General features: G+C 39.6%; 7 protein-coding genes and 1 long non-coding RNA gene across 11 annotated transcripts; 5 read left to right on the top strand and 3 right to left on the bottom strand.

Annotated features, from left to right (window-relative positions):
* Window positions 1-3,456: 3,456 nt before the first annotated feature.
* On the bottom strand, window positions 3,457-11,175 carry LOC129751089 (uncharacterized). 4 transcript variants are annotated; one of them, XM_055746373.1, is made up of 13 exons: window positions 11,011-11,162; window positions 9,859-10,820; window positions 9,700-9,790; window positions 9,176-9,326; window positions 8,930-9,106; window positions 8,692-8,867; window positions 7,922-8,626; window positions 7,740-7,863; window positions 7,481-7,657; window positions 7,242-7,417; window positions 6,181-7,176; window positions 4,052-4,760; window positions 3,457-3,994 (listed from the first exon to the last, which is right to left on the bottom strand). In XM_055746373.1, exons 1-13 carry the CDS (start codon window positions 11,059-11,061, stop codon window positions 3,909-3,911), a joined length of 4,581 nt encoding a protein of 1,526 aa, XP_055602348.1. In that variant the 5' UTR covers window positions 11,062-11,162; the 3' UTR covers window positions 3,457-3,908. The 4 variants fall into 4 exon arrangements, with proteins under 4 accessions (XP_055602348.1, XP_055602345.1, XP_055602347.1 ...); XM_055746370.1 differs by having other exon boundaries at window positions 3,458-4,760; XM_055746372.1 differs by having other exon boundaries at window positions 3,458-4,760; window positions 6,181-7,170.
* A 7,144-nt stretch (window positions 11,176-18,319) lies between these two features.
* LOC129752753 (uncharacterized) lies at window positions 18,320-19,816 on the bottom strand. The gene has a single exon (XM_055748523.1). The coding sequence runs from the start codon at window positions 19,814-19,816 to the stop codon at window positions 18,320-18,322; it is 1,497 nt and encodes a 498-aa protein (XP_055604498.1).
* A 910-nt stretch (window positions 19,817-20,726) lies between these two features.
* Window positions 20,727-25,732, top strand: LOC129752751 (uncharacterized). The gene is made up of 4 exons (XM_055748522.1): window positions 20,727-20,822; window positions 24,061-25,363; window positions 25,497-25,659; window positions 25,716-25,732. The coding sequence occupies exons 1-4, from the start codon at window positions 20,761-20,763 to the stop codon at window positions 25,730-25,732; spliced, it is 1,545 nt and encodes a 514-aa protein (XP_055604497.1). The 5' UTR covers window positions 20,727-20,760.
* A 1,347-nt stretch (window positions 25,733-27,079) lies between these two features.
* Window positions 27,080-28,870, top strand: LOC129751094 (uncharacterized protein K02A2.6-like). The gene is made up of 2 exons (XM_055746385.1): window positions 27,080-28,557; window positions 28,630-28,870. Exons 1-2 carry the CDS (start codon window positions 27,177-27,179, stop codon window positions 28,845-28,847), a joined length of 1,599 nt encoding a protein of 532 aa, XP_055602360.1. The 5' UTR covers window positions 27,080-27,176; the 3' UTR covers window positions 28,848-28,870.
* A 333-nt stretch (window positions 28,871-29,203) lies between these two features.
* LOC129752750 (uncharacterized) lies at window positions 29,204-31,084 on the bottom strand. The gene has a single exon (XM_055748521.1). It carries the CDS (start codon window positions 31,082-31,084, stop codon window positions 29,204-29,206), a length of 1,881 nt encoding a protein of 626 aa, XP_055604496.1.
* An 11,175-nt stretch (window positions 31,085-42,259) lies between these two features.
* LOC129752749 (uncharacterized) lies at window positions 42,260-49,554 on the top strand. Its single transcript, XM_055748519.1, has 2 exons — window positions 42,260-42,746; window positions 42,805-49,554. Exon 2 carries the CDS (start codon window positions 42,910-42,912, stop codon window positions 49,552-49,554), a length of 6,645 nt encoding a protein of 2,214 aa, XP_055604494.1. The 5' UTR covers window positions 42,260-42,746; window positions 42,805-42,909.
* A 7,596-nt stretch (window positions 49,555-57,150) lies between these two features.
* LOC129751098 (astacin-like) lies at window positions 57,151-58,542 on the top strand. The gene is made up of 5 exons (XM_055746390.1): window positions 57,151-57,285; window positions 57,376-57,564; window positions 57,752-58,072; window positions 58,144-58,289; window positions 58,351-58,542. The coding sequence occupies exons 1-5, from the start codon at window positions 57,201-57,203 to the stop codon at window positions 58,486-58,488; spliced, it is 879 nt and encodes a 292-aa protein (XP_055602365.1). The 5' UTR covers window positions 57,151-57,200; the 3' UTR covers window positions 58,489-58,542.
* Window positions 58,543-62,529: 3,987 nt separating this feature from the next.
* On the top strand, window positions 62,530-63,189 carry LOC129751100 (uncharacterized). Its single transcript, XR_008738599.1, has 3 exons — window positions 62,530-62,835; window positions 62,902-62,998; window positions 63,062-63,189. It is a non-coding gene; the product is annotated as an uncharacterized LOC129751100 (long non-coding RNA).
* The last annotated feature ends 7,377 nt before the right edge of the window (window positions 63,190-70,566 follow it).

Raw genomic sequence — 70,566 nt, 5'->3', positions numbered from 1 at the left:
GGAGTCCCGATTTGCATGACTTGGGGTTTTACTTAGGATACGGAGTAGGTTTAATTTGTTCTTGGTGTTCTTTCTAACTTGGTTGAGATGAGTAGAAAATGTTAGTCGGTCGTCAATCCAAACACCCAATAAACGGAAGGAATGGACGAAGGGGATGGACTGATTGAATAGTTTCAAGGGAGGGAGTTTTTTAAGTTTTTTCCTGTTAGGGCCAAGATGCAGAAGTTTAGATTTATCAGGGGAAAATCGGAAACCTATTTTTGGTGCCCAAATGGCAATTTTGTCTAAGGCTGTTTGTAGCCTGTTTCGTGTTAGGCGGGCAAATGCAGATATCGAGATGAGCAGGATGTCATCCGCGTATACAAGAATCTTGATGTTTTCGGGAATAATTTTGAAAATAGAGTTTATAGCAATCAGAAAGAGGGTAGGAGAGATAACTGATCCTTGCGGGACCCCTGTAGGCATTTGTCTTGGGCTGGAGAGAGAGTTGTTGACAAGTACCTGAATAGTACGGTTTGTTAGAAAGCTTTGGATATATAGATATAATCTGCCGGAAATTCCCCAGTCTCGCAAGGAGGTGAGTATGGTGTTATGTTCGACGCAATCAAATGCTTTGGATAGGTCCAGTGATAATAGATCAATGTGTTGGCTTCGACTTAAGGCATCATCCAGAATGCACTCGAGGAGGCAAAGATAGTCATCGGTTGATCGGCCGGGACGGAAAGCGTATTGACGGTCGTCTAAGAGTAGTTTTTGATCAATAATGGTGTTGAGGCGGTGATTGACTAGTCTTTCCATGATTTTGCCGGAGCAGTCAATCAAAGTGATAGGGCGATAACTATCGATGTTACTTGGATCTTTTTGGGGCTTGGGGATAGGGACAACAAGACCGCGTTTCCAGTTGTTTGGTATCGAACCATCATTCCAAATTTGGTTGATTATATTTAAAAATGTTGTTTTGGCTGATAGGGGCAGGTTTTTGAGAAACGGGTATCCGATGTCATCGGGCCCTGAAGATAGACCCTTGACTTTATGAAGGGCCGTGTTGAGTTCATCTAGGGTAAAGTCGGAGTTGTAGGAACAGCTGAGAGAAAGATGTGGAAAAGATGGGAGGGTTTCTTCGGGAGGTGTTGAATTTTGATTGACAGTGTTGGTTGAGGAGAAATGTTTGCAGAAGGCTTCGGCGAGAAGGAGTGGGTCATTGGTGTAGTTTTGGTTAAGGAGCAAATGGAACTGATTTTTGCGGGGTTCTCCGTTAAGGATTTTAATTTTGCTCCAAAGGACTTTGGAAGGAGTGTTGGGGTGAATTTCTTCGGTAAACTTAAGCCAACAATTGTTTTTCGCGGTCCGAACTGCGGATCTGGCTTCAGCCCTGGCATTTTTAAAAGATATTAAAGCATTTTGTTTATTGGGATGGTCATTGGGAATACGTCTTAAGAGTCGAAGAGCCTTCCTTCGTTTTTTTAGGGCTTCTCGGACCTCAGGCCCCCACCATGGGACCGAGGTTTTACCTGGTGTTCCGCTTGACCGGGGAATAGATTTGGAACCCGCTTCCAATAGGATGTTGTTGAATTGTTCGAGGGAAATAGAGTCGTTAACGGAGAGGAGACTTTCAATGTGGGTTTGGTAGTCATCCCAGTTGGCTTCATCGTATCGCCAGCGAGGCCTTGTGGCGGCTACAGGGGAGGGGTGTTGCAGATTTATTAAGAGGGGAAAGTGGTCACTCCCACCGTTGTCTTCTAGGGCTTTCCAACCGAATTTAGGCCCGAGAGTCCAGGATACTATGCTTAAGTCAATAGCTGACGTGTTGCCCGTACGGGGGCATAAACGTGTAGGGGAGCCATCATTGAGGATGGTTAGGTAATTAGTTTGGGCAAAGTCCTCGATGAATTCACCCTTTCGGTCAACGTTTTTACTCCCCCACTCAGTAGAGTGGGCGTTAAAATCGCCAAGTAGAATGAAAGGGGTTGGTATTTGTGGGATCAGATCATCAAAGCCCTTGGTGTAGTCTTCGTATGATAATGACGGCGATGCATAAAGGGAAACTACAGAGATCTTGATGGGGGCTTCGAGACGAACGCAGATAGTGTTGAGGGAGGAATTTGTGTTAACTAAAGAATATGGGATTCCATTTTTTATTCCGAGGCCTACGCCTCTGCTGTAGGGGTTCGAGGGGTTTTTATGTGACAAGAAGTGGTAGCCGTTAATTATGTTAGTTTGTATTGATGAGTGTGGGGCGAGGGTTTCTTGAACAGCGAGAATGATTGGGGAGTATTTAGAGGCAAGTAGTTGAATTTCAGGTAGTCGAGTTCTGAGACCAAAGATGTTCCACTGTATAGCGAAGTTGGTTGTAGATTTTTGTGTTGGGCTATTGCGATTATTGTTGGCCATGATAGTAATAGAATTAAAGTGATAAACAGAAGTATTTAAAATAGTGGAAAAAAATCAGGAGCTATAGTAGGAATTTATCTATGGTTGGTTCGACTTACCGGCCTTTAGGAAGAAAGATGGGTTTACCGTTGGGGTCGGATGGGTGTTTTGTCGGTTTGAGTCAACAGTCAGGTCTTTAGCTGGAAGATTGGCATTGTTCGGTCTTCGATGACGTTTCTTTTTGGGACGATTTGGAATTTTATTGTCATCTTGTGGGTTGGTTTCGGCCCCAGGTGGAGAATCGTCTGATGAAGTTTTCCAGAAACGCTTGGTGGTTGAGGCCTTACTGATGGTAGAGTTGTTGCTTTCCATGCTGGTGTCACTTTCGGAACTGCATTGAGATTCGTTGGTTCGTTGTTTCTCTTTGACAAGTTGGGAAAAAGTAGCGATTTGAGCAGTGAGGAATGCACTTTAAAAAAATGGCAAAATACTTACCAAACAATCTCAACTGAAAAAGGAATATTTCATTACGAACACACACCAATAGTAAATCTGAAACCTTGGTTTCACAATATAGTAATCAGCACCCTTGACACCATAATCCTCAATAGGATTAAAACAGGACATACAGCCACCAAGGACCGACTAGCTAAATGGAATTTAGTGAGCTCAGACCTTTGTGAAACATGCGGAACTACTGAAGACCTGAACCATATTCTGTACACCTGTAATAAATTCAATCAATTAAGATCAGATTATAGTATACTAAACAACAACAAACCACTTATTGAAATACTTAAAGATAAAAACACCACAGAGCTTAACCAACTAGTTGAATATCTCCGTAATACAAAAAGGAATATTTAGATACAAAACCTCTTTCACCTTTTACCCCCTTCCCAAAAAAAAAACCACAACAACTCATTGAAAATTGTCTCTGGATTTCTAACCCCACGCTATGAGAACGAACGGTCGCTTTAAAATATACGCGAACTGTTTACAAAACAGACAAAAACAAAATCCACAAGACTTGGCATTATGGGCCGATAGGTTCGTGCCAAAAGAGAGAGAGAGAAAAAAAAAAAAAAAAAAAAAAAACTCAATGCAAGCGCAAGTAGAACTAAACTTGAATTGTTTAATGCCTGGTTGTAGATTACCTTCCATTCATAATACCTGATTTAGCAAAAATTTTATGAAGAACTCAATAGTTCAGTGATCATTTTTTCAGTTGGTTGGAAATTAAAACTGAACATGTTTTTTTTATTTAACCCCTTTTCAGCATCACCCTCTACTGTGTCATGATAGGTTGAAACCCGTAAAATAAGTATATCATAGTATCGGTTAGATCCCAACGGAGATTGATATGAAACAAGAGATTCCAATCGGAACCAAATAAAACATAAAGCTGTGACAAACAGAGGCACATCACCGCGCAAACCGGACTGCATTTCTACAAATAATAGAGGAGGAGCCACCGGTCGGGCCCATCTATATGGAAAATCGTGAGTACGAAACTGTACAGATATTACCACTTACTATTACACGTACTGAAACGATTGCTGCAGGTAGTCAATTGATTCTGTGAAGCTGTCAACGAATTGCAAGTTGTTTGTTTTCGATATGTCTGTAATAGTATGATCTTGTTGTTGTGGATGCTGTGATTGATTGGAGTAACTCATACCTGGTTGCTGTTGCTGCGAATGAGGAAGCTGCTGATGTGAAGGTCCTCCATGATGAGCTCCCGGAGGACCAGCATTTGGATTGTGCCCATGATGTAGTTGATGGTGCGGAATATGAGCATTGTACTGGTGTTGCAACTGCTGCTGTTGTTGTTGTTGTTGCTGCTGCTGCTGTTGTTGTTGTGCGGTGCCCTGTATTTGCTGTTGCAAATGGGGTGGGTGGTGATGCGGACTGGGTGTTTGCTGTTGTTGTCCATGATGTCCATGTAGCTGAGGGTGATGACTTGGATGAACTGGGTGTTGATGATGTAAACCGTGGTGCTGTGGATGTGGATGGTGTACTGCAGCATGTGGATGCTGCTCTGGGAAATATTGCTGTTGTTGTTGCTGCTGCTGTTGTTGTTGGTGATGTGGAGCAACAATAGAGCCATCAACACTCATCATTCCAACTTGTTGCTGCTGTTGTTGATGTTTGTGGTAATTGGGTTTACTCTGACCTTGTTGAATTTGTACAGATGGCTGAGATTGTTGCTGTTGTTGTTGTTGCTGCTGCTGCTGCTGTTGATCCACGTTAGAACTAGGCGGTACAGCTTCATACGTTTGCTCATAGTTACTGTTGTTGCCAATTAGTTCCAAGTTGGAGAGTATGTTTCCAATATTATTGTAAGAGCTTCCAGCTACATTAGAAGTATTACTGTTATTCCAGATTTCCTGAAACGAAAAAAAACATAATACAAAATTAATGACCTAGTAATCTAAATTTATCTTCCATGCAAAAGTACAGGTAGGTGATTTGTGAATATATTTTCGTCCGTAGTACTTATATTATTGCTTTGCTCGTGAAAACGATCAGAAATAAAAATTGCCTACATCAGAAGAATCGTGATTATTCGTCACACTTTTTGTATTGCGATTCTAAACGGCACTCGAAGTATCCCTGCACAAATGCACTGCACTAGTCTGATCTAACTTAGAATACTGCTATGTGGTGTGAAATCTTCGTTACAATAACTCAATCTAACGTATCGAAAAGATTCAAGGATAATTCTTACGCTTCCCTCTCCGCAACATACCATGGAACGATCCTGTCATTCTTCCTGCATACGAAAACAGATGCAATCCGCTTGAGCTAGATGATCTGTCTTCCCGTCGAGCTGTGCATCTTTTACATCTGACAATGATATTTGGTGCTTAAGGATTCGTTCCATTCACTTAACTTAGATTTTTTAATTTTTTCACTCATATCGACCCCCAAATTTGAGAACTTATAAATTTCAACATTAGGCCCAGAAACCTTTGCTATCAATCTTTCCTGGTTGTTCCGTATGCTTCTACTAATTATGGTCAAAATGCAACTCTCATAAGAACAATTCGAATGTTCAACCGCGTTTCTTCACAATTTGAAGCTCCCGAAACACACTAGAATGTAAATTCTGCAGTTCACATTTATAATTTTGGATTTAAGAGAAAATAGTGTGAATTGAATTGTGCGATAAATTTAAGTACTCATTGTGTTTTTAGGATTGCAGGTGTAATCTGCTCATGCAAATGATGAGGGTTTTTACGCGCATATGAGACGGATCCAATCTATTTCATATTGGCTTTTTCTTCCCAATAAAGATAAAGATAAAGGCAAATTTGCTTCGAAGCGTAGCTGCATATAATATCCGATCTATTTCCAAGGCACTGGTACGTGTTAGATGATGAGGTGCTTTTCTCTTGTTTTCTTTTTTTTTTTCAATGAGAAACATATTTACGCTGAGAGATGGTGAGATTCTATTGAGCTTGCAGCATAAATAATGTCATCAGATGACTTTGTGATCGCTGGAAGAAAACATAGAAAGAAAAAAACTCGTAAGAGATTGAAAGAAGAAGTCCTGTTCATACATTCAAGTAGTGGAAGAATAGAAGGCAATAAATAAGAAATTATGAGAAAGTTGAAAGAAAATAAAAGATGATCAAGTTTAAAATAGGACATATAACATAAAAATCTGAACTGGTAGCTGTGTTTCTGAATTACAACGAACCAATCAAGTTGGTATTTATTATACGTAAAAGTCTGTTAAGTTTGTTAGCGAAAGTATACTTGACAATTTAGGAAAATAGTAGATCTATGAATTTATTTTCTTACCTGATAGCCCATGAACTCGTGGTTATTGATGTTCACCATTTGTTGTTGGTGATGTTGATGCGGCTGTTGTTGTTGTTGTTGTTGCTGCTGCTGTTGCTGTTGAGAGTCATGCTGCTGTCCAGGCTGCTGATGACGCTGATGTTGATGCGAATGATGGGGTGATGGATGTTGTTGTGTTGCTTGATTTTGAATGAAGCCACCGCCTGCAGTGCCACTGGGATCCATCACTGGATAGTATTTGTTCGCTTTCATCGTTGCAGCTACGGATTGAACGGTTTGACCTGCAGCAGCAGTTGACCCTAGGTTAGGATCAATACTGTTTTGGATTTCCATACTTCGCCATTCAAACGCACTGTTCATCTGACCATAGCCCCCGGCAGTATGCCCATATTGAGCGGCACTAGCAGTGTTTCCTGTCGATGGATCCATCCGATATGCCATTGTGGGATCTCTATTAGGTCCCGTTGCATAATGCATTACTCCGCCTGGAGATTGAACTGTAAATTGTTGTTGATTTTGACCGATTACGTTGTTGTAATGCATCCCAGATCCGTACGGATCATATGAAACAGCAGTTGGAGTGCTTGCAGCACCTGCACTACTAGTACTACTAGTTCTAGAAGGTGGAACTAGCATTCCAGTAGGCGTTCGCGGTTCATGCTTAATGACGCCAACCGATGGTCCAGGAATACCAAGACCAGGAGTAGAGGCTGAAGGCACCGGCACCACTGTGGATTGTTCCGCTAGTAATTTTTCACTGGCTGCTTTGGCCGCTGCAGCAGCCTTTCCCTTTGCGCCTTTTTCACTTGGATCGGGACCAATGCTGTGAACATTCTTTTTATGTTTGGTCAAGCTGGCGGGAGTTTTGAACGATTCCTTACAATCCTCGACTGGGCACGGGAATGCACCTTCCTCGTCATGGCATAGTTTATGGCGTTTTAAAGAGCGCTTAGCAGCAAAGAGCTTGTTGCAAATGTTACACTCATATTTCTTTTCCTGCAAGGTAGAAAGTACGTTCTAAAGGCAAGTCAAAGAGCAATATGACAGCTTTAAATGCTTACCACTGTGTGAGAAATTTTGATATGTTCCTTGAGGGCTTCTTGCGAAAAGAAGGACGACGCACAGTGCTCACAAATCACCGATTTATCCGTAACAGTTTGGTGTACCAGTTGATGCTTGTCGTAGTCTTGTTTCAATATGAAAACTTTCGAGCACTGCTCACATGCAAACCACGTTTCTGGCAAAAAAAAAGAGATTATACATAGATTCTATAAATTAAACATATGTATTTGCAACGTACCATTCTTGTGACATTTCAGCATGTGTTGATAAACTTTGAGATTAGAGTTGAATATTGCACTACAGATATCACACGCGATACTATCGGTGTGGTGGTTCGTTTTCTGGATGTGTCGATCCAGTTGAACTCCAGTAGAAAACACCAGATTACATGTTTTACAATATAATCGGGTCATTTCTGAAATAAAAATATTCATTATTATTCATTCAGATAATAGTCACATCGATCAACCTTATATTCTATGTTACAAAATACATACTTTTTCCTGGAGGATCCTTTGCTTCTTTTGTTGAAAAGTGGTCTTGTATGTGAGCTTGTAGCTGCTGGGCGTTCATGAAATTATTTTCGTCACAATGCTCGCAGATGAGATTCGGATCTTCGTGCTAAAATAGATTTAAATTATTATTTAAGAGCTTTCAATAAAATGAATTTATATTCTACCTGGTAGCTGCGCATAGCTGGGAGCTGTCCAGGCATAAAATTTCCGCCGGCATGGGGATTCTCCATGTAACCTTGGTTGAGCTGATTGATGACCATTGTTTGTTGAGATGGACCGGGTCCGTTGCCTCCTACAGCGTTACCAAACTCGAGATTCTGCCATTCAAACTGTTCGTTACCTGTATTGATAGTCCCGTATCCGATGTTGTTGGGATCATTGAAATTGACTGCTGGAGGAACTCCCATTCTGGGTCCTCCACCAGGGCCAATCATTTGTAATCGCTGATGATTGGGATCAATGGATACGGCTCCCGGGGGAACTGCCTCGACGTATTCATAGTTGAAAGTAGACAAATTATCACTGAAATTTGTGCTGCTATCGCCAATGGATTTATCACTACCACCAATCGTAGGCTTTTTCAATGAAATGTTTTTACTTGTTGTGGAATCACCAGTACCAATGGGATCAAGCGGTATAAATTCTGGTTCTGCTGTTTTTGGAACTTTTGGAGCTCGCTTCGAGGGTGGATCGATCTGATGGGCAGTTTTCATGTGGCGTGCTAGGTGAGATTGGTTTTTATAAGCCTCTTTACAGTTCTCCAACGTGCATGGGAATGGTCGTTCTTCCGAGTGGCAAAGCTTATGGCGTTTGAGTGACCTTTTAGCAGCAAACAACTTGTTGCAGATGTTGCATTCAAATTTATCATCCTATTTATTGAATAGAAGAAAAAAAGTTACTCAACGCCAACAACCGACTGTTATATCAAACTTACTCCTGTGTGAGCAATTTTAATATGCTCTCTTAGTGTTGTCATAGAAAGGAAGGATGCGTTACACTGCTCGCATGGATAATGCTTCTCCACGATATTCGTATGCAGAAGCATGTGACGATCTAAATTCGCTTTTTGGTTAAATACTTTTGCGCATATCTCACAAGTAAAGCGTTTATCTGGAATATAATGAGTAGTATTGAAATATTTAGTTGAAACGTGCTCTGATATTGCGACAAACCGTTTTTGTGAGTTCTGGCGATGTGTTGCTGCAGTCGAATGTTTGACGAAAATATTGCACCGCAGGTTTCGCAGGCCACACTCTCTGCTTGGTGACCCGTTTTTTCTACATGTTTTTCCAAATACTTATGGTTGTTGAACACGATACCACAAGAGTTGCAACTATATTTGTATGTTTCTGGGAGAAAAAAAACGAAATGCCGTTAGAATCACATTTATTTAAATAATGACCGAAGACTTTACTTACTTTTACAGTTTTGCTCCTGCATGCGTGCCTTGCTGATGAAGTGACCCTGCATGTGGACTTGATACTGCTGGTTTCGGGTAAATGTTTCACCGCAGTGTTCGCATATATGCGGCCGGTTCTTGTGGAACACTCGATTATGTTCAATGATTTCCTGCGAAAAAAAAAGAGATTATCACTTGAAATGCTTAGAAGATCCTATTCGCTTTTGAAAGTATGAAATGCTTAAACTACAGAAATTCGATTTATTATAAAATCTAAAATTACCATTTTGGGGATTAATTAAAGGCAAGTCTGGTTGTTTGATTTTAATATTCGTTCAACGACAAAAGACTCTACTTTGATGGAAAAAAACATTCCAGTATAGCTATGCTAGCTTGTTCATGTAGCATATCAGACAAATTAAATGTTCGTATCTCGAAACCAAAATTCATTTATTTTGCTACTAACATTACCATGTTTTGTAATTCCGTGATTTACTTTTTGTAAAGAAATGGCAACAACTCAATCTAAAATAAACCACTTACATCAGACGTGACGCCTCGTTGTTTTCCGCAATCTGGACAAAACCCGGGGTGGTGACTAAAGTGAATGACCAGCGATTTCCTTTTTCGATAGCTTAAAAACAAAAGATAAACATAATCAGCTTTACCCATTTCGGTTAGAAAAATGCGCCCCATTTGTACCTTTTATCACACAGCAAACACTGGTAAATCTGTTCTTTCCCAAGCTCTCCGGACAGCATATTTGAATCATTAGTGTCCAGCGTGTTGGTATCGGAGGACAGCATCAGCGAGGTGTTGTTGGTTGATGATTCCTCCGAATACAACTCGTTCGAGATGGAGTCGTCATCGTCATCCTCTTCGTCTTTGAGCATCATTAGGTGATGATCATCATCTTCGTCTTTGAGCTCCTCGAAGCATGGATGGTCGTCCCCGAGCGAGTAAGGCGGATCAAAGTCGAAGTCTTCCTTCTTGATGTAGGCGGCAGGTGGAGAATGAGAGGACCCCCCGCTGTAGCAGATAGCCGGCATCGAAGGCCTTACCCGTGATCTGCCAACGGATGATCGCTCCTGTTTGAGAATACGCCACGTCGGGAAAATGCTTTGCTCAAACATGTTGAAAAAGAGCTTGAAGTTGCGGGACGCTATCAACCGAACGAGGTCACGATTCAATCGTATGCTGCCAAAGTCACTGATGGTACCAATATGGCTACGAATCCGGAAGCGGAACCCTCCGGTCGGTGGAAGACCGTCGAAAAGACCTCCGCGTGATAGTTTTCCTTTGATATCAAAAGGCGCTAGAGGAACCAACGTTCGGATGGACGAAGATCTTGATGGATGGTTTAGTAGCGACATTCCATCACTGCTGGTTCTGTCTGGGGCATTGTTTCTGATGCTAGTTCTCAATTCGTAGGTTCCAGATCGGGACGAATAACTGGTAATCGCATTTCGGGATTTTAGTAGGTGTGCGATAATCACATTTTGGATATTGTTCAACTCTTTGAGTATTGATGGCTTATAAATTCTTTCTTGGCTATCGTTGTACAAGAGCTTGACGTACAACTTAATGGCCGAAATGAGAAACAGTAGCGCTTGGTATTTATCGTCCGAGTGCAGACATTTTAACGTTTTGATCAGGGTTTTGACCTGCAGGCGACATCATTTGTGGCAACGGAAACCAATTCCAGTGGCCAAGTTCCAAGCGTAACCAAAGCCATGAAAATAAGAACAGGGAAAAGAAAAGAAAAAAAAAATCAGCAGCCCCATTCGGAGGAGTATCATTGACGGTAAGAGCGAAATTCCTGAACTCGAATTTACAGAGTCGCCCCACGCTTACCTGTATTTGGAACAAGTGCACCTGGGAGTTGTACTGCATTTTCACCTCCATCTAGGCCGGAAAGCACTTTGAAATTCAGAATTTCATTCGATTTTAGTTCGATTGTTTACGAAAATTCTCCTTATTGACATATTGCTTTTCACAGTTTTTTTGCTGCAGCTCTTTTTTTATTTGTCAAAGCGGAGCGAAATTTCGCCCCTTCTTCGTAGTGTAACAGTGTTGCCGATATTCTACACGATTTTTTTTAATTTGACTAATTTGATGAACTGGATGAACCAAAGCGCCTAAATAATAATAATAATTATTTTTATTATGAATCGTTTTTCATGTCAAAAGAAATCTATGGAAAAAAAAACAACCAGGTAGATATAAAAAAAGCTAACGCTCGATGGTAAATTGATTAAGTTAAATCATTTTACACCTTTTAAAAAAACTAGCAGCAATGGCAGAACCCAATGGCGCAACTGTGGAGAGATTTAGGAGAACAAAAAATGCAACCGAGTAACAGTGTAGAGTTGAGCCAATGTGGTGGAAAGAGTGAAAGTGTACCTCATTGGAGTTGAGCAGCAGAATGAAACGAACCTTCGCCATACACGGAAAAGTTTTGTGCAGGGCTTATATAAGTACACGGAAAATAATGAAAAGGTAAAATTTACCGAGTTAGCAAAGTTGAACGCTCGTGAAAGCCAAAAAGGTAACTTCTACACTACAAAAAATTGACACTTAAATCGTATGTTTTTCCACACATACGCTTCAGAAATTGTTCTACATATAGATTTCATTTGAGTCGGATAATATTTATCTATTTTACACATAATTTTAATGTGTTAAAAATATACAGTGTGACTTTTTAAAATTAAGCGTGTAAAACCGCCAAAAAATCATCGAATTTGTCTGTCGATGATTTCAAAATTTTCAAAATGGCGCCAATTGAGTTAATTTCGAGCAGCCGCCTGGAATAGAGTCGGAAAGAAAAAATTGGCATCGCCACAGAACAAGGACGATTATCGATACCTCTTCCTGCGAAGTCGGGTCGCGGCCATGTTCAACAACTGGAGCAGCTGTGGAACAGACATCTGCTGGTCCAGATATCTCCGAAGGTAAGTTCTTATTCCAAATCGGAACAAGAAAACAAAAATTAATTTTAAATTTCTTTCTTCCTAACAGGATGCCGGAATCTAATTGTCCCTATGCAGATTATTGGGAGCTGAACCAGCAACACATACCTGGTATCAGCGTCAAGACTCTCAACGAGCTGCCTCGTCGACCTGATGTGATGATCAACAACGGCACCGGCTACCCGCATAATCAAATATCATACACGTAATCATTAATATTATTCTGTTCTGATTACATGAATAGTGACGATTCGATTAATCGTTCGCAAATCTTCTCATTTATAACTAACTTTTCTATTTTTCATGTGTCTTCGCTTAAAATGATATAAAAATATTTGTGAAAGATACGTGTAATAATCCTTAAAACAAAACGCGGGATGAATCTGAGTGTGTCGTGTGTCTTCACTCAACAGACTCAACAAAGGGTGTGTTCAACGAAACCCAATCGAAATCAATTGAAATGGATTGACAGTTGATCAGCTGTTTTTTCAATTGACTTCGATCGATTTCTATTAGGCTGTTGATTGAACAGCCATTCACTAATACTAACACGCTATGTTTGTTGTCATTTTCTTATTCAGCTGTGCTTTTTGAGGTTTCGAGATTCTTTAAGCATAATGCAAAAAGTTTTAGGCAAATAAACTCAAATCAAACATACCCATTGTGTTCGCCATATTTCAAGAATTTCAGACAGATTATTTTCTCCGATAACTTCGTTTGTCATCGTTATTTAACTGACGTGGTTTTCGTTTTCCAGTACAAAAACGGTTCTGGGCATGATATTCCTTAGAGATGGATGACTGCTGCCAAAACAAGTCGGTAGGCAGATAAAAACAAATCCGAAAGCCACTGATGGAAGTTTATCAGAGGCACAAGAATTTTAAAACAGAAAAAGGTTTGTATTTTATTTTTTTATTTTAGTAGGTTATGAGAAAAAGTAATTATTGTTTTTGTTTAGGTCCCCAATCACCTCGATAATTAAAAGATGTCTACCATCCAGGCTTGGTTCCGGTTGAGGAGTGGTGGAGCCATTCTAGGCTACAGAAGGGCCAAATAATCTCAGAAATAGGAAAACATAATTTGCAGCTTTTTTTCAAATATTTAAGTTAACGAAATATGTCATTTTTACCGGTTCACCGGATATTTTTCAAAAATGTGCACCTCCATAATTAATATTGTATTATGACTTTAGGAATATGGAAATATTGTAATTAAAAATAAATTTCTTCTGTTGTTCAAAATATGTATTTAATTATTTTAACCTTATTGTATTAAATTTCACTTTTGCTTCGGTGCAGCAACTGCATTGAATAATGCTACTAAAACTACATCACTGACACAGCACCTCTGACACATAACTGCCGACGAGACATAGACCGACACCACTTTCACTAGCACCTGCACGGTCCACAGAAACGAAACAGCTGTTTTTGTCTCTAGCAATTGCTAGACACCATTCCAACACTAGCACCACCGACACAGCACGACTGGCAGCACCACCGACTTAGCACGAGTGGCACAGCACCACCAACTTAGCACGAGTGGCACAGCACCACCGACATAGCACGAGTGGCACAGCATCACCGACTCAGCACCCGACAGAGAACACCGAATCAAATGACACCACACCACCTGCACCACCAGCACAGCACCTCTTACACAACATCACTGGCACAGCAACACCGACGCTGCACCGATTGACTCCAGTTTCATTTGTACGAATCACACTAACTAACGAATGACATCAGTTTCAATTTTGAAAATTAAAAACCAAACCGAATCAGCTGTTTTTTGACAGTAAACAACTGCATTTGTGTTAGTGCGATAGAAACCGATAGAAATGAATCCTGCTCTTGGGCTTGATCGATTTCGATTGGTTTCGATCGATTCCGATTGGCTTCATTGAACGTCAATTGGATTAGTTCCGACCAAAACATTGGCTGAGTGAACAACAATTTACCAATCGAAATCGATTGAAACCAATTTCAATTGGCTGTTGAACGGGCCTAAAGCATAAGCTTCGTTCAATCGTTAGTAAAAATCGGTTTCAACTGGTTTCTGTAACACGAAAAAATAGTCATAGTCAAGTTAGTGGTGTTATAGAGTAACGTTCTCTGGCCAAAACATTAAAACGAAGAAGAAGAAGAAGAAGAAGAACTGGTTTCTGTTAACTGATAGATGTTCAACGAGCCAATGTTTTGGTCGAAACTAGTCAGGTCGTTGTTCAATGGAGCAAGTTGAAACTAGTCGAAACCAATCCAGCTCGGCAGCAAGATTAGCTTCGACTTGGTAGAAATCGGTCGAAGTCAATTGGAAAGAGACAGGTGATCAACTGTCAATCCATTTCTACTTGTTTCGACCCGTTTCGACTAGAGTTGATTGAACAGACATATAGTAAACAAAATGGCGTGCGTGTTTTGATCTTGTTAAAGTGAGCAGAAACTTTTTGTTTTCTACGAAACGCAGTAAGTTTTTAAATATTTGATCATGCTTGAAATGTTTTTAAATAGTGTTACATATATTTTCTAGCGCTAACCACTACCAGGCATACCGCTAACTGAAAGAACGGTGCCGGAATGGAATCGCAGCAGCTGGCACTTATTCCCTTCCCCCATGAGATGGCTCCGGAAAAGATTCCCCAAGATCCATTGGAAGCTACAGGGCTTTCTAGTGGTCACTAGATGTAGGTAGATGCAGTCAACATTTCTCTGATCGTAGTCTCAACAGCGCTGAGACTGCCCATGTCTGAAATCCATCCAACAAACAGCACCCGAGAACCTGTATATAAAACACCGATGCTCGGTGCCCCGGTTGCAAATATCCCGTGTTTGTTTCCATTTCCTTAACCCATTCATTTTTTTGTTTACGAACAGCGCCGGAGCTCCTAAGAAAAAATTTGACAACTGCGGCCGCCGGTGGTCTGCTCAAAATCAATTTTCAATTGAAAAAAAAACAAAGCGTTCACAAAGCCCGTCACCGAGAAACAAGCGGGGCACTGGGACGCAACTCCTGATAGTCGTCACCACAATACAAGTCCCAAGCCAAGAGAAAATTCGGCAACACGACGAGGCCCGCGGCAGATCAGATGGAAGAAGGCAGGCCGACCACGCGACTCTCTTTAACGGTCCCCTGAGACAGGCTAGCACAAAAGGCTTCCACTAGTCATGTACTTTGTTTAAGCAGTAAGTTTACTATTGCTATAAGCATAATCAATAAAATTAAAATTATGTTTTTGTTATCTATAGTTTTCCAGTTTGTCATCGAAGCCGTCGAACATGTGCCCAAGCCCCTCTGCAGGTCAAGGAATCACTACAAGAGGATCGATACGCGATGGTGTCGTTTCGATGGTAAGTTTATTTTTAATACTCTTTGACTAAAAATTATAATAAAAATAAATTTTATTTTCCAGGAATTGAAGAATCCAACGCTTCAGGTGAAGGCATAAACGGCGGAAAAAGATTCACCACCAAGATTTCGATACTCAGTCGCAGCATCCGACCAAGAACAATTCTGTAACGAGTCACAGTATCCTTGCACCACCCTCAATCTGCACGAGTAAAAGAGGATAGCTGTTTCTGGGTCAAATACCAGCGCGGAATCGAACTGGAAGTGTTTAACCTGCCAGAGCAGTGACCTTCGTAATGCAAAGCACTCAATGTCTGCTGCAATGTGGCGCCAAAATGGATTAAACCAACATATCCCAAAAATTCAACAGTAAAACAGGAATGGCAGCCCAGAATCTGGCTGATTCGGATCTAGAAATCAGAACCTAATTTCGCGAAGCAGAAAGAAGAAATCCAAGTGCAGTGGAACTTGTTTCAATAATTAATTGCGAGTAAGCGCACAAGAAAAGGTGGAAACCGATATGTTTATATATTATACACGGTGTGTTTCGTAGAAGGACTTAAAGAAAAAAAATACAGTAACGCTAATTTTTGCATGGGCTGAAATTAGAGCTTTTTCCGGTTCATTTTCACCAAAAATTAAAATATTCTGTCGGTGACTCCCCATACAAAACATTTTTTTGAAAATTTTCTATTTGAATTTTTTAAAAAATAAATATATTTTTAGTATTTTATAATTTCACAGATGCTTATTATCTTAATTTTGACTTTCACTACTTTTAAATTAAACAAATAACTCAACAATGTCATCAGAAACTTTGAAACCCTTTTTTTTTCTTTTTTATTTTAATTAGTAACAGAGCTGTTTAAACGTAAAAATATGCCAAAAAAGTATATTCTAATCCTTAAAATTCAATATTGGCTGGCAAATCCTGTCAGCAGTCTGAGAGAGTCAAATTATCTGAAATTATTAGAACTATCTAGAATAATTTAAATCCTTATATGAATCCATCTGAATCCATTGCTGTCATTAGATTTCCTGATTGTGGCAACACTGGAGGGAATTTTATTTAAAAAATACTGAATGTTGAGGAAAATCAGTTAACACTAGGAAGCGCTATAACTTTTTTTTGTGAAAACACTTATCGTGATGCGATCTAGAGTAGAAACGTTTGTCTTAACCGAAGCTTTTATAAATTAAGAAAATCAATATTCAAAAGTAAACGATCCGTTTAAAACAATTTTTAAAGAAAAATTAGTTTTTATACTTCTCCTGATTTAATTGTCTCAAAATTCTATCTGCACTTCAGACTCAAAGCAAATCGCTACAGCAGTTCAATCTAGTTCAATTTGTTACTGTTTTTTGATACAATGATCATTGTTTATGCACTCCCGGAAGAACTTTTCGGATCCAATCAAGAAACTCGCGGGTTACAAAAAAATCACTACTTGGCGAAAAACAACTTTTATTTCGGGAGCAAAAAACGGTCTATATTTCGCGGCGGTAACTTTTATTCTAGCTCGAATGCTACTGAGCTATGTAAAACGTAAACAAAACATAATTAGATGACATTCGCACTGTTCCATTTCAACTGTTCCTTATGAACGTTATTGCGCATTTCACTACAAATTAGAAGCGCGCATGCGCGTGCAAATTAGAAGTGCGCGTTCATGCCGGCCGTCTTGAAATATCATTTCAATTATAACTAAAATTTCTTCGTTTCCTAATGTTTAAGAAATTACAATCTAGTCTTAAAATTATTGATGTTGTGTATACACGAGCTGGTGACGAGTAGCAACTCGTATCGGAGTGGGTCTGAACCATAATCAGACGGAACTGTTAACCTTCACTGCGGTGTACTTCGGGGTTCTCGGGTAGGTCGGACTGTACGATGGATCGAACCAAGCCAGATGATTGATGACTGCTGCTGCTGATCACCTAGAAGAGGATAAAAATTCTCTTAAGGTGTGTAGTACTGCAATGTGCTTCGACGAACACATACTAAAGTGCATTTACCTTCGAAAAAATGATGCTGCGCAACCTCTTCGGTGATCTACGGATGACGGACTGATAGTGATGACGAATGTGTTGGTGGAATTTCTGCTCGAACTCTTGCTTCCTGGACTACAACGTGGTTACGACTGCGGACGAATCTTGCTGAACTTTGGGGTCACCGTACTCATACGATGACGTTGAAACGGATGATTGGCTTCGGTGGGCGACGACAAATCTATGTAATCAGATGAGAGGGTGCTAATTAAATTGAATTTATGTTTCACAAAACGACTTCCCTGGAGCGGAGGCCTCCGGGCCTCCGCGGACGCCCTATGGCGTGTGATGACCTCCATCTGTTACGCGCTGGACTTCGAGTTGATGATCTCTGGTTGGTGATGCTGCTGGCGAACTTCTACGCTGGGTGAGCACGTCGGGGTTGGCCAAACCTGTCCATGACCACTGCGCAGGCGTTCAGGGGGCGAATACTAGTCTTCTCCCTCTTCATTGGCACCACTTTTCCTCAAAATATCAAAACGGGGATCTCAATTAGAGATGAACGGGACTTCCGCAGATTGACACTGCGATACACTTCGCAACAGACTGTTACGACGTGGGACTGTTTAAAAACAGGCCGAAAGGCGACGAGTATTCAGGCTTTACTCATGCATGCAAACATACGACTGACCACCACCGAAACAAAACAGATTACCTCAATCCAGGTGAAAGTGCTATCCACATGGGATGTCTCAGAGTTGTCTGAGTTTAGGAGGCATCGTAACTCTATGGAAAAGAAATTCGGTGAGCTTTTTGAAATTCAAACAAACACATAACTTAACTGGGAAGGCGGAGATCTATTGATCTCCGCCGGTGGAGGAGTCCAGGTTCTCCTCTTCTGACGATTGTAGGTTGTCACGGATGGGTAACACGCAAATTTTCGAAATGCCTCTCTTGTATGTGCCGTTCTGTGTGCGAACAACGCGTATGTTTCCATCTGTACCAGGGTGCAGGTCTACTACTCGTGCCATGGGCCACTGCAGAGGCGGGAAATTTTCCTCCTTCAGTATGACCAAGGTGCCGATTTTGATGTTGTCCTTCTTCTTAGTCCACTTCGTTCGGTTGTTGAGGTTAGACAGGTACTGAGTCGACCACTTCGCCCACAGATTCTGGGAAATCTGCTCCATTCTCTGCCAGACCTTCAGTCTCGACTCCGGTACGTCCTTCAAATCGCGTTCAGGGAGAGCAGTCATTTTCTTTTGCACCAGGAAATGTCCTGGTGTGAGCGGTTCGAAGTCATCAGGATCATTGCTGAGTTCGGTGATAGGTCTGGAGTTCAATGCTGCCTCAATCTTCACCACGATTGTCTGGAACTCCTCGTGTCCAAGCGAGCGCTGTCCAACTGTCCGTTTGAGCAAAGTTTTAAACGATTTCACTGCAGATTCCCAAAGTCCTCCAAAATTTGGCGAGCGTGCAGGGATGAAATGAAACTCGATGCCTTGGTTTGCTGCGTAATCAACCACCGTGTTTTGGAACTGCTTGCTGATGAACAACCCGTGAACTTCGTCCAGAACACGTTTTGCTCCAACAAAATTCTTCGCATTGTCGCACATCACCAACCGAGGAGCACCTCGACGACTACAAAACCGTTGAAAAGTGGCAAGGAAACCTTGCGTGGACAAATCTGAAGCCACTTCCATGTGCACAGCCTTTGTCACAAGGCAAACGTAGATAGCGATGAAAACCTTGACAGGCCGACATTTTCGCTGAGGATACGTTACAAAAAATGGCCCACAGTAATCCACACCAACTCTCTCAAAAACTGGGCACTGAGTCACTCGTTCAACTGGTAGATCTGCCATGATCTGTTCCTGGATCTTGGGTTTCACGCGAAAGCAAGGGACACATTTGAAGATCACAGAGCGAGCAAGGGTTCCGATGTGCGTTGGCCAGAATTGATCTCTAACTGCAGCAATGAGAAGCTGTTGACCTGCGTGAAACAACTTTCGGTGATAGTATGTCATCACTGTTTCGGTAAACGGATGTCGATGATCCAAGATGTACGGGTGCTTTCGGTTATCGGAAATCGATGCATGTCGGAGCCGGCCGCCAATCCGGATTAACCCATCTACCATCTCCGGCGTCAATGTCATCAGTTTTGATGACGGTGAAATCGGACGATTGTTCTTCAAATCACAGTACTCTTTCGGAAAGCTCTCTTTCTGAGCGATTCGTACAAGCGTCTTTAGCGATTCATCGAGTTCTGTGAGAGTCAGGGCACCACTTCTTTTAATATCTCTATGCGCAATCTGAGAGTTGAATCGAAATCGTCGCATCCATGCCACAAGGCGCATTAGCTCTATGTAAGAGGATCTCCATCCAAATACTTCGCTTGGTTCTACAACCTGTGCTACAGCCGTGGTACTCGCCTTTTCTTCCAACGATGACTTCTCTAACGACTCCTCAACGACGTTCACATTCTGGGGCCAGTGTTTCTCTTCAAGCCTCAACCAAGATGGGCCTTGAAACTGTAGGAAAATAGATTGGTGGTTGAAATCATAAAGAGAAAAAAAAATAAATTTGAGAATTTAAATAAGAGAATTTCTAGTAGCACTGATAGGTGATTTGGTTTGTGATGAAAAGGAAACAAAAAAAGGGAACAGAAACGGCTGAGGAAGAGAGCCCCTATTCTGCCGTTAGCAGAAAGGGAAATTTAACGGAACGAAAAACGGTGGTGGATGGAAAGTAAAGAGAAATAAACTGCCGCTCATAGCAAGTCCGTCCCATTTGCTTTTTTGTTGAAATGAGAAAAACGGCATTGAAAAATCGTAAAAAGTCCAACGGTAAATCAGTACTTGTATGCGTTTATATACGAAATAATCAACAGAATCTGTCACTGCAACGGCCAATGAAAGATTTTCGTTTTATAATAATAATTTTTTTGTTTTGATTCTGTTGAAAATTTTTTGCTGGGCCCTTATGGCAGTGGGACTGACATGCTATGATTTATGCCATATGGGACCGACTAGCGATCATTTGTTCAATGGGACAAAATTACTTGAGGTTTTTTTCAATGTTCATCAGAACAAAGTTCTGAAAACAAAGTTTTCTCTTGAAACTACAGATAAAATAAAAGTGATTCCAGCGATAAACTGAAAAATGATGAAAATGCAAATGGGACGGACTTGCTATGAGCGGCAGTAAATCAGTTTGTACAACGTTGTTAACAGGAACGGTTGTGTTTTTAGTTACATTCGAAAACCCCGGAAACCTGAAGTAGTGTGTTGTATGTGGTGAGATGGAGTGCGAAAATCACGACAATGGCGCAAGCGTCGGTGGCGGAACAAAAGCTCCCAACATGTAAGTAGCTCTTAGCGAGATAGTGCACATACAATCGAATTGGAAATAAATTATTGATGAGCGAAGTGTTTTTTCAAACTTTTTAACGAGTGATAATTTGCGCTGGAAAAGATGGCGGTAAGTTAAAAATAGATTGGCAGACAAATTTGTGAATCAGTAGCAAAAATTGAGAATCAGAAATAATTCAACGGTTAGGAATCTTACAGACAATAAAGAAAATAAGATGAATTGGATACCAGTGATTATTTGATGTGTTAAATGAGTGATTATTTGTGCTAGAAGAAGCAAAGATGGCGGTTGTGCTTCGATATTGGCATATTGAAAAATATAACGGTCAATTTTATCAAATGATGGAAACATTTTGTAATTTTTATTTCAGTTTTGAAATTCGAATTTTGCTTTTCAGGCTGACAAAATTATGGAAATGAAAATATTTTTTTACAGTAAGTGTAAAAGTTGATTTCAGTTTGATTTCTTTTTGCGAGAACTAATAAGACGGATTAAGAAATCAGACAAAAAATAATTTTCTTTAACTTTTTTTTAACTTTTGAATGATTTTGATTTCTCTTTGCGAGAACTAATAAGACGGATTGAGAAATCAAAAGATTAATTTAAATGAATTTGATTTCTTGTTGCGAGAACTAATAAGACGGATCAAGAAATGATTAATATAGAAATTTGAATTTAGTTGATTTCTTTTTGCGAGAACTATTAAGACGGATTAAGAAGTCAAAATATCATGAAATTCAAAACATGAAAAATTTTGAAAAGCGATAAAAAAAAAAATTAAACATGCAATTTATAAAAAGTCTCGATTTAGAACACAAAAAAATTGAAAATAAAAAGTCTGTAGAAGCAAAATAAACGGCGTAATTTTCAATGCGCAGAATTTTGCTGTACTGTAAGCCTTGAGTGGCAACCATTATCAGTACAAAAAAAAACAATTGTGTTACTATATTCAAAAATAATAATGAATTTGTATCTGACACAAGACCTCGAATGGCAATATGATCTGAAAAATTACAAATAAATGCCTCGAGTGGCAAAATAGTTCAAATGAATTAAAATCGTAGTTGCAGTAATTCACTTCACTGTAAGCCTCGAGTGGCAATTTTAAATGAGTTTTGAAAATATATAAAAAATATTTAAAAAAAAAATATTAAAAATATACAAAAACAAAAAAAATATTTTGCCTCGAGTGGCAAAATAGTTCAAATGAATAAAAATCGTAGTTGCAGTATTTCACTTCACTGTAAGCCTCGAGTGGCAATTTTAAATGAGTTTTGAAAATATATAAAAAAAATAATGTTGAAAATTTCAACTTGAAATTAACTTAAAGCCCCGAGTGGCAATATTACTTGAAAGTTATGAATAAAAAGCCTCGAGTGGCAAAATATAAAAATATAATCTGAAAAATTACAAATAAATGCCTCGAGTGGCAAAATAGTTTAAATGAATTAAAATCGTAGTTGCAGTATTTCACTTCACTGTAAGCCTCGAGTGGCAATTTTAAATGAGTTTTGAAAATATTTAAAAAAAAAATTAAGTTGAAAATTTCAACTTGAAATTAACTTAAAGCCCCGAGTGGCAATATTACTTGAAAGTTATGGAAAAAAAGCCTCGAGTGGCAAAATATAATAAAAAAAAAAAATTCCTTCAACAGTATTATGCTCTACTGTAAGCCTCGAGTGGCAAAAGTTATCTTTGAAAAACAATTGTTAGGAGAATTTATTTAAAAAAATTGAAAGCTGTAATTGACTAAAAGCCTCGAGTGAAATGAGAAATTACTATTAAAAGCCCCGAGTGGCAGAATAGTTAAAATGAATTAAAATCTAGCAAAATTTGCAGTATTTTACTTCACCGTAAGTAGCTTCGAGTGGCAACAGTACAAGAGTTTTGAAAATATATTCAAATAGATAAAGTTGTAATTGTCTAAACGCCTCGAGTGGCAATAGTTATCTTGAAAAACAGAGTGAAATGTTAAATTTTTAAAGTATTAATTGACTAAAAGCCTCGAGTGGCAATATGAACTGAACAATTGTAAATATAAGCCTCGAGTGGCAAAATAGTTAAAATAAATGCAGATTTTACTTCACTGCAAGCCTCGAGTGGCAAAAGTACAAAAGTTTTGATAATATATTAAAAAAATAAGTTGTAATAAACTAAAGGCCTCGAGTGGCAATATGACCTAAAAAGTTACAAATATAAAAAAACCTTGAGTGGCAAAATTATATTGAAAAATAAACTTTCAATGAGGCAGCACTATGCTGCTTCTGTAAGCCTCGAGTGGCAATAATAATCCTTGAGAAACAAGAGTGTCGAGAATATGTTAGATAATTAAGTTGTAATTGACTAGAAGCCTCGAGTGGCAATATGAACTAAAAATTACAAACAGAAGCCTCGAGAGGCAGGATATTTAAAATCTATGTTTCACTGGAAGCCTCGAGTGGCAACAGTTATCTTTATGAAACAAGAGTTTTGAAGTTATAAATGACTAGAGTGGCCTTGAGTGGCGAAATGTGTTAAAAATTTCAAGGCACAGGCATTTTGATTTGCATTACGCTTCAAATAGTAACGGTAATCTTTGTAAACAAGGGTTTTGAAAATATTAATTTAAAAGGATAAATAAAATCAAAACAGCAGTAAATAAAGCCTCGAGTGGCAATAAGAACAAGAAAATTTTAAATAGAAGCCTCGAGTGGCAAACTGTTGAAAAATTTACTGTGAGAATCGGGTATAAACATTTATGATATTTTGAAAATATATATATATATATAAAAAAAAAAAAAGAAAAAGTTTTAATAGACTAAAAGCCTCGAGTGGCAAATGAAATGAGAAACTACTGTCATCTATAACGGTTATTAGCATAATATCAACTGAAAATTACAAATAAAAGTCTCGAGCGACAAAATTGTTAAAATGAATGAATTTAAAAGTTGCAGTATACTTTGCTAAACAAGAGTTTTGAAAATATTTTTGTAAATAGTGGTAGTAACTAAAAGAAAAGATTTTAAATGTTTTGAAGATGTTTAAATTGTAAGATTTTATCAAATATTTTGAAAGAGAAAAATTTTCTGCTTGAAACCGTTAAAAACTCGCAAATGTATTGTTCTACGAATACATATAAAAAATTTTTTTTTTTGCACAATCGAATATGTTTCAGTTACACTTGTGCTGATAAACATTCAACAATTATATTACAACTAGAATGTTTTCGTATTTCTCTCTCTTCAAATAGGGAAAAGAAAAATTCTAAATCGAAAATTCGCAGATTGGAACAAGCTTTAGCAGCAGAAAAGACACAGAAAGATGAATTACTCTCTAAGCTTAAGAAAGCTCGTCGTCGTAATAAAATGTTTCTCGAGTCACATGGTGAACCATCAACACCGAGACATTCAACAATGCGAGAAGAGTATCAGGGACACAATTTTAATGAAGCTTCGTTCTCCTTGTCTTCATCTATTAACAACTTGTCTTTCGCCTCGCTAAGCGTCCCGGAATGTAAACCGGTTTCTGATGATGGAGAAATTGATAAGAAGACTTTCAATCAATGGAAAGATCATCTGGAATCTTCGATGCTTTTAACCGGGATAAGCGATGAGTTCACAAAAATGAATGTGTTCCGTATAAGGGCTGGTCGAAAGCTCTTGGATGTGTTAGATAACACAAAAACAAATTTTAATACACCTGATATCACAACCGCCCCTTATTCGAATGCAATGCATCGCTTGTGTAGCTATTTTGGCTCTCGTGAGTATGCTTTCATGCAACGCGAAAAACTACGTACTATGACACAGAACAAAGATGAACCCGATTTCAAATACGTAAAACGCATTATCGAGGCTGCAAAAGTGTGCGATTTCGACGAGAACAGATTGGTTGAAAGCGTTACCGATGTTATCCAGTTCCATGCGACAAATGCAAAGGTCAGAGAGGTTGCTAGGAAAATTTTAAGAAAAGGGGGCAGCTACATCGATTTGTTGGACAAAGTTCGCTCGATAGAGGTAGAAAAGATGCACGAAAGTATTTACGCTACACATAGCAACCAGGTAAAACAAGTCGAGGTAGCGGCCATTACGCAGCAGCCACAACGATCAGGGTTTGGAAACAACAGAGGTGGTTATCGAGGAGGTTATCGAGGTGGCTTTCGTTATAACAGAGGAGGAATACGGTCGACTCAACCCAATCCAGGACACTCCTTGAATAATCGCATAGATGGTAATAACGGATACATGCGGACTCTTAATTTTCAGCGAAGTGCTTATAATAGGACGAATTGGTCATCACCTGAAACGTCTCAAGGTTTTATGTTGAATCATGCTTGTTGGAGATGTACTAGCAAGTTTCATGAGGCTCATGAATGTTCTGCACGGTTCAAGGTCTGTAGAAGTTGTAACGAAGAGGGTCATCTTGAACGTGTCTGCCCAGGATCGTCATCTACTTCGCGGTCCGATTTTAATAAATCAGGTGGACCGCAGTCGAAAATTCCGAAAATTGCTGCAGTATCAATGTACGAAGATGAAAAGATTGTTGAGGATAATGTAAGTGCAGAATGAATTGATACAACTAACAGTTATTTGTTTTTTTTGTTATATTTTTTCCCCTTCATGAATTGGAATAAATGAAATAAAGACGAATTGTTGTTCTGAAAGTTTTTGTTACTGATTATTTCAGAATGTCGGATCAAGAGTTGGTTCTGTTGGTTGTTTCGCACTTGAGAAAACAGATGAAATAATAACTGGTTATATTGCTGGAGTACCTATAAGTTTTCTCATTGATTCTGGAGCAGAAGTTAATACAATCAGCGACTCGAACTTCAAGTTTCTAATGAATCACAGTGATTCCAGACAATCTTTGTTTTCCATTTCAATGGGCTCAGATGTACCTTTAAAGGCATACGCCTCGCCTAACGAAATACCTGTGATCGCTTCATTCGTAGCGGAGTTTTCTATTTCTCAGGATCGTCCTTATTTTATGGAAAAGTTTTATGCGGTTCAAAATGGTCGAGCGTTGTTAGGTAGAAGTACTGCTCTCCGATATAGCGTCCTCCAATTGGGGTTGCAAGTACCTATATCAAACTCAAGAGATTATGTTAATGCTGTTAGAGAATTTCCTGGTGAAATACGTACAGTGTCTTCAGAGCAGTTTCCCAAATTTAATGTACCGCCAGTTGAACTTTCATACGACAAGAGTCTTCCTCCAACACGAAACGTTTTTACCAGTATCCCGCCGGCTTTCAAGGAAGAGACATCTCGTAGGCTTCAAGATTTACTTTCTTCCGGAATAATTGAAGAGGTTACTCAAGAAATGGACAAATCTTTTTGTTCATCTCTTCTCGTCGTTCCCAAAGGAAAATCGGACATAAGACTAGTCGTGGACCTGAGGGGACCAAATCGATGTATATTACGTACCCCTTTCAAAATGCCCACGCTAGAATCAATATTGGCGGATCTTAATGGAGCGTGTTGGTTCTCGACAATTGATCTTACAAGCGCTTTTTTCCACGTGGAATTACACAGTAATTCAAGGCACCTGACCAATTTTTTCGCGGGTAATGGTATGTATCGATTCGTGCGTTTGCCATTCGGTCTCTGTAACGCACCCGATGTGTTCCAAGAGATATTACAAACAGTTGTTCTGGCAGAGTGTAAGGGAACCCGGAATTACTTGGATGATATCCTCGTGTATGGAAAAACCAAGTGTGAGCACGACGAAAACCTTAAGGAAACTCTTCAACGTTTGAGAAATCACAATGTTCGCATAAATATGGCGAAATGTGTGTTTGCACAAGAGTCAGTAAAATTCCTAGGATTCGTATTATCCAAAAATGGAATGAAAGTTGAGGACGAGAAACTTCGAGCAGTCAGACAGTTTCGCAGACCTGAGACACACCAGGAAGTCAAAAGCTTTCTAGGCCTCGTCAATTTTACAGAAAGATTTATACTTCATCGCGCGGACAAAACGGAAAAACTTAGAACTTTGGCCAAGTCCGATCGTTTCTATTGGACTTCTGCGGAGGAATTCGAATTTAACTTTCTCAAAAATGAAGCATTGCAAGAAATAGTACGCTTGGGTTACTTCATGGAATCGGATAAAACTGAACTCTTCGTGGACGCCTCCCCATCAGGCCTAGGAGCTGTTTTAGTTCAGTTTAATGATAAGGATGTACCTCGTATAATATCATGTGCATCCAAAGCATTAACAGATGTAGAAATGAAATACCCACAAACTCAGCGAGAGTCACTTGCTGTTGTTTGGGCAATAGAAAGATTTGCATATTACTTAACAGGCAAATTCTTTACGGTTAGAACAGACTCAGAGGCTAATGAGTTTATTTTTGGTCACTCACACAAAATGGGTAAAAGGTCGATTTCGAGAGCAGAAGCCTGGGCGCTAAGGCTGCAGTCGTACACTTTTGAAATAAAGCGAGTACCCGGTCATTCGAATGTTGCCGATGCGCTCTCAAGGTTAATTGATAAAACACAAGTTGACGAACCCTTCGATGAGACAAGCGATAAACATTTACTCTATTCAATTAACGCTGGTGCTATTGATATTTCATGGCAAGATATTGAAAAAGCATCCGAATTAGATGAAATCTTAAAGGATGTTCGAAACGCTATCATTACCGACAAATGGCCACCAAGCCTGCTTCAATTCCAAGCTCATTCAAAAGAAATTCGAGCTGTTGGTGCAACTTTGTTCAGAAACGATAAGATCATACTTCCGGAAGAACTGCGAACCTCTGCCCTGAATTCTGCTCATCAAGGCCATATTGGTATCAGCGCAATGAAACGGATAATGCGGGAATACTTTTGGTGGCCCAACATGAATAAGGCGATTGATGTTTTCGTAAAGAACTGTAAAACTTGTTTTATATTATCGCGCAGAAATCCTCCGATTCCATTATCAAGCCGCGATCTCCCAGAAGGGCCGTGGGAGATTCTACAAGTCGACTTCTTGTCAATAAATGGTTTTGGTTACGGAGAGCTATTGATGCTTGTTGATACGTATTCGCGATATTTGTGTGTCGTGGAAATGAGACAGACAGATGCAAAGTCTACTAATCGTGCCCTTTCGGAGATTTTCTATCAATGGGGTCTACCACTCATCCTTCAAAGCGACAATGGTCCCCCATTTCAAAGCGATGAATTTAAAGAGTATTGGCAGAACAAAGGAGTAAAGGTGCGAAAGTCGATCCCACTATGCCCGCAGTCAAACGGTTCTATAGAGAGGCAAAATCAGGGAGTGCTAAAGGCTTTAGCTGCTGCTAAGGATGAAGGAAGGTCTTGGAAATCTGCCTTGTACGAGTACGTCCATGTTCATAACACAAGAAAGCCTCACGCACGACTCGGAATCACTCCATTCGAACTATTAGTCGGATGGCAGTACCGTGGTGTATTCCCGTGTCTCTGGGAAGCTAGAGAGAATAAAACTGACCTTCAAGAAATTCGTGATCGTGACGCAGTATCAAAGTTAATCAGCAAGAAATACGCAGATGCTCGCAGAGGAGCTATCGAATCCGAAATACAGGAAGGCGATACAGTGGCTATGCTGATTCCGAGAAAGAGTAAAATGGATCCATCATTTTCCAAAGAAAAGTATGTTGTTTTAAAACGAACAGGGGCCAAGGTGGTCATTCGTAGTGACAGAGGAGTTCAATACGAAAGAAACGTTCGAGATGTTAAAATGGTACCACCAGCAGCTGTTGATTTCGAAGATGATTCGATAAACGGTAGTATAACCGACTCTAAAAAGACATATTATTAATCTATAAAATGCCGATATTAATTTTTCTTCATTTCAGGTTCAGAATATTCAGGAGATAACGACGAAATAATAAACAATGCAGACGGAAACCATGATGCGGAAGAGGAATGCGTGCAACCCTTTTTGAATGAGCATGATAATAATTCGGCCAATCCATCAATAACAGCCCAAGGGAACTTAACAAACCGACCAAGTAGGACCATAAAAAAGCCTGAAAAATTTAAAAACATGTTTTTGTATAACATTTTTCATTAGAGTAGGAGCGAGAGAGGATGTAGGAAAATAGATTGGTGGTTGAAATCATAAAGAGAAAAAAAAATAAATTTGAGAATTTAAATAAGAGAATTTCTAGTAGCACTGATAGGTGATTTGGTTTGTGATGAAAAGGAAACAAAAAAAGGGAACAGAAACGGCTGAGGAAGAGAGCCCCTATTCTGCCGTTAGCAGAAAGGGAAATTTAACGGAACGAAAAACGGTGGTGGATGGAAAGTAAAGAGAAATAAATCAGTTTGTACAACGTTGTTAACAGGAACGGTTGTGTTTTTAGTTACATTCGAAAACCCCGGAAACCTGAAGTAGTGTGTTGTATGTGGTGAGATGGAGTGCGAAAATCACGACAGAAACCACAGCGATTGATACTGCAACTGTGCTGGAATCATGCCTCGGGAAATTATATCTGCCGGGTTTTCAACTCCTGCTACGTGATTCCATGTTCCAGCGACCGTGATGTGTTGGATCTCGGAGACTCGGTTTGCTACAAACTCTTTCCAACGCGAAGGTGGGGATGATAGCCAACACTTAACTATCATGGAATCAGTCCAAAAGTGGGATTTTGCTGACTGCAACTTGATGCTTCTGGAGACTCTTTCATAAAGGTGCGCGAGAAGTAAAGCTGATGACAATTCTAATCGTGGCGTAGATTGCCTCTTCTTTTTCTTCTTCAGGTTTTCGAGAGGGGCTACTCTCGACTTCGCCGTCAACAGTCGAACTAGAATCTCCTCATTAGCATCAACGGTTCTGACATATAAGCATGCTCCGTACGCTTTGTCTGACGCATCACAAAATCCGTGAATTTCTACGACTCTTGTCTCCTGACTCAAACCAACCCAACGGGGCACTGACAAACTGTCTAAACTTGCAAAATTTCGACGATACTCCCTCCACTGCTCTTGAAGCTCAACGCTCAGTTCCTCATCCCAATCACATTGGAGTTTCCACAGATCTTGTACAAAGATTTTAGCTTGGATTACGACGGGGCCAACTAGTCCTAAGGGATCGAAAAGCCGTGCTACGTCTGACAATACTTTTCGCTTGGTAATCGGTGCTTTATCATCCCAAGAAATCGTACTGAAGCGGAAGTCGTCGGAGCTAGGCTGCCACTGCAGTCCAAGGGTTTTCACAGTAGATCTGGTTGAGTCTAACTCACAAACCAATCGTTCATCACAGAGATGGGAGGGTACATTTTGTAGAATCTCCGAGCAGTTAGAAACGTACTTTCTGAGAGACATTCCAGCAGAATCCATGAGGCTCATCATTTGCTGCACAAGTTGCTTTCCTTCCTCAATGGATTTGACACTAATCAGCATGTCGTCGACGTAGAACGCAGAAGCGAGCACCTCAGCTGCGATCGGATATTCCTCAGCTCCATCCTGGGACAATTGTTGCAGACACCTTGTAGCAAGATAAGGGGCGGAGGAAGTACCGTAAGTAACGGTGTTAAGTTCGAAGGTCCGAACAGACTCATCTCTTGAATCTCGCCACAAAATTCTCTGCCACCGATGATCCCCACGTTGCACCTTGATCATTCGATACATCTTGGCTATGTCAGCTACAATCGCGTACTGATGAAGCCTGAAGCGTAGCGTGATATCCAGCAGCTCATCCTGGACGACAGGTCCCACCATTAGAGCGTCATTCAACGAAACACCAGAGGATGACTTGCATGATGCATCGAACACCACCCGCAATTTTGTCGTCGTACTGTCAGGTTTAAACACAGGGAGATGCGGTATGTAGTAGCCTTTTTCTAGATCCGACTTGTCTGACACTTCTTGCATGTGCCCTAGTGCAAGGTATTCGTGGACGAAGGCAGCATACAACTTCTTCAAATCCGCATCGGTTTCGAATCGCCTTTCCAGTGCCGTAAAACGACTAGCAGCTCTCGTGAGTGAGTTGCCGATTTGATCAATCACAGACTCTTTCTTGGGAAGTGTAACGACGAATCGGCCTTCAGTGTCACGTATCGTAGTTTCTCGAAAGATCTTTTCACACAACGATTCTTCTATCGACAGGACGCTTTTAACGCGGCAGGTTTCCAGTTCCCAAAACTTCATCAATTGATCTTGAAGATCTACAATTGAGCAAACATAAGTCTGAGAAATGGATGGTGTTGCGCTTGATACTCGACCCGAGACAATCCATCCGAATACGGTCTTTTGTAGAGTTGGTCCGTTTGCAGTTATCTTCCGTCTGTCGTTTGTGAGCAAGTCCATGTAATATTCAGCGCCAATTATTACTATTCTATGCGCCTCGACTCATGGAAATACGGATCTGCCAGGAGCGATGCATCAGGAAGCGGCAAAGTGGATGGATCAAACGAAGTTGTTGGCAAATGAAGAGTGAGCTTTGGTAAAACGAAAAATTGCACAGTTTCCTGGAAGCGGGACATCTTCGGCGAACGGGGAGTTATTTCAGCGCTTACAGCCTTTGTTGAAACACTTTGCGATGATCCAATACCTTGGACCGACAGGAACGTGGGTGATTCAACGAAGCGCAGCTTGCGAGAGAAGTCACGTGTCATGAGGCAATGTTGCGAACAAGAATCAAGAAGAGCTCGAGCAATCAGCGTGTTGCCATGACGATCTTCCACTCTTATTAGAGCCGTTGACAGAATAATGTTATTCGAAGGAGAAGCAGGAAGTGCGACATAATTTTGACTGGTGTTACTATGTGTTGAGGTTTGTTGTGTGTTTGTGTGTTGTGAGGTGGTTGGTGCATTTTGTGTTGAGGTGTGCAAGTTCTCGGTGTTTGTTGGTTGGAGTTGTGGATTTGGCTGTTGGAACGATGCTTGTTGAACGATGGGTTGTGACGTTGACTGTTGATACGGCTTCGGATTCAACGGGTGTGGAACGGAGGATCGCGACGCGTGGATTAACGAATGATGCTTCTGATGACAATGACGACAGGTACTTCGGCTGCAATTCGCTGCGAAATGACCACTCTGGAAACAGTTACGGCAGACTCTGGCTCGATTTACCGCGTCCAAACGCTCAGACAATTTTAGACGCATGAACTTCTGGCAGTGGAAGGGTGAATGCCACGGCTCGTTGCAGAACGGACACCGATTCGACGACTTGTATGCGGTATTACACACTGAACTCCTGGATTGCTTGTTGTCTGTTGAACTTGACCCTTTTGATGGCGCTACAGATTGGAGAACACTACAATAGTTGCGTAAAAACTTCTTGAGGTCTTCGTACCTGGGAACTTCCTTGCTGTTATGATGTGTTTCCCAATTTCGAAGAGTAACAGGATCAAGACGGGCGCTCAGCATGTAGCTCAGGATTGTACTCCAGCCTTCGGTTTCTTCATCGACCTTCTGCAACATCTGAAGATTCTTCTCGAACTCGGTGATCAGATTATTCAGCCCGTCGTAGCCTTCTTTCTTCAGTGGTTCTAAAGCGAATAAAGCGTCCAGGTAAGCCTTCACAATGAGCTTACGATTCTCGTAACGCTCCTCCAAAATATCCCAAGCGACATCATAGTTGGCATCGGTGAGTTCAATGGATGCGATATCCTTCAACGCATCACCTGTGACGGCAGACCTGAGATACGTGAACTTCTCCGTAGATCCTAGCTGAGGATTGCAATGAATGAGACTCCGAAAGCTATCTCTGAACGTCACCCATTCCTTGATCTTTCCGTTGAAGGTTGGAAGTCGAATCTCTGGAAGCTTGACACGCGAAAATGGGGCGGACCGATCTTGGCTGAATCTCGACTCGTCGTTTGGCTGAGATGCTTTCGACGATTGAAGTTTCATGAGCATTCCCTTCAACTCGAAAAATCGATCCTCAAACTCCAGCAAAATCCTTTCGTTCTCATCCTGTCGTTGCTTTTCTGCTTCCTTTTTAGTGTCCTCTTCCAAATCCTTGTCCAGCTTTTCATCGGCCTCTTCCAAAGCAATCTCTATTTTTCCACGCACTTCGTAAAACTCACTGTACACTGGATCCAAAGCTTGAATCCTTGAAGTTAATTGACACTCATCATGTTCAGAATTATAGTGTTGCAAAAACCGATCGACACTGTCCAGCATAAGCACTATTTGTCGTTCACGTTTTTGCAGAGTTTTAAGCTGCGATTGTAAGTTTCTAGCCATGTTGCACTTTTTCACTTTCACGGTTTTTATTTTCACTAAGTTTTAATTTGTAAAAAAACTGAAGTCCGTTCGGCCCAATTCGTCCAATGCAAAATTAAAACACTATCACCAAACTGCACTGTAGTACTAACAGCTGTACCCGATCTACTCGACGTTCCACACAACCGCGAAACCCGATTGACGAAACCGTCGAACTTGTTGACTGCAGCAGGGGGGCACAACCACCGGAACAACAACGGAGAAAAAACCAGCGCAAACCAAGACCAACTTATATTTAAAAAGGGCACACCTCATGCAACGAAGAAAAAACACCTCACATGCAATCTCAATCTTTATTTCTCAACAACACAAGTACTTCCCAAATTATGTGATGAACTACGATGTCCGATGTCCTGGAGGTTGCCTTCAAGCTTCGTGATGTCCTTCCTAGGTGCCGTGGTTCACTCCCAGCTGGCTCGATGCACTTTTTTCACACTTTCAGGCACTTATCACACTCGCCGAATTGTTCGATGAGCTGGGCAATCAATTTGCGATGGCGATTTTTTCGCGTCCCAAGCCAGCAGCACAAAGGGGACCACTTTTTATTGTCCGCGAAAAGTTTTTTAGCGATGGCGATTTTCGCGTCACCAATCAGCAGCACAATTTGAAAACCACCGCGAAACTACTCCACCGAAATTCTCCGGGAAAACGGGATGTGGTATCCGGTTACGAAGGACCAAAATGTTTATGCACTCCCGGAAGAACTTTTCGGATCCAATCAAGAAACTCGCGGGTTACAAAAAAATCACTACTTGGCGAAAAACAACTTTTATTTCGGGAGCAAAAAACGGTCTATATTTCGCGGCGGTAACTTTTATTCTAGCTCGAATGCTACTGAGCTATGTAAAACGTAAACAAAACATAATTAGATGACATTCGCACTGTTCCATTTCAACTGTTCCTTATGAACGTTATTGCGCATTTCACTACAAATTAGAAGCGCGCATGCGCGTGCAAATTAGAAGTGCGCGTTCAATCATGAAAAACCCGGGGTTTCCTGTAATCTAGTTATTTAATCATTTTCCAATCAAATTTTTGTAACCCTGCTGTACTCTGTGATTCTTCCATTTTATTCAAGGAGCATCACTGTTAAGGTTAAATAATCAAAGCTTCTATGGTTTCCAAACCACTATATTATTTAAAAAATTTGAATCCCTTGTTTTAAATCGAATTTATAGTATTTTTTGGAAATAATTTTATTATATTTATTAATATATTATATTTATTAATATATTAGTCTAAAATTCTGATAAATTTGAAATTTTTCCAAAAAATGCGTTTCAAACCTTTTGCCGATCTTAAATTTACAAAAATCAACAGAATTGTCGTGAATTGCGAAAGTGAATTGCAAATGATCGATAGTAAGCTAGCCTGCAGCGCGTAAGACTCATCATATTTTGTTCATCCATTTCTTATTTTAGTTATTCAACTGTACACTGAAGTTTTTCTTTATTATTAAATAGAACCTCAATGAAGCATTGATGTTACAGTAAAGCAATCATCACCCTTTTTACTTTATACCAATGATGGTCAAAATTATAGAAATAATATTTGAATAAACAATAGAAACGCATAAAACAAAAAAAATATAAAACGCATAAATCTGGTCTTAAGCCGTCGATAAAATTAAAATATCTCTTTAAAAAAATCGTTTTTCATCTTTTGTTGATCATGAATTCCAAAATATCATCAATACTTCAATTCTTTAGCAAAAATGAAGTTCAAATGATTGATAGAAAATTTATTCACTTAAATATGAGAAAAATAAATTTAAAATAAATGTTATGTAGCGAAAGCTAAACGGATTTCAGTGCAAGTACTTTAACTATTAACTAAATTTTATATTTTAAATTTAATTAAAAACTGGTCTGCTAATAAATGTCTAAAATTAAACTAAGATAAACAAAGTTAAAAAATGCCATAAAAGAGTGGTGTCATCAAAAATTTTATTTATGTTTTCTAAAGGGCGTACCCATATGCACCAGAGCCTGCATATGGTGGAACTATTTTAAAGAACAATTTTGAAAAAAGAAAAGATTTTAAATAATTTGTGGGAAACAAATCAAATGGTGTTGAACTGTTCTTATTCCTGTATCATTTTTTGAACAAGAATAAGTTCTCCAAGATTTACACATACGAATATAAATTCAAGTTACATTTAGATAACACCAATTATAGCAATGATATCACAAATAATAAAATTTTTAAAAAAAAATGTTCATTTAAACATGAGTTTTCAGAAAATATAAATCACTTATTTTTCCAGGCGTTGAAATTTTTTAATGTTTCAGTATGACAAAAACTTGAATAAAAATAAAAAAAAATAAATTTTCAATGAAAAAAATTACTATTCCATTGCACTGGAATAATTTTACAGATAAAAATTTTTAAATATGGACAACAAATCTTCAAAAAATCAAAACGTATGGGGACTCACCGACCAAATATTTTAATTTTGCCTGAAAATGATTCAAAAAAGGCTAAATTTTCCATTTCTGAAGAAATTAGAGTTACTGTATTTTTTCTTTTAAACATCTTCTATAAACACACCGTGTATAGTTTGAAACTTGAGATTCAGTTACCGTATAACAACAAAACATTAATCGGGTATATGAAAACTTAATCAGATTTTCCGAAATCATGATATAAGAATTCAGAATGTTAAACCAAAATAACAAAACCTATTTATAGGACTAAAGATCTTTAAATGCAATGTGGATATCCAACAGTTAAATTCAAATTTAATGTGCCGATCATTTTAAGAATAAGAACCAAACAAGAGACGGACCCTCTTCAAAATACTTTTAGAAATTATCAAATTTTAAATTTTACCATTGGAAGCTGAAATGCAGTTTGGATTTTTAAACAACATTAAAAGATTAAAAGCATAACAGGTTAATTTGCTGAACTTTCAGATGAGTCTAGAAAACTTGCATTTATCATCACATTATTGAAATCCAAATTTCAATTAAGTGCCAAAATCAAAGAAAAAAGCATATAATTATTGAAAAGCGAATATAGTGTAACTTGAATAAGATCCTTAGTATAGAGCGATCCAAAAACTTCTCGGTGAAAAATTATTCTTATATATGTATATCGATAAATATTTTATATATCAAAATTTACAATACAATGTACAAACATAAATTATATTATAATTAAAAAAATCTTAAAAAACTATAACACGAATCGTCTCTGCTTCCATTCATAATCGTGAAAAGATCTTCTGAAGATAAGCTGTACCATCAGCAATACTTCAAAAAGATGATTAGATAACGATTACATCTATCTTTTGATGGGCGGAACGACTAGCAGAGCGCACGCACATCAACTATCAGCGGGATAAGTTGGTGAAAAAGGATATTCCGGATTTATACGGGGAAAAACACTCGCGTTAGTTTAATACAAAAGAACTTTATTATAAAGACGCAAAACGATGGCGACTTGTCGTGTGAAAAACGCGGTAAGAAAAGATACACACTCTTAATGTATTCTAGTCACTTTACAGCGAGGGATAAACCACCAGCTGGACTAACGTATGCGAAGGGCGTAATCATTGTACTTCGACACTCCTCCTCAATGTAGCGCCTCTTCGCCTCTACTTACGGACTCCCATAATCTCGCGGAATCGCTCAAGCTTGCACGGACCAAGGGGTTTGGTCAGTGCATCGGCTACCATCATATCAGTCGGGCAGTACACCAGGTCCAATTGTTTGTTTACGCACAACTCCTCAACAAACCTCTCTCTGGTGTCGATATGTTTCGATCGACGACTAGTTCGGCCCGTCTTCACGAAGGATATGCATCCTTGGTTGTCCTCGGCGATAACGGTCGGCTGCTGCTGAATCTCGTCCAAATCTTTGAGCAGCTGCCGGAGCCACAGCGCTTCTTGGCAGGCTTCGCTGAGTGCCACGTACTCAGCCTCCATCGAGGATAGGGTAACACATGATTGACGTCGACTAGCCCAAGATATAGCTCCGACGCCAAACTTAAACACAAAACCAGACGTCGAACGCCTCGTTTCGATGTCATCACCCCAATCAGAATCCGAATAACCAGACAATACAAGGTCGGATTCTCCACCAAGGTGCAAGAAATACTCTCGGGTCATCTTCACATAACGCAACACCCGCTTGGCTGCGGTCCAGTCACGTTCCGAAGGTTCGGCAAACTTACGACCCAAAATAGCGGTGCAAACGCTCAAATCCGGTCTGGCAGCTACGGCCAGATAAAGCAGTCCACCAACTAAACTACGATACAAAGTGGCATTACTCAACTTCTCACTAGTGTCTACAGTCTTCACATAACCAGGATCCATGGGAGAACTAATAGTCTTAGCTTCTTCCATCCCAAACTTCACTATCATCTGGTCGATATACGGTAGCAAACGAATTTTAAAAGTTTTCTTCTCTTGTTGCACTTCCATGCCTAGAAAATGTCTAACTTTTCCCAAGCATGTCAACTCAAATTCGTCCTTGAGTTTGTCCAAGACACTTATCACTTCACGATCGTTTGCTGATGCTACAAGCATATCGTCAACGTACACTAGTAGTTCCACTTTGCTACTCTTATTCTGTTTCACAAACAAACACTGATCTGCGTTGCACCGAACGAAACCCAACTTCGAGAATACTTCGTTCAACTTCTTACTCCAACACCTCGCCGACTGTCGCAGGCCATAAATACTGCGCCGCAAGCGGCACACCAGCTCCTCCTTTCCCGGTGCTTCGTAGCCAGGAGGTTGCCGCATGAAAAGCTCTTCGTCTAGCTCCCCATTCAAATAGGCCGTCTTGACGTCGACGTGTCGAACGGTGAGACCTTGCTTCGCAGCCACTGCTAGAAATGCACGGAAGGTTGCCTGCTGAGATACTGGAGCAAACACTTGGTCAAAGTCAACTCCGAGCTGCTGGGTAAAACCCTGCGCCACTACTCTGGCCTTACACTTCACTACATGGCCTAGCTCGTTCTTTTTAACTTTATACACCCACTTTGACCCAATCACTTTTCTTCCTTCCGGCAGTGGAACCAGGTCCCACGTCCCGTTCCGTTGATGCGATTGGAGCTCCTCCTCCATTGCGTCGCACCATTCCTTCTTCCGTCGCGCTTCGTGAACATCAGTGGGCTCCTCTACAGCACATGCCGCACCACCAGCGGCGAAATCCAAAACAAAATCATCAAGACGTTTTGGAGCTACACCCTGAGTTCTATGAAACGAACGACGTGGTTGCACTGTTTCATTCTCACTTGCTGATTCATAGTCAGCTTCACTTGTATTGTTTTCGCTGTCTTCAGCAGCCAATGGATCACTTTCACTCACTAAATCGTCTTCTTCTTCTTTCTTTTGTACACTCACTTTTTCAATTCGACGATTTTCTGCTTCCACTGGAACCTCCTCCACGGACGACGATCCATTCTCGAGCTCGATAAACCGAGCGTCTCGGCTAACCGTGATATATCCCGTTGCTCGATCCACAAACCGGTACGCCTTGTGCTCCATCGAGTATCCGACGAGCGTCAACTTCTTGGCCTTGCTCTCCATCTTGCTTCTCTTGGAGGCCGGCACGTGAACATAGGCTTCACTGCCAAACACCCGCAGGTGTCCCAAATCCGGTTTTCGCTCCCACCAGAGCTCGTATGGGGTTTTCTCTAGCGATCTCGATGGCAAACGGTTTTGAAGATACGTTGCCGTTAGCGTCGCTTCACCCCAGTACCGCTTCTCCATTCTTGCGTCGAGCAACATACACGTAGCCATTTCGATAATTGAACGGTTTTTCCGTTCCGCTACACCGTTCGATTGCGGGGAATAAGGCGTCGTAAACTGTGGCTTAATTCCTTGCTCCTTGTAGAATTTTCGCAACTCGGTATTATCAAATTCGCCGCCACCGTCGCACAGTGCGGTGACCAGTGGACAAAAGTCAAAAATTTTGAGTTTATCAAATATTAAATTCAACTTTACCAATCGATTGGAAAGAGGTTGGAGTTTCATGAACGAGCATGCTTTTGACATAGTTTTGCTTCCTACACGCGCAGCATTGGTTCGAAGTCAATGCATTTAAGAAGGAAAGAAATAATTTTTTTTTTCGAAAACATACACTTTTTTGAAACTTTTGTTTACCGTTGACAAGTTTCGCAGCAAATTCAAATTCTTCGTTCTACAAGTTGAAGATTTAAACTCAACGCATGTCGTATTATGAAAAGTGAGTGAAAAAAATTCGTTTTTGGTCTTTACAGCTTCCTCTGAATCTACCATTATTTTTGTAAATTTCATCAACAAAAATTGCTCAACTTCAGCAAGACAGAACAAATTCGCGTCACAAGACGTCACTACCATTTTACACTCAAATGCTAGGGAATTTCATCCTGAACACCCACAATGCTAGCTGAATTGCGTTTTTTTGCGCTAACAGAGATATGAGCAATTTACGGAGGGTCATTTTTACGCCACAGGAAAACATTTTTCTTCGAAAAAGAACTGCTGTGGCAAAACGAAAACCGAAAACAAGTGAATTTTTCTTCTTGAACTTATCAGTATTATATTTAAAAAAAGATTTTGAATAAAAATGGATTTTTGATATGCGGTTGTGGCTTTAAATCTTATTGAAAAATTATAACAAGCTTTGTGGTTTGAATTTTGAAATATTTTGACGTAAGATAAAGCATAAATCGGCCAAGTTCAAGTGAACTCCATATTCACTTGAAAAGGAAATTGTTGTATTCAGTTATTTTTTATGTGTAACATTATCAGTACAAAACCTAATCGTTTATGAAAGCAAATATTTGACATATCCAAAGGATCTTTTATAAAAAAGATTGAAAATCTTCAAAATATGGGTCTTTTGAGACATGGATTTTAAGGCATAAAAATCAAAATTGAGACAAAACCTTCAAGACACAGTTTTTCTGACGTATTTTCAATAATTGAAAATTTAAACAAATAATTTAATCAAATTAAAACTTTTTACGACTTTTGTCCATCGGCTCTATGGGATCACCGCACTGTGCGTCGGAACGCACGACGGTGGGCTTCCGTCCGAAAATATTGTGGACCCACCGCACATAATCCTTGAGGCACTCGGCAGCCTCGGATTTCAACTTGAGCAAGTACGTTACAGTAAAGCGACTGTAATCATCGATTATGTGCATAATATACCGACTGCCACTAGGAGTTGCCACGCTCATTGGGCCGCACAAATCTGTGTGCACGATATCGAGAACTCTGGATGACTTCCGATCGAGTACAGGGGGAAACGGGGCACGGGCAGACTTGCCCTCCAAACAACATTCGCAAATAATTTTCAACCCACATGAACTCACCTTCATCCCAGTTGCAAGGTTCTCCTTTTCGATACGCTCCAATGCCTTCCAATCGCGGTGGCCTAGACGCCTGTGCCACTGGTGCTGGCAGTTCTCCAGATGCTGTCCGATCGTCGCTCTCATTGATGGATATCCTTGTCGCAGCTCGTACAATCCACCATTGCGACAGCCCGTTGCCAGTACGGTTCCATCACGATCGATAATTTTACAGCCATCACTGCCAAAATTCACTTTCAAATTCTTCATGGCTAATCGTCCAACCGAAACAAGATTGGTAGCCAAACCAGGCACAAATTTCACTCCGCTTACATCGATTCGAATAACTTTTTCTTTGCCGTTAACACAATACAAAACACCGCTACCTTCACCCTGGATTTTGATCTTGTTGCCATCGGCAAGGGTAATAAATCCACCCTCACTCTCCACCAATGACGTAAAAAACGACCGATCGTTGGTCATATGTGCAGTTGCACCACTATCAATGATCCAGGAGGATCCACTACAACCCGTGACGAAAGCAGAAGCTCTCTCATCACTGCTAGCCACTTTGGCATTTACACTTTTCTTCGGATCAAACTCTTCTTCTTTGGTAGCATATTTCTTCACTCGGCAATTTCGAATCAGATGGCCAATTTTGCCACATCGGAAACACTTTTTCGAACTTGACTTGCTCTCAGAAGAGCGCATAGCATTTTCCTGCTTTCCACTTGCACCATCACGCTCGAGCCGTCGATTGTGCTCATCCATGAGCTTCGACTTTACCACATCCATGGTAACTTCCTCTTCCGACCGACTATCCAGGGCCGAAACGAGGGCATCATACGACGGAGGCAGGCTTCTTAACAACAAACACACTTTTGTGTCAGCCCCCAACTCCGTACCCGCTGCTTCGAGGCGATCGAAAAGTTCGTCAACTTCACTCAGGTGCCTCTCAAGTTCACCGTGTTCCGGAAGATTCTTCGCGCACAGTTTCTTCAATAAAGAAACGCGCACCGATCGACTGCTCTTCTGGTGATAATCCTTCAAGGCATTAAAGGCATCACTCGCAAAAACACTCCGCTTAACTAGCGGTAACTGGCTATCTTCCAGCAACAGAATGAGCGTAGCTTTAGCTCTCCTGTCATCAGCCAACCAATCGGCAGAACGATCTTTTTCTTCTGGCAGGGGATTTTCGATTGTGTGCCACAAATCTTCCCGGCATAACAATGCCTCCAGACGCAATTTCCACGTCTGCCAATTTTGCCCATTCAATTTCGGAATGGCAAACTTCCCCTCTGCCATTTTCACACACTTTCCGTTTGTCCAAACACTCGAAAACGGACAGTTCTTTTCTTCGCTATCTCCCGAAAGCGGAACACGCAAACCACGCGGAAAACTTAACCTCAATCGGTTACTCCCGGACACTTTCCGAAAACGAACAATTTTTCACGAGTCTATCTGCTGGGCCCATAACCTGATGGGCGGAACGACTAGCAGAGCGCACGCACATCAACTATCAGCGGGATAAGTTGGTGAAAAAGGATATTCCGGATTTATACGGGGAAAAACACTCGCGTTAGTTTAATACAAAAGAACTTTATTATAAAGACGCAAAACGATGGCGACTTGTCGTGTGAAAAACGCGGTAAGAAAAGATACACACTCTTAATGTATTCTAGTCACTTTACAGCGAGGGATAAACCACCAGCTGGACTAACGTATGCGAAGGGCGTAATCATTGTACTTCGACATCTTTCAGGTGCTCTCTGCTAAATTTTCATCTAGAAAAAAGCAAAAAAAATGAATGGTTACTCTACTTAACGACCCGTTCGCTGTATCGTAAAGTGCGCCCAAACGATTCCATTCCATGAAAAAAAGACTAGCTTAATCGTACATTAATAATCCAAAACTATAAAGCTAATCTTTCGTGTGTCTTTGGAAGAAGATTGTTGCGCGCGCCACGTCGACCAGCGAGCCTAGTCCGTCCCTGGTTGTCGACAACAAACGTCAGCCGTGACAACCGTTGGCGAACAAGCGAACCGGCCGCCGAACTGTGTGGAGAAAAAGAAAACTGGAGAAGGCGAAACGAGTGAAACGTGTTCGATTCAGTTAGAAAGCTTTCTTATAAAAATCCGAATTAATTATTCTAAAGTTGCTAGGTTGTTATTTTTCTTTTATTCCTATTTGGTAAGCACTTATACAGTGAATTGAATTTAGCTGAAATTAATTAAAAATATTACTAAAAAATAGGATCTACGTGCAAATTGGATAACCTAGAAAACCTTAACCTAAATTTGTTGACTAGAACGTACAAGGACAGGTAAAATTGAACAATCTACTTAAACTAGCTTAAAACTAATTAAAACGATTATATACAAAGGTTCCTACGAACAGACTTCTTCTAAGTTGCCCGTAAAAGTGTTGCACGATAGCGAAGAGCTACTACAGTAAGTAATTTGTAAAATTTTCTAAAGACTATCTAACCTAAAAGTGCTCCTGTTGCAGGAATTTTGTAATTCTTTTTTCTTCGTGAAATATACAGTCTTCACAAAACTGAGGAGTTTAAATTCTATCGGCAACAAATTTACAAAATTCTGTAAATAAATTGGAATGGCAAGTCAACCCAAAGGCTCCCAGTCACGACGTCCTGCCAGTGTGTCCGGTGGCTCAGCCAATGTTGGTGGGCATGTTGCGATCGGCGTAAACCATCCGATGATGTCATTTCTTTCGGAGACGGCGAGCCAACAAGTAACCGCAGCCGAAATGGTAAACACTGCAAAAGGAGCCATCCCCAAGGTACAGCCGCGACGTTTCGCCAGTGCGCCAGGTATGCTAACCGATGTTGGCCGTCAGGTCGTAAATCGCGGAAACCATCCGGAGGAATCATTCCCTTCGGAGACGACGACCCACCAGGTAAACGCTACCGGAACGGTGAGAACCACAGCTGAAGCCATTCCTAAAGTACAAAAGAAGGCAACTAAGATTAGAAGTAAACGAATATCAGTCCCTGTCAGACGAAACCCCCCTCGCCGCGTTCGCTTAAATCCAGTCAGCAGTTGCGGGCTATGTAATGAGCCTGATAATTTTGCCATGGTACAGTGCGACGAATGCGACTGGTGGTACCATTTCGCGTGTGTCGAAGTGAGTCAGTCAGTGGAAAACATAAGCTGGTCGTGCCCCGGGTGCGCAAGTGTAGTCGTGGTGAGGACCCCCCGAGCAGCAGCGAAAAGTGTGCCCGAGATCCAGCAGCCCAACCAGAATCAACAACAACAAAATCCACCCCCCAACGTCACAGCATCGGTGAAATCGTACGGGAAATCAAGTAGGCGAAGTGAGAAAAGGAGAATCGAGCTGCAGCTACAAAAACTGGAAGAAGAACGTACTTGCCAGTTGAAGTACCTGGAGGAGAAGTACAGCCTGCTTCAGGAGCTGGAAAGCGAAACTTCATCTCTAGTCAGCCATCCGGATTCGATGTTGGAGAATGCAACAAAGGTTCGGCAGTGGATAGAGGATACGGAGAAATGTGGCGACGATTCAGGCCTCGTCGACGTAGGACCGGAAAACGAACCAGTGCTGTGCAACTCGTCGAAGCCCCAAGCGCTCGAGAATTCAAATCAAGAGCAACCGGTCGATGATGGATCCGAGATCGCTTCATTACTCCGCGAACTGCTAGCTGTAGATCGCCGAGCACCACCGGCGTGTGCTGTCCCGGTGATGAATTCCAGTAATGCGGTCTCGCGCCCGATTTTGAATAAAGGTTCTGGCGCAGAACGAGGAATGTCGGCCCCTAGACGGAATTCAGAGACGATTGTTGAAATGTTGAGGCAGTTTTCGGAAAGGATCGTTCCACCGGCAGACCAGCGGAGTCGTCGTACTACTCCGTCAAATTTCCCTGAAGAAACAATTGCAAATCAGCGGGAACCGGAATGCCGTCCGAATGTTCAACCCGGTGTATGTGCGCAACAAGAGGAACGTAGGGAAACTGGAACCTTCACCGGCGGATTAAATTTCATTCCCGGACAAGGATCTACCCCGGTCGCTCCAGTCCTGCAGCAGCAGCCACCGATGCCCCCCGTAGCCGGAACCTTCGCCGGCGGATTAAATTTTGTTTCTGGGCAAGGATCTACTCCGGTTGCTCCAGTCTTACAGCCACGGCCATCGATACCTCCCGTAATCGGATTCGACGACGGAGATACTACCCACCGGCTGAATAGAAGTCAGCTGGCCGCTAGACAAGCCGTGTCCAAGGATCTGCCGGACTTCAATGGGAATCCTGAAGATTGGCCGCTTTTCTTTTCGATCTTCAACTCGTCCTCCCAGCTATGCGGATTCTCGAATGAAGAAAACATGCTGAGATTGCGGAAATGCCTTAGAGGAAAAGCGCTAGAGGCAGTCAAGTGCCGCATGCTCCATCCATCGAACGTACAGGGAGTTATGGACACCCTTAAGATGTTGTATGGACGACCAGAAACGATCATTCAGGCTATCGTCAGGAAGATTCGGGCATTACCGTCTCCTAACATCGAAAGGTTGGATACGGTGATCCAATTCGCCCTCAGTGTCGAGAATCTGGTGGCGACGGTGGAAGCATGCGAAATTGGGGATTTTATCTACAACGCTTCCTTGAGATACGAGTTAGTGGAACGATTGCCGCCAACGCTGAAGCTAGACTGGGCAAGAAATTCCCGAAATACACTCAACCCAAATCTCTTGGACTTCAGCTCGTGGCTCCGTTTTATCGCCGAGGATGCTAGCGCGGTTTCAATTTCTGCTGGCAGTGATAACCGTTTTAGATCTTCGAAAAAGGATGGGTTTTTGAATCATCACGCAGAAGAAGACCGTCAACAATCGGAGAAACCGTCGGTCGCTCAAGGGAGCAACAAACCCTTTTCAAAAGACTTCGCCAAGGCATGCCCCGGATGTAAAGGAAGCTGTTCATCATTGGCGGAATGCAAACGGTTCAAGGAGCTCAGCTACGATTCCAGATGGGCGGTAATACGAGAATTCAACGTTTGTCGGAAATGCCTGCGCAAACATTACGGTCCATGCAAGCAGAAAAAAGCGTGTGGTGTCAATGGCTGTACGTATTTGCATCACTCTCTTCTACACAGCGAAGCAAGGAAATCGACGACCACAACAGCTACTCCTTCAACACCAACTCCTCAAGCTCCAGCAAATACCAGCTGCAACGTACACCAAGGACAGTCCGAAATCCTGTTCAGATTCGTTCCAGTTCTTCTACATGGTCCGGCAAAGTCGATTCGAACCTACGCCTTTGTAGACGACGGTTCGGAACTCACACTGATGGAACAGAGTCTGGCGGACGAACTTGGAGTGCAAGGACCCACAAAACCCCTCTGTCTTCGATGGACCAGTGGTGCGAACAGAACGGAGAGCCTGTCACAGAAGGTGAACTTCCAGATTTCAAGCATCCTAAATCCTTCAAAAAAGTTTCCGCTTCACGAAGTTCACACTGTTAGGAGTCTGCAGTTGCGACCACAGACGCTGCAAATTCCTCAGCTGCAGGAGAAGTATCGGCATCTTGGAGGTTTGCCGGTGGAATCTTACGAAGAAGTCAGCCCGCGACTCCTCATCGGATTGGATCATGCAAGTCTGGGAAATGCGATGAAATCCCGCGAAGGCAAGCCAAACGAGCCCATAGCCGTCAAAACTCGTTTGGGATGGATGATTTACGGGTGCTGTTGCAAAACGAACGACGATGTCAGCCATGTCAATCATCACAGCGTTCAGCTATGCCAGTGCGAGACCGATACGGACCAGGAGTTGCACGAAGCCATGAAAAAGTACTTCTCTCTGGAGAGCCTCGGAATCAGCAAACCGGAAAAACTGCTCCTGTCTAAAGACGATCAACGAGCCAACGAACTCCTGGCAACGCTGACGACACGCAAGAATGGCCGTTATGAATCCGGTCTTCTGTGGCGTTATGACAACGTGCGGCTTCCGGACAGTAGAGCGATGGCATTACGGCGATGGGAATGTTTGTATCGACGGATGCAGAAGGATAAAAACCTTGCGCAAGCAATGAATGCGAAAATGCAAGAGTACCTGACCAAAGGATACATACGGAAGTTAACGAAGGAAGAGCTAGAGATGTCCAATAACCGAGTCTGGTATCTTCCGATATTTCCGGTAGTCAACCCTAACAAGCCCAAAAAGATACGGGTTGTGTGGGACGCAGCTGCAAGCTGTTATGGAGTATCCCTTAATTCCGTTCTGCTCAAAGGACCCGACCTGCTGGCTTCTCTTCTTTCAGTTCTGGTGCGATTTCGGGAGTTCCGCGTAGCTGTTTCCGGTGACCTCAGGGAAATGTACCACCAAGTCCTGATGAGACTTCAGGACCAGCACTGCCTACGGTTCTTTTGGAAGGAGAATCCAGATGACGCTACACCCAGCGTATACGTGCTGCAAGTAATGTCCTTTGGGGCGTGCTGCTCTCCAAGTACCGCCCAATACGTCAAGAACACCCACGCAAAGCAGTTCGAGCAGGAATATCCGAATGCGGTCGACGCTATCATTCACCAGCATTACGTGGACGATATGCTCATCAGTGCCGAAACGGAGGAGGAAGCAATCCTGCTAGCTACGGACGTGAAGAAGATCCACGAGTCCGGTGGATTTGAGATGCGGAACTGGATATCAAACTCACCGGCGGTAGTTGCTGCGCTTGACGGAGAAGGGACCAACGAGAAGAATCTGAGCATAGGGGAAGCGGAGACCACCGGAAAAGTGCTCGGAATGTGGTGGGATACGAAAGCCGACTACTTCACATACAAGGTATCCGCCCGCCATGACGCTGAGTTATTGGCTGGTAATAGACGACCGACGAAGCGTGAAGTGCTTCGGACCCTGATGATGGTGTTCGACCCACTCGGGTTGATCAGCCACTTCCTCATGTTCCTTCGAAGCCTTCTGCAGGAGATTTGGAGAGCGTCCGTCGACTGGGATGAGGAGATTCACGACTGTCACTTCGAAAAATGGCTGACCTGGTTGCGGATTCTCCCTCAAGTTTCGAACGTGAAAATTCCTCGCTGCTATCGCATCGCAACTTCTGCGGGAGAGAACACCGTCGTACAAATGCACACTTTCGTGGACGCAAGCGAGAATGGATTTGCGGCCGTCGTCTATCTGCGATTCCAAGAAGGAAGTACCGTGGAGTGTTCGCTAGCTGGAGCAAAAACCAGGGTCGCTCCGCTAAAATTTCTATCTATTCCGCGATCTGAGCTGCAGACGGCCGTCATTGGAGTCAGACTGGCGGATTCCATTCTGGCATCTCTTTCGATAAAGGTTCAAAGGCGCTACTTCTGGACCGATGCGAGGGACGTGATGTGCTGGTTGCATTCGGATCACCGGCGCTACAGCCAGTTTGTAGGAGTTCGAATCAGCGAGATACTGGAGTCGACGGAGATAAAAGAATGGCGGTGGGTTCCCACAAAGTTGAACGTGGCGGATGATGGGACCAAGTGGAAGGGATGTCCTGACTTGAGTGCATCCAGCAGATGGTTTTGCGGACCTGATTTTCTTCGAAACCCCGAGGAAGACTGGCCTACGACCTCGCAGATTGTGAAGGCGACCGATACGGAGCTTCGTCCGCATCTACATCTCCATTTCAAGGCTTTCGACCCGATCATCGATGCTAGCCGGTTCAGCAAATGGACAGTCCTTTTGAAAACTACTGCGTATGTGTTCAGAGCCATCAAAAATATGCAACGGTCCTTCCGAAACTCTCCGAAGGCGCACAGACCTTTCTCCCGTGATGAGTTCATCATGGCCGAGAGCTATCTCTACCAGGTGGCCCAAAGGAGCACGTATATGGAGGAAATCGCCATCCTGTCTACGAAGCTCCAAAAACCGTGTGAAAAACCGATTCCCAAAAGCAGCTCCCTCTACCGCCTCTGTCCGATCATGGATGAAAAGGGGATTCTACGGATTCGCGGACGAACCAACGCTTGCCAGTTCATCGATAGCAGCATCGCCAATCCCGTCATTCTGCCACGAGACCACCATATTACTCGGCTTATCGTACTGGACGTCCATCAACGCTTCCTGCATCAGAACCACGAAACCATCGTAAATGAGCTGAAACAACGCTTCTACATTCCTCACCTCAAGGCAGTCTACAAGTTGGTCCGCAATAGCTGTCAAACCTGCAAGAACGAAGGAGCTCGACCACAAGCACCGCTGATGAGCGATCTGCCGCCTGCTCGTCTAGCGGCCTACAGTCGACCTTTCAGCCACATGGGGGTGGATTATTTCGGCCCAATGACGGTATCCATAGGCCGCCGAACGGAGAAACGCTGGGGAGTCTTAGTCACTTGCCTGACCGTACGGGCAATCCACCTGGAAGTCGCGCACTCACTGACAACTGATTCGTGTATCATGGCTCTGCGCAACGTCATGGGCAGGAGGGGAGTACCAGTCGCCATATACAGCGACCATGGTACGAATTTCGTAGGGGCCAAGAAGGAGCTACAGGCCGCACTCGAACAATTGGACCACGATAGGATCGTAGCGGAATTTACTTCATCTCAAACCACCTGGCACTTCATCCCTCCTATGTCCCCTCACATGGGAGGAGCTTGGGAGAGGCTGATTCGGACGGTCAAACAGAACCTGGAGAAGCTGCTTCCGAGTCGTCTGCCATCCGACGAAACGCTGCGGAGTATGCTCATTGAGGTGGAAAGTATCGTCAACTCGAGACCCCTGACGGAAATACCTCTTGGCGACGATCAATCTCCTGTGCTGACACCTAACCATTTCATCATGGGGTCGTCGAATGGAATGCTGCCGTGGACCTGCTTCGATGACAACCCCACCCGATTGCGGCAGAACTGGCGGATGTCACAAAGCCTAGCGGATCAATTTTGGAAGCAATGGCTGCATGACTACCTCCCTTCACTGACTCGTCGAGCGAAGTGGTTCACTGAAGCGAAGCCGATCAAGGTCAACGACATCGTGATCATTGTTGACGCACGGTTTCCTCGCAACTGCTGGCCCAAGGGGCGAGTGATCGCCACTAATGTAGCACCAGATGGGCAAGTCAGGTGGGCTACAGTGCAGACCGCTAAAGGTATATACGAGCGACCATCCGTCAAACTCGCGGTGCTCGACGTCGGCGTAGGAGGAAATGCAACTCAGATGGATCTTCGGTGCATTGAAGGGGGGAGTGTTGCGCGCGCCACGTCGACCAGCGAGCCTAGTCCGTCCCTGGTTGTCGACAACAAACGTCAGCCGTGACAACCGTTGGCGAACAAGCGAACCGGCCGCCGAACTGTGTGGAGAAAAAGAAAACTGGAGAAGGCGAAACGAGTGAAACGTGTTCGATTCAGTTAGAAAGCTTTCTTATAAAAATCCGAATTAATTATTCTAAAGTTGCTAGGTTGTTATTTTTCTTTTATTCCTATTTGGTAAGCACTTATACAGTGAATTGAATTTAGCTGAAATTAATTAAAAATATTACTAAAAAATAGGATCTACGTGCAAATTGGATAACCTAGAAAACCTTAACCTAAATTTGTTGACTAGAACGTACAAGGACAGGTAAAATTGAACAATCTACTTAAACTAGCTTAAAACTAATTAAAACGATTATATACAAAGGTTCCTACGAACAGACTTCTTCTAAGTTGCCCGTAAAAGTGTTGCACGATAGCGAAGAGCTACTACAGTAAGTAATTTGTAAAATTTTCTAAAGACTATCTAACCTAAAAGTGCTCCTGTTGCAGGAATTTTGTAATTCTTTTTTCTTCGTGAAATATACAGTCTTCACAAAACTGAGGAGTTTAAATTCTATCGGCAACAAAGATAATGGAAATCGTTATTGTATAATACCGATTCATGCGGGTACAAAAACATGGAGTTCTGTTGTGAAAATTCGAGCATCCGGAGGAAACCGGGACGGGAGCTGAAGGCTCTGACTTATCAATGTTACACCAAAAAATGTGTTAGAAAATATTCAAACTTGAATAAAATTGGCTTTTAACGTTCTTGAAAGTGTTTTTGTGGCTTTTTTTTATGTGAAATAAATTGTAAAATGAAATTTTAACAGCAACAGAAAATTTCATCCATTGTACCTTACATATGTCGACTATGTGAACATTTTTATTGATTTCATTTGACCAGCATTATGTTTTTTATGTGTCGCTACACTTTACCATTCTATGTTTTTGCTATATGTGTGGCACATATTCTTCATATGGGAAACAAATTGCAAAAATCTATATAGGCTCACACATAGCCCCAATGTGTCGATTTCGTTGAGTGTACCTCTTCGAGGTGAAACTCACCTCACAGCGAGGTAAAATTTACATGAATCGAGGTTGAAAAACAGGTACAATTCACCGAGAAAAAAGGTGAATCCAAGAAAGGTAAATCTTACTTCGTAGCGAGGTGAAGTTCACCTGAATTGAGCTCAATAAAAAAGTATAATTCACCTAGAAAAAAGGTAAATCCAAATAAGGTAAAACTTACCTCGTAGCGAGGTGAAATTGACCTGGATTGAGTTAAACAAAACGGTTCAATTCATCTCGAACAAAAGTAACTAATTGACGAATCCGTTTATTGAGGTTAAGCTGTTTCGTCGTTCAGAAGGGAAGTTTTGTTTCGCGCCAATATGAGAAAATCGGAACAGAATGGTAAGTTTTTTCTTAGATATCATTTAGTTGTGCTGGTTCTCGTCATAATACTATGCTTTTGTTTCAGATCGGCCCAGCTTCGAGGTATATTTCACGTCATCCTCCAGATATCATTCCGGAAAAATCCGGATCTGACTGGATTAGTCGCCATTATGGCGCGGAAGAACGTGAAGCTGAATTGCCACGAGCCTGGCGAAAAAGGATTTACTTCAATATTTTTTTAAACACGGTGATACATTTAAAAAATAAATATAATGAATAGTCCCTATTTATTTCAAATAAATATAAATATTTGAATGAATTTTGTTTTCATTTTTATTGAAGAAACCAACCAAACCAAATAGGGGCCGTTCACATACCACGTGTACAACTTAGGGGGGGGGGGGGGGGGGAGGGGGTATGGAAATGTCCACGCTTGTCCACGGAGAGGGGGGTAGGGGTTTGCGTCATGTCCACGTGGACATACTTACTTTCAAAATATTTTCTAAATGTGAATAAATATTAAGATGTTTAAATCAAAATCTTGAAATTGCAAAGCTTTCCAGTTTAAGTTTTAACAATTAGTTGCTGCTTTTCTAGCAAGTGATAAATATGATAATTTAGAAATCATATATTTATATCAGGAAATTCTTATTCGTAGGTGAATTGAAAAAAGGTAATATTTACCTTATTGCTAGGTGAATGAAAAAAAGGTAAAATTTACCTCGAAAGAGGGGTGGAAAAAAAAATCACCTCGCAAAAAGGTAAATCCTACTTTTTTATTATTTTCCGTGTATACTTTATCGGTGTGGTGTAGAATGCGCATTAGACTGGTTCAGTTAATTTAAGTAAAAGTTATCGCAATTATTTTATTTAAAGGAAATTTCCGTTTTGTTTATCTTACATAAAGCGGGCCATAGACTACACCAATGGCTTGGGAAAATTCCACAAGGATTGTTTGAATCTATGCTCGCCCACACCCGATGCAAACGTATTTCGCGCGAACACAAACGATTGCTGGCGAATAAAAAAAGTCAGTCTACCGACCAGTGCGAATGTTCAAAATTTTAGTTTCTTATTAAGTGATTTTTAATAAAACTTGTTTTATGCTGAAAAGTACTTGTTTGGCAAAAAACAATAATTTAATTATATTTTGTTTTGCTCTGGAAAATTCTTGCATGATCGCTCAAGTTTCGTTAAAGTTTTGAAGTTGATAAATACAAATGGTTTGGTAAATGGTTGTTCTAAAAATAGCTAAATCTAAATTTAGCACCAAAACAACTGAGTTACATGACTCGCTACACGAAACTGATTATCTGAAGTTAAAATTTGAACGATTACAAATCTTTTCAACAATTTCTGGTTTTTTACCTAACAGTAAAAAAAACTATACAGAAAACGATATAGCAAATTTCAGTCTTCCTGCCCCATGCCAAGAGGGTTGCTTGCACAAAATATTTAGATTCCGACCGATTTCATTCAAACCGATTGCGCGGCCATTCAAGCGGTGCCATACACGATGCAAATCGTATTTACAGCGACCGAATTTCATCGCATTTGTACAATAAATGTTGTGTAGTCTATGGCCCGCTTAAAGTTGTTCAGGTAGCGAAAAGATTTTTTTTAATTTCTTTGGTTCAAATGCATTTTCCTTTGTTTCAAAGAATTTTTCTTTTGAAAAATCTTTGAATCAAAATCCTAAATCCTACAAAAACATTTTCTTTTGATGCAAAATTTTTTTTTCATTTGCTACAATGTAATTTTAGATTTATATTTAAAAACATTTAATCATTGAACCATTTTCCATTATTCCAATTGTAGGAAATATTTTCTGTTGTTCCGAAGTTCCTATTGGGAATTTCAAATAATAAAAAGGAAGAATTTACATCTTTAATTCATTTTTATTCACAAACTTAACACAAACCTTAGTTCACCATAATTAAATCATCTCGTAATTGAGAAAGTTTGCCATTCTGGCCCAAGCGCATTCTTCGTGGGCCGCTCAGTAGACTTCCGCTGATTACAGATGAAAATCGGGCCGAAGATAATCAGGTCGCTTGGGGGCGGAATCGGCCGAAAATAATGTAAAATGAAAAAAATGTCAAGTTGATACTAGAAGAATTGACCTCTCTGTTTTCGCAGGATTTTTTTTATTTCTATGAAGACTATATTTTCCTCGGAATTAGGTACCAGTATTAACATTTCTTTGAATGTGAGCGCGGGAAATAAAATTAATAATAATTTCTATTATTAATTTTAATACACTTAACAGTGGATTGGAGCCTTTCTTACAGAGTGTAAATTATTTTTGGATACATACATGATGACACAATAATGGATTCCTTATTACTGAATCATACGATAGTGATTGAGGGAAATCGAAAGCGAAAAACCAAAATCAATGTAAAAAAAAAGATGACCAGTACGATTTTCGGAGGATAAGCGAACTGATATTTATTGAGTTCATTTTATGAATGGAAAGACCTAAAAAACCCTTAAATTCAGCCACATTTCTCGACGCTCGCTAGTGGTCAAGGAGGTTACCATACGTACTATTTTAAGAGTACATTGTACTCTTTTTCGACCGAGAAATGAGCGTACTCTTCTTTTTGTGATATTTCACGAAATGTACTCCTTTTTTGTGGAAGGAATTAAATAAAACTTTCTCATACAAATTAACTTCTATCTTCCGATACATGAATATTGTATCCTTATAAATACAGGAGAATAAACTTTTTATGCATTCGTTGCACAACGCTTCAGTTTTGCTTTTTTTGTTGAATGCTTAAAAGATGGATATCATTGAAAGGAATCACGAGTACATTAGGGGAGAATGAGGATACTTGATCCCTGGGGATACTTGATTCCTTAGCTATATCTCGAAACTGGAATGTCTTACAAAGATCAAATATTCTAGAAAAATGTGCCAAATTGAACAAAATAACAATGCTTGTAGTTTGAAAAATTTTAACAAAATAATTGTTTAAGTAATTGAACTTTGTTTGAAATATTTCACAAAATGTCACTTGAAGATCTTTTTTCATCACTTTAAAATGTTCCTTACATGGAAAAATTATGAAAAAAATTTTTGTTCCAATGTATCAATCGTTCGAGCGTAAAATGAACTCCATAATGCCATATTTTCAAAGTAATGGAAAACTCTAAACTTTTGCAGAAAAAGTTTTCTAAAATGTTGATTATGGGTACAATTGATCCCCTAGAGTTGGGTACAATTGATCCCCCTTCCAAACGGCATATTCTTCTTCTGAATTGATCGTTATGATTGCTGATTACGAAATTACTAATATTTATCCAAAAACTAATATTTATCAAAAAATTGTCTAAAGAAATGAGCAAAAATAATTAATTTTCTCTTAATTATAAAAAAGCGCCTTTAAGTATGCATTGTTATTAGTGTTGAGACATAGTTATAGAATTTTCTTCTTATGTCTGCTATAAATTGTGAAATGAGAACAAACATGACCAAAATAGTCAATTAACATTTTATCTTGGGGTTTTGTTTGATTTCTATACAAGGATTAGGGCTTCCTGAATAAAAGATCAAGTCTCCTTCAATAGGGGATCAAGTCTCCCCTAACTTCATAAAAATCGCAATTTTTTTACTCCCACGAAAATGCTTCTAGTTCATCAACGGGTTCAAGTATCGTTCTAATTTTTGGAGCATAGAAACTTGAAGTTACAAGCTGTCAGAAAATGTCAAAGACGGCGAGTTGCTAAATTTTTCCAAAAAGATATGGCGAAAATAAGAAAAGGGGATCAAGTATCCCCACTCTCCCCTAACGATTTCAATCGGGATTTTCCCTTCAAAATGAGCGCCTTTGAGTATGCAATGGACTACTGGACAGTAGACAATATGCATAACATAAATTGCTTAAATAAAAGCATAGTGCACAAAACAAACGCGCACGAATCAGCAATATTGTTTTTAAAGAATAAAAAATATGCCTTTATTCTGAGTATTTGTCATGTACGTCATATATCTTGCAACAAATTGGCGGTTTTGAATTACCTAAAACATCATGGTTTTTAAATAAATGGCAATTGTCTTCAAAATTTTTAATTTTTTCTCAATGTACTCTTTTTGGCGTTGCAGGATATGGTAACCCTATTAGCCTCCTTGACTTTCGTGATAGAGGGCGTGGAATCAAAACTCTGCTGTTTGATGAACTTTTTGTCAAATTTTCGATCGCCTCCGTAATGAATTTAGCGATTGCTGGCTACTGCTACTGAGCAAATGGCTACCTTTTTTGGAGCATGATATGTTCTATGGAATAGAACAATTTTAAACAATTTTTTTCCGTTCTTGAAGTATTACCTGCAGGAAAAAAATCAATTTTTTTGAAACTAAATTCATCAAAATTGTAAATCCCAGAATAAGTGAAAGGGTAGTAAGAACGTTTCAATGGAACATACAAATCCATCCACGGACATCTTAGTAACTCGTCGAGCTGAGTCGATTGGTATATATATAAAGTGGGGTCTTGGACCCTTAATTAATGATAGCCCCAACTGACCGTTCGCTATGACTTTCTGCAAGAAACCCAAAAAGGTGATTACTGGAGATAAAAAAAAACAAAAAAAAAATTGATCGCTTGAATGTTTCAAATAAGTAATAAGGGTGATACGGTCAAAATTTGGTCAATATCAACTTGACGTATTTCTTTCAATTTTGCATTTAAAAAGCCTGAGCACCTCTCATTTTGAAGTTGTGTGTGTGTAGAATGTTGCTCCTATTTTGACTTTGAATTCACTCTTCAGTTGTCAAAATGCCGTCCAAGGAAGAAGAGCAGCTTATCAAAATTTTGCTCGCGCTAAAAGTTGCCAAATCAACCGTTACAAATGTAATTAAAGTGTTTAGGGAACGATTGTCAAAGCCAGGAAGTCTGGATCAGAGGGAAATCGAATACTGGAAGCCGCTGAGACGACAAAGAGAGTTGCCGGTAGTTTCAAGCGAAACCCTAACCTCTCTCTCCGAGATGCCGCAAATATGCTGGGTGTATCGTCTACAACCGTGCATCGAGCCAAAAAACGAGCGGAACTATCGACTTACAAGAAGGTAGTGACTCCAAATCGCGATGATAAACAAAATACGACGGCCAAAGCGCGATCCCGGAGGCTGTACACGACGATGCTGACGAAGTTTGACTGCGCGGTAATGGACGACGAAACCTACGTCAAAGCTGACTGCAAGCAGCTTCCGGGACAGAAGTTTTATACGGCAAAAGGGAGGGGAAAGGTAGCAGATATTTTCAAGGACATGAAACTGTCAAAGTTCGCGAAGAAATATCTGGTTTGGCAAGCCATCTGTGCCTGTGGCTTGAAAAGCAGCATTTTCATAGCTTCGGGGACTGTCAACCAAGAAATTTACGTGAAAGAGTGTTTGAATAATCGTCTGCTGCCTTTCCTGAAGAAACACGGTTGTTCCGTACTGTTTTGGCCGGATTTGACAACTTGCCATTACGGTAAAAAGGCCATGGAGTGGTACGCTGCCAACAACGTGCAGGTGGTTCCCAAGGACAAGAACCCTCCCAACACGCCAGAGCTCCGCCCAATTGAGAAATACTGGACTATTGTCAAGCGGAACCTAAAGAAGACCAAAAAAACTGCTAAGGACGAGCAGCAGTTCAAGGCAAACTGGCTTTCTGCGGCGAAGAAGGTGGAGGACAAGGTGGCTGTACAAAATCTGATGGCAGGGGTTAAGCGTAAGGCCCGTCAATTCGGGTTTGGAAAAGCGGAAGCCTAAATGAATATTTACCCTGAATTTTATACTAATTAAACTTGAAAAAGAAATTCAATTTGATTTTTTGAATAAACGATTCCACCGATTTACACGCGTTTTCCCTTGACCAAATTTTCACCGTATCACCCTTTATGTATGACAAAAACTAAACTAAACTAATGAAAGTAACGAAGCTGTAGACATAATCAAACCAAGTTGCACGTGATGGCAGTAAAATGAAAGTCAAAATGACACAATAACATGAAGTCAAATGTGTATTCTTATCATTCTACAATAATTTAACTTATTAACAACATGTCGTTAGGGCCTACGTCGATGACATTCATTACCGTTTATTAATTGTCGCTTAACGAACTTGTTGTTTCCTAATTGTTCATATCGCGAAGTATTGATTCCTGCCTTAACTAGCTTCGAGTGATACTCAAACCTAGTTCAGCTAGTGACTTGTTTCAGTATATAAGTCAAACAATTCAAAAGATTGAATATTGTCATAAGTCATACATTCAATCATGTTGAAGTACATCCTGTTGTTGTGCGGAGTAGTAGTTTGCAGTGGATGGTCGAGTGATTATTACACTCCTAGTGAGGAAGTTGGTAAGTAATGGCACAGATAAATAATAGTAAAACTTTTTTCGAGTTCAGTTTTGTTTGATGATTTTTTTTGCATAATTCTACTGTTTTCAGGCAGGAAACTATCGCAGTATAATTCGGAAGTTGATCAAAGATTTCCGTTTGAGTACGGTTTGGGACATTACTATCAGGGTGACATAATGCTGGTGCCTCCCAAGGATGAGAAAGTTTCAATTCCTGACACCTGGACCACCTATATATGGCCTGGCGGAGTGATACCTTATGAAATAACAGGAAATTTTTGTAAGATCATTATTCATAAGAACATACTTTCACTTAAAGGAATATTTTTAACTTGTTGTAGCATTTGATGTTTGAAACTTAAATATCATAACGACAATTGTTGTGAAAAATTGTATTTATATTGTACATAAAAAAATGGTGTTTTGTTTTCGATAAAATATATATTTTTTTAAATTTTTCATTGCAGCCAAACAGGAACTCAATACGATTCACTCTGCCATGAGCATGTTCAGAAGGTATACTTGCGTTCGTTTCGTTCCAAAAACGAATGATCATGAACTGTATGTGACCATTATGAACAACAATACAGGGTGTTTTTCGTACATCGGTCGACAGATTGACAACGCTTATAATCTTATAAATCTGCAAACTCCTCAATGCTTGGCGGCTGTCGGTACTCCAGTTCATGAGATGATGCATGCTGCCGGTTTCTACCATGAGTTTATTCGACCGGACCGCGATGATTATATCTGGATCAATCGAAGTGCATTGCTACCGGAATTGCAAGGTGCAGATAACATAACCTTTCTTAACCTTAACAGTGTTTAAAACGAAAACTTCAACGTTTTACTTTTGCAGAAGAAGAAATTTTTAATGAAAACTTTGGAAAACTACAACCAGAGGATGCCCAAACCTATAACATACCATACAACTATGGAAGTGTTATGCATTACTCACGATATGCGGGAGCACAAAGCAACGATTATCCGGTTTTGATAAATAAGGCAGAGATTCTCATTACCCATTAACCAATAGATAAATTTAATTGAAAATTTTTTTTTACAGAGACCCTGGTCAGGCGATTTTGGGAATGAAAGGGGGTTTGCTGCGTCCAATGTAATGGAGATCAATTATAGATACAGGTGTGCCAATACCAATCGAATCCCACTACCGTCATGGTCAGGAAATGTACTCGAACCCTGAGCCTTTTCTTGTGTTTTAATTTGAATGATTTTAACTTATGTATTTCTTTCTTACCACGCATATCGAAAATAAACACTTATTGTATCAACCTTAAAACTCAATGAGTTCAAATCCGCCGTGAGTCGGTCTCGAAAGATTCATTTTATTTATTTGAAAATAATTAATTTCCGCCTTAAAGTATGCAATGACTAAAGCATGGATCATCAAAAATCTGGACGCAGTGCTTATTATACCATAGCGCTCCTAGCTGTCGGATCTGGAATGTTTTGACAGTACTTTGTTTTGGAATGTTTCCTCTATCAGTGCTGAAAATTTCATTACGAATCGTTTTGTTCCAAAAAAGTTACACGGGATAGAAGCCGCGAGACGAAAATTAATTTTGGACACCCACGTCAAAAATTCGACATATTCGGGTTCAAAAATAGCGAAATCGATAAAAATGGTTTAACCCTTCATTTCATGATTTTTTTCTCGAAAAAATTCTCAATAGTGCGCAATGATGAGTACATGAAGGGAAAAATAATGAAAAAATATTATTCTCAGATATTTCGGTTATTTAGGTTGCAAATTTGCAACAACATGAAACGGTTACACCTTTTTGTTCTTCACACTAGACAACTGGAAATAAATGCTTGTTCCCAATTTCTTTTGCACTAATCATATTTTTCGCACAGGAACTTCGCAAATCTAGATTTCTGGACACCGTGAAAGTTGAGAATTTAGCTGGGAGTAGTTATGTATGGGTGCACGGATTCACCGCAGTTTCTGCCTAAGTATGTGCTCACATGCATTATTGGACCGACCCCATGGCTTCGTATGAACTGTTATGGAGTGGAGTATTGTGTTGGTGTAGGTATATTTTGGAAGACTCAATCAGGTTACTTAGAGGTATTCCGGCATCCGTGTATATACCTGGCCAGCTGGCAGCTGGTTAAACATTCATATAATCAGTTATAACAGGAAACACATCTTTTACCTGTCGGCCACTTATGGGATTCGAACCCAAAAGTTTTCTCGCCGATACGGGGAATCGAACCCAGCCTGGCACATCGGAACCAGACTCGCACCAGCTTATCCACTAGACCACAAAGGCTCTCGAGAAATTAGCTAGAAGTAGTTATGTGATAATATACCACCTACACACTATTAAATTTTTGGTGTAAATTTATGTCATATTGGATGCACAAAACAGAAGCATCACATTTGACCTAAATTTATAGCATAGAAATAGCAGTCGTGTAAAACTTCCAAAACAGAAACGCTTCGACATCTAAATTTCAACTCATTAGAATGTAAATTTATGTCAAATTAGATGCACAAAACTGAAGCATCACAATTGACACACCTAAAATTAAATTAGCAATGATTTAATTTTGTTTCATATTGTATGCACAAAACCAGAGCATCCTTTCTGATGTAAAATTATGTCGTTTCCAAATAAACATTCGTAAGCATGCCTCGATCACAAATCTGCAGTTTTGAATACTCATTCGCAAGCCCATGAGGAAATTTTTTCGATTTTACGATACGATTCAAATTTTTCACGGACGTTTCTAAAAAAAATTAAATTCACCATACGAATGAAAATTCAAAAATGAACTCCATATTTGTGATCGATGCACACCTACGAGAATTTATAAAATAAAATTGTGTTACGATCTACTTTATTTACATTTTATCTTGCTTATGTTTAACACGGTTTGAGCTATGTTAATTTGTTCTAACCATATAAATATAAATCCGATAATTTATTCATAAAATTAATTATTTATTCAAATTCCTCAACATGTTGCTTGTTTAGTGATTGTTATAATAATTATTTCGATTTACATGTTGTTTTTCATCTTCGTGATTTATTGGACAAGGTACAAAGTTTTCTTCTTGTGTGTATATTCCCAAGGAGTTTTTACATAATGGTTTATTGATTGTTCAAGCATATCTTGGCTGAAGCCTTTTTTATTATTGTGTTTTCTTAAACTAAAGGTATGTAATTTATGCCGTCCGAAAACATTCTTTTCTGATAGTTAAGTATTTGGTGTAAATCAAACAAAAAAGAAAATAGATAAATTCAACAAAGCTTAATTCGTAACACATCAGATTTTTTTTAAATATTTGTTGAACAATATCTAAGATTTTTCTTTCATACGCTATTTGTTATGTTGTTCAAACGGGTTTTAAAATAAATTCCAGATGCTTTGAGAAATTGAAAAAAGATGTTCCAAAAATGATCGACCTGATCTACAAAACAATGTGTACCTACAGCAGTACAGATAATCTTTTCAGTCCTGTTGAACCACAAGGAGTTACTTAAAAATACTAAACGCTTTTTGGACGGATGCTACCAATCATGGCACATTGCTACATTTGTTAGGTGCATTGTCCGGCAAGCATCGTATGATGGAACAGGCTTCCGGTAAACTGAAATAACTCTGGGCCGAAGTCCTGATGATATCCTTCGAGAAATTTGTTGTGAACTGTCGGTATCCGGGATCATGTCCTTTCGACGTGGGGCAGCACTATGGAAATCTGCGGTAGCTCTTTGAGCGCGTACTGCTTCCATGAGGAGTTGACATTGCAAATATTGTCGGCACTACACTGAACCAAATTGGACGATTAAATTTATAAGGTCATTCCAATAAATCTCACTATTCACAGTCAAATTTAAGCTACTAAATTATCCTTTAAGAGATATAGCAAAATCCAATAAATTGTATCTGCTTCACTTACTTGGTGAAATGCATAGAACAATCCAATAATTATTGAACCAAATTGGGCTATAACATTTATAGGGTCAATCTAATAGATCTTATCATACAGTGTGTTATAGAAACTAACGATAAATCCATTACGAAATATGGAAAAATCCAATGAATTTCAGAAGCTTGTTATACCTTGGAAAAAATATATAAAATTCCTATAAATTCCATCATTCTAAAGTATGTGTACATGTTGGCGTGTTCGTTTCAACTGTTTGGGGAACATAAATCAAGAAGAACGATTGTTTGTGTTGGGCCAGTAATTTTTTAGCCGGAAGATTTTACCAGTTGAGTGGCAGCAAAGAAAACGGAAATTCCATCGCTTTGATAAAAGCTAAACATTTAAAAACGTAAGTTAGAAAAGTGGAACGGCTGAACGACTTGGTGTTGATAATTTGATATCTCTCCTAACAGATAAAACACGGGACTTAAAATGGCGGCCAGCAGCGGAGAAATACAGATCGCGGACTTTAGCTAGTACACTCACGGTTCTATTCTTCGCCATGCATAGGTAATTCATATTTTTCCAAAATAACATAATTCGTTTGAAACTAAATCCTGATTTTTATTCCCAGGAAGAACACCATTCCTCCAGATCTGCAGCACCCGACCAACGGAAACAGGATTATTTATGCACCAGCCAGGATCAATATGCATCAGGCATGCAATCACATCCCATCACCCACAAAAAGTGTTTGAAGTGCAGTGCAATGTAACTTTATTTTTGTAAGATTTTTTAATATCTTGATTTAATTGTTATAATAAATGTTTTAACGAAGTAAATTTGTTTATTTATAAATCAGATGAGAAATAGAAATTAAAATACAGACATATTTCATTGCAACCATAGAACCATTCATTACACTAGGTTAAATAATAAATTGTAATAATTTCGCTCTCTATAACATTTATTGAAAATTCTTATAAAATAAATCATTTGTCTACTGATAAAAAGTATTGGATTTTCCTTTAGTGCGAAAGCACTAAAATTCCCAATAAACCTTATAGCCGGATTTTGTTCAGTGTAGGCATGGATGGCGATCTTCACCTACACTGAACCAAATTGGGCGATGAAATTTATAGGGTCATTTTAATAAATCGTATTATTTACAGTCAAATTTAAGCTACTAAATTATCCTTTAAAAAGTATAAGAAAAACCAATAAATTATGTCTACCTCACTCACTTATTGAAATGCATAGGAAAATCCAATAATTATATTAAACATAATTGGGCTTTAAAATTTATAGCGTCAATCCAATGAATTATATCATTCAGTCTATGATAGAAGCTAACGATAAATTCAATACGAAATATGGGAAAATCCAATGAATTTAAGGAGCTTGTTATACCTAGTAAAACATATATAAAAATCCTATACATTTCATCATTCTGTAGTTAGTATACAATTTGGCGTACATGAGTCGTGGAAGAAATCCGTTTCAATATTGTTTGGGAAAAATAAGTCCATAGAAGAACGATTGTTTGTGTACTTCGAGCCAGTAACTTTTCGCCGGAGGATTTTACCAGCTGAGTGGCAGCATAACAAACATAAATACCATCGCGGTTATATAAGCCAAAAACTTATGAGTGTAAGTTGCAAAAATAGAACGGCTGAACTATTTATAGTGTTAATATTTTGGTATCTATCCTAACAGGTAAATCAGGTCTTAAAACGACGGACAGCAGTGGAGCAGAACAGATCCGGACTTCAGCGAGTAGCCGCACGGTTCCATTCTTGCCTGCCAAGCATAGGTAATTAATTTTCTTTCAAAAAATTTCTTCGTTCGAAACTAAATACGCGGATTTTTCTTCCAGGAAACATCATTAATTCACTGGAACTGCAGCACCCAACCCACTAAATCAGAATTTTTGCACCAGGTTCAACATACACCAGGCAGTGCAACTGCGCCCAACCACCCACAAAAAGTTTTTAAAGTGCAGTGCAGTATAACATTTTTTGTACGATTTTTGAATGTTGATTTGCTATATTAAATGTTTGAACATCGAGATAAATTTGTTAAATTATTCAAAGATGAGAAATTGAAATGGAGTTACAACCATATTTGATTGCAATGATGGAACCATTCATTACACTAGGTTAAATAATAAATCCTATTAAATTTGCTCTCCATAACATTCAATGAAATTTCTAATAAAATCAATCATAAGTCTTCTGATAAAAAGTATTGGATTTTCCTTTAGTGCGAAAACACTAAAATTCCCAATAAACCTTATAGCCAGATTTTGTTCAGTGTAGAAAAGATTCCACAACAGCTCGACTGATAACTTCTCTTTCCTGAAAATATGTAACACTTAATTAAACGTTCAATTTCTAATTTTAACAAGTTTTTAGGTTGAGTTGGATATTCCATTGTTCATTGGAAAGTGCATTGGGAGAGAGTGAATTTTGAATGATTGAAACAAGAAATATGTCCGGTGTCGATTTTTGAAAAAGGCAAATGCCTCAAATTTGATATAACCAACTTATAAGCTTAATGAAATAGTACACTTGAAGGCCTGTTTATTTGTTGTAAACTCTTATCAGAATCATATTTGGTACCTATTCGATGTATTAAGATAAAAAAAGTAAAATTATGGCTTGTAGAGCTGTCAAACTTTAAAAGCGTTATTCTCGAAGCAGCGATGTTTACGTATTCTCCTTTTAATAAAATCGAAAATGAAAGTTTGATTCATTAAAGTTATTTAGTTAGAATAAAATAAGTTAGAGTTATCTTATTGATGAAAAGTTTAATAAAATTAGTAAAAAATTAACTTTCTACGATAATAAGCTAATCGAAAAAAAACAGGAGTAAAATAATCACATAGTTCGAAGTATCAGTAGCTCTGCTCTCGAGCAAAATTGCCTAAACAAATGCGATTAAGGATGGTTGAAATAAGTTAAAAAATATTTATATGTTATCTTGGGTGATTTAAAGAAGTAAATAATTCAACGTAATGAATTATTCATTTTCAAAACTAGTCTTATATAGTTACCTTTCAGCATCACGTTACCAATAGCCCTGGTTTCGGAACCGAATACCCGACACAAAATCAGTTTCGAAAGAAAACATCGCCGGGCCATGAGGATGTCGTACTTTCCCGTTTAGGCTCTTCACCGGAAGAATTTTTCTGCGTGGTAGGTCCGTGGTACCAAGTACGTATTTTGATGCTGGTTTAAGCGACTTCTACTGTATAGAGTTACGTCCGAATTGAATTGAATCGTTGTCGCCAAGCTGATCCTGATCCACTAACGACATCGTTTTTCGTTAGAAAAAAAGCGGCGAGTCAGTTTTCTCCCGCGAATGTTAGTTTGGTTGCGAAGACCCTAAACTAACGCCAGCAGCAATATCAGAGAAGAATATGTCGAGTTGAACATCCAAACTGCGTCCAAATTTGATGGTTCGTTTTTCGTGAACAGCTCTTGTCGGATTATAGATGGTTCTGCTGTTGAGGCAACCTGTTGGATCGAATCAATGAATCAATTGAGGAAAAAATACAATCAAAATAAAAAAAATACCTCTACTTTTGTAGTGGATGTTGAGTTTTTAGAATATCATGTCGGAAAACGACCACTGAGCGGAGATTTGAAAGGCGTGAGGAACTGAGCAGTCCGGTCTAGAACTGTCCGTCGTCCGGTAGCGGCTGGCTGGCCACTCGAGCCGCATACACCCGGGGCAATGAAAAACCATCCCACCTCGTTCGCCGTGTAGACGTGTAAGGTTGCTCATTTCCGCCGAAACACGTCTCGAGAGATAGGGTAAAACTGTACAAAACGCAACTGTACAAACGGGGTAAGATGGCCGATGCCATTATTTCTCAAATTTACACTGACCAACGGCTTCAAATGATGTTTTTCTTCATTTATATTGTAGCAAACAAGCTTTTTCATCATTCAAAAGGTGAAAAGTTCACAAAAACTACTTCAGTTCTTAGAAACAGAAGAATTAATGGAATCAGCGTGAAACTTGTTATTTTTCATAAGTAACATATAAGGTTTTATGGTAAAACAGCCTGCGCAATCATATAAAACTACAGCTTATCGTTTATCCACTCATGTGCACTTTCGGAAGACTATAAAATTTTTGTTGTATTTTATTAACTTCCTACAAAATTTTATCATAAATCGTTCAGATGAAAATTGGGGCAGAATGCCCACAAGACCACGTGTTTTACGCTCAAATTTTGAACGCTGTTAACTTTTGAGAAAACCCGAATATCAAAACAAAATGCCATTCTTTTTATTTGCTGACTCCCAAATTACGATAACAATGCATAATTATAACAAATTTCGTCCTTGTTCGAGTTAAAACGATGCACCAATATTCGACTCGAAAAAAATTATCGGCCGCCATGTTTGCTACGATATCACCATATCAGTCAAAAAAATTGAATTTTGTTGCCTACTTGAAGGCGTTTTATAAATAAGGATATTAAAAAGTGTATTTTGAAAAGCGAAATTTTCGTAGAGTTTAGCAACACTAAATGATTTTTAGCCAAAGGATGGTTAGTTTACAAAAATACGATAAACATGTAATCAAACATTTGATGTTTCAATAATTACATTCCGTATAATCGTTGTTCCATTTCTTACCACCCTTCATGTTTGGTGCGTTCTGTCCACTAGCTTTGGCGTTCTACCCCGCGGTTTGTTTTCTGGCTGTTTTAGTTTTTTACTAAAATATAGTCAAAATCGTGTTTTTATCATATTTTTTCTTTTCGATAATACGTAAATCTGATCCCTGAATCGTCGTCAACTTTCAATTTGGTTCTTAAATGATTGATATCGCTGTAAATAGCAATTATGCTTAGCTGGTGCGTCTTGTACAGTTTTCCCCTACCAAAAACGGGGTGGAAGAAAAATCCTATCCAGCCGACTAATTCTGACAACTCAATTATTGCGAACAACTTTTCGAGTTCTTTCACAATTACTACAAAGAACACTCGGATGTGGTGTCTGAAAATTAAAATTAGAATAAATATTTATTGCTGTAACAAACACTAACTTACATTCGCCTCCAAAATTTTGAATCTGTCACTGACCTCCGCACTTCCGCAGCTTGGCTTAAATTTTTCCCGAACGACGCAAACGTTTCATATAGGTCTCCGGTACTGCCGCCGGAGTTATTCCGACAAAAAACTAAACCGAATCAAAACACAACAAATTCGTTCGCGCTGATTTTGACGTTTCTAACAGGGATGCCAAACAAATTTCAGTTTTTGATATACACAATTGAAAATAATTGGACGAGTTGGCACCCAATGTTACATGTTCTTTGACTCGGGCTTTAAATTTCAGGCGCAAAGTGATGTAATATTACATGTTTACCCTTATAAAGCGAGTTGTTTAGATTTGATGTGATATAAAATTAGATCCATTATTAATTAGGTTATAGAAAGTAGGTCTTTTCTACTTTATAGTTCGTGTAATTTTATGAATTAGCGATGTGTGTGTGTTTTTAAATTGAAATTGATGTAAAATTATATCTTTTCATGATTAGAACAAAAAAAAATTAGGTGCTTAAGCGTTTCCGTCACGCTTAAATTTATAAAATTTTTGGTGTGTACTGAGGAACTTATTCCTTACGTTTGCTTGAAGGTGCTAAATGGAAAGCTTCTTACATATACAACTTTTTTGAACATAACCTTGAACAAATCAATTCCGAAAACGTATTTAAATTGGTTCTGATAAAGATTCTAAACTAAGGTTGCCAGAATTTTTTTCCACTCCCATCCGGGCCTAGCAATTCCGGGATTTTTTTTCAAAAAAAACCTGGCAAAATCCGGACATGGATTTCAATTTTTCAAATCCAAAAACCTGGCAAAAACCTGGCAAAATTTTGGTGTTATTATATATAAAAGCAAAGAAAAATGCAAAAAAATAAATTAATATTTTTTTTATTGTAATTGCAGACTTCCAAAAACATTTTGGAACACTTAAATATTTAATAAGTATATCAGCGAAACTATTTGAAACAACCGTTGAAAATTTTCATACCGTTAATCGATTTTGCTGAAACTTTCTCAAAAACTTTGATATTTTTTTGGTTTCTTTGTGAAAATTGTGAAAAAATCAGGGGCAATATCCGGACTTTTTTCACGATGTCCGGGCAACCGGGCAACCGGGCCGGACCGGACTTTCTCGAAATTTTGCATCAACTATCCGGGCAAACCCGGATAAAACCGGGCATGCTGGCAAGCTTATTCTAAGCCCTCAATCATACCATAGCTGTATGCCAGTTTTAATAAACAAACTTGAGTATTGAAGAGCAAAGTCTCAATTTAGTTTTGAAGGAATTATCCAATTACAAATTACATTAAACTATTAAATATCATTTGTTGGCAAAATTAAAGGAACAATAAAGATTTCTTTGGAATGAGCATTAGAATATGGAACATGATTCTAAATTAGAGTTCAAACTTGAAATCAGTTTAAGAATAAAATAGAAGTAAAAATAAAACTCAATACAAGAACAAAAAGTTTCAAATTAAAATCCACTTCCAGAACTGCCAGGAAAAGGTTGCATAGTATAAATAAAGAACATTTTTCGTCGATTCATTATAAGAAACGGCTCATACTTTAGTAAAAAATAATCAGCATTGTAATTTTCAATCAAATCATTGGTTCATCTCAAAGAAAAAAAGCAAAACAATACTTCAAACCTCGGTTATCGAATGTTGGCAGATAGTATTCGTTGTTTGTTATTAGATTTTTAAACTCTCTGGATAAAGCCTCGTACTTGAGTTTGAATCATGTTCAATATTGTAGAACTTTTGAAAATTGGTGTATGCTTATTTTGCAAGTTATGAAGGCAGCTGACAATTTTTTTTTGTATTCAAAATATGTATTTGTTATACAAACGGACCGTGGAAAAAATCAAAATAATGTGTTTTACATACGCTGAATTACATATCCTAAATAAGTTAATCATTCGGACCCGTCCTAGTTTAACATTTGATAAATTTTGAGCTTTTAATAATATTTTTCTAGTTTTGATAACGGTTTAGAGCAAAACTTTTTTTTTCACCTCGGGGGGCCTCTTTATCAAGGGGGGGGGGGGGGGGCGATGCAATTTCCCCCATTCCCCCCCTCTTAATACGGCCTTAACATGATAATAAATCATTAATAATGAAAACAATTTCACCGGGAAACAAATACACTGTTTAAACGATGCAAGTTTCGAAAACACACTATGGAACCCATATAACTAGCCAGGGTACTACCGTTGCATGATGTTGCAAATTTGCAACCCCATTATATCACAGAAAAAACAAAAAAAAATCTCAAATTTTGTTTATTATGTGAATTACTTTAGTGGGAATACGAAAATATTTTTTTTGAATCGAAAAAAAAATTCTCAAGATGAATTACACTAGGCCAAAAATTTGAAAAATAAGGCTTTTTCCACATTCCACATTTTTCCGATCCAAGTTGGTTTTTTTTGTACCTTTAAACACTGAAAGTAATTTTTTTTAACTGAACGTGATCTTGAAGTTAGAAATATTATTCCCATCGAAAAAAAAATTGACTTTTTAGCTAAATGTGAAATTTAGAACAGTTTTAATTAATTGGTGCAAATTTGTAAATTTATGAAACGAAGGGTTAAGTATTATCAAAAATCTTCTAATAAAAACCAAATTTAGCTTATTTGTAACTAAATTTATAGATTATCAAACGTAGTAAGCAGTTTCCAGATATTTAAATTTTTTACTTAGTTAATGATGATTATGTATGTATGTATGTATGTAGATAATCCACCATGGGTGCACGGATTCACCGCAGTTTCGCCAACGTATGCGCTAACTTGCATCCTTTAGATTTTTTGTTCGGCCAATCTTCAATGCAAATCATCACATACCCGACACCATGGCTTCGTGTGAACTGCCATGAAATGAAAATGTTTCGTGTAGGTGTATGTCTTATTTGTAGAACGAGCAAACAGTTTTGCAACCGTATAAAATTCATAACATATTTAGAGTTAAGAATCTACGACAGGTATTCCGCATACGTGTAGATACCTGCCCAGCTGGCAACTGTTTGTACGTTCTTATATAATATATTCTTTAAATGCAATTATTGTACATATAGTGAAATAATCGTACCTTCTTACCAATCTTACCTCAAGACACTTGAAGCTTACCTATATCCATACTGATTTCCACCTGATCTAAAATAAATAATTTTTATATTATTACAAATCATCACCGAACCATGCAAAAAAAAATCTAGAACTACAAAAAACAATGATTTCAATATTTTAAGAGATGAAATTGAAACCATGCGTTCATATATTTCACACAAATACTTTCTGTTACGTTACCCTAAATGTGAATAATAAGTTTAAAAAAACCCTTTTCCGGTCAATTTTATGTAATTCATAAACTAGTTCAAAGAAGATTCATGCAAAAGAATTTTTTTTTTTGTTAAATATTTCACACACATTAAAAAACGGCTTAACAGCTGTTTTTGAAACATTTGAAAATTAACCTATGTTAATTTATTTAACGCTTTACTACTTCTAAGCTCTATTTTCAAAATTATCTACTATTTTTTTTTTTAACTGGGACGAATCCATCAAATAATATTCATTATTTGCCTCTGTTTTGCTGAAAATTCAGATATATCGAAATGTGATTCCCGTACATTGTTTAACAGAAAGATATTAATTTTTTTTCAACAATTTCAATTCTTGAGTTCAAGTAGGACAACCTAGTTTTGTACAATTATCAATTATCTGGTGTCGCTAAGAACAAGGAATAAATACTACATGAAAAAACTTTTATTTTATACAAAATATGTGTTTCAAAAAGTTTCAGTTCAAATTTATGATCATGAATCTCCGGTCTTGATTGGATGATTACTGCCTACTTTATATCAGACACGAGTAATCATTGCTGCAACATTCTTTAAAATTGACTGAACTATGCGATAAAAATAATCCAACAAAGTGAAGTACAAACAAAGGTATGATAAATATACTCATGTCTATGACAGCGGTTACGGAATATACTTCTGAAAACCTACATTTGAAGATATGTACATTTTAATACTATCATCATCAAAATCATTCACTTTATGTTACCAATATAAGAAAATAATGGAACGAATCAATTGGAATTTACAATTCAATATCATCATTTCTACTCATATTACATAGGACAAAAAACTAGCTGACAACACACCCGCACCTCGCACCTGTAGGTTCACGAAAACGTATTTGAGCAAACTCCGAATGAAACTTAACGAAAAAGTTTGCGCTAACCGATGGCAAATTTAAAAAGTCAGCGATTGCTGCGATAAAATCCAAACCCGTCGCTAGCAC

The sequence above is a fragment of the Uranotaenia lowii genome, chromosome 3 (genome assembly GCF_029784155.1).
Source record: "Uranotaenia lowii strain MFRU-FL chromosome 3, ASM2978415v1, whole genome shotgun sequence".
NCBI lineage: Eukaryota > Metazoa > Arthropoda > Insecta > Diptera > Culicidae > Uranotaenia > Uranotaenia lowii.
Note: the sequence above shows the minus strand (reverse complement) of the source record. Positions and strands in the feature narration are given on the sequence as shown.

What these genes read in the sequence shown, in the direction of transcription:
- LOC129751089 (XM_055746370.1), bottom strand. Translation starts at nt 11,061, where the DNA reads ATGGAGGTGAAAATGCAGTACAACTCCCAGGTGCACTTGTTCCAAATA. An exon ending in CGCCAGAACTCACAAAAACG is followed by an intron (nt 8,868 to 8,929) that starts GTTTGTCGCAAT and finishes ATTATATTCCAG; the next exon opens with ATAAACGCTTTACTTGTGAG. An exon ending in GCTGAAATGTCACAAGAATG is followed by an intron (nt 7,418 to 7,480) that starts GTACGTTGCAAA and finishes TTTTTTTGCCAG; the next exon opens with AAACGTGGTTTGCATGTGAG.
- LOC129752753 (XM_055748523.1), bottom strand. Translation starts at nt 19,816, where the DNA reads ATGCGCCTTGTGGCATGGATGCGACGATTTCGATTCAACTCTCAGATT.
- LOC129752751 (XM_055748522.1), top strand. Translation starts at nt 20,761, where the DNA reads ATGGAGTGCGAAAATCACGACAATGGCGCAAGCGTCGGTGGCGGAACA. An exon ending in GGAACAAAAGCTCCCAACAT is followed by an intron (nt 20,823 to 24,060) that starts GTAAGTAGCTCT and finishes CTCTTCAAATAG; the next exon opens with GGAAAAGAAAAATTCTAAAT. An exon ending in AAAAGATTGTTGAGGATAAT is followed by an intron (nt 25,364 to 25,496) that starts GTAAGTGCAGAA and finishes TGATTATTTCAG; the next exon opens with AATGTCGGATCAAGAGTTGG.
- LOC129751094 (XM_055746385.1), top strand. Translation starts at nt 27,177, where the DNA reads ATGGGTAAAAGGTCGATTTCGAGAGCAGAAGCCTGGGCGCTAAGGCTG. An exon ending in CGAAGATGATTCGATAAACG is followed by an intron (nt 28,558 to 28,629) that starts GTAGTATAACCG and finishes TCTTCATTTCAG; the next exon opens with GTTCAGAATATTCAGGAGAT.
- LOC129752750 (XM_055748521.1), bottom strand. Translation starts at nt 31,084, where the DNA reads ATGGACTTGCTCACAAACGACAGACGGAAGATAACTGCAAACGGACCA.
- LOC129752749 (XM_055748519.1), top strand. Translation starts at nt 42,910, where the DNA reads ATGGCAAGTCAACCCAAAGGCTCCCAGTCACGACGTCCTGCCAGTGTG.
- LOC129751098 (XM_055746390.1), top strand. Translation starts at nt 57,201, where the DNA reads ATGTTGAAGTACATCCTGTTGTTGTGCGGAGTAGTAGTTTGCAGTGGA. An exon ending in TGAAATAACAGGAAATTTTT is followed by an intron (nt 57,565 to 57,751) that starts GTAAGATCATTA and finishes TTTTCATTGCAG; the next exon opens with CCAAACAGGAACTCAATACG. An exon ending in ATTGCTACCGGAATTGCAAG is followed by an intron (nt 58,073 to 58,143) that starts GTGCAGATAACA and finishes TTACTTTTGCAG; the next exon opens with AAGAAGAAATTTTTAATGAA.